The 72,089-nt window shown below is 41.1% G+C and overlaps 1 long non-coding RNA gene across 2 annotated transcripts; it reads right to left on the minus strand.

The window, feature by feature from the left end:
- Positions 1-12,878: 12,878 nt before the first annotated feature.
- Positions 12,879-42,809, minus strand: LOC149125043 (uncharacterized). Of its 2 annotated transcripts, XR_016212563.1 has the most exons (3): positions 42,454-42,802; positions 20,986-21,068; positions 12,879-14,066 (listed from the first exon to the last, which is right to left on the minus strand). It is a non-coding gene; the product is annotated as an uncharacterized LOC149125043 (long non-coding RNA). The 2 variants fall into 2 exon arrangements; XR_016212562.1 differs by lacking the exon at positions 12,879-14,066 and having other exon boundaries at positions 20,639-21,068; positions 42,454-42,809.
- Between the last annotated feature and the right edge of the window lie 29,280 nt (positions 42,810-72,089).

Below are 72,089 nucleotides of genomic sequence, written 5' to 3' on the forward strand. Positions count from 1 at the left end.
ACTCATCAGTGAACAAGTACTCATTAAACACCTACCACGTGCCACACGCATAGAACTGGAAATATATCTTTGCTATCCTGTGGCGGGGTCTGAAACTACTGCCTGTTAAGTGCAATTTAGGCTTTTCTTGTTGCTTTTATATCCTGTAGTTTCCTCCTCACTGTGTGGTGGGAGGAATGACTCGTTTTCTGATGCAAATGGAAGAAAGGCCCGCTCTGCTTGGTTTCCTAGCTCAATTCCTCTGGGGTGAGCAGCTCCATAACAAACTGGAATGTTATCATATTGGATATGATATCAGGTCACAGGTGCATTTCTAAATTGGCTAAAAAAATATGTAATGATCATCCTATTCTTTCTTTTTTTCTTATTTTTTAAAGATTCATTTACTTGCTTGAAAGTCTGAGTTACAGAGAAAGAGAGAGCTGAAGGGGGGAATGGGGTGGAGAGAGACAAAGACAAAAAGAGAGAGAATCTTCTATCCACTGGTTCTCTCCCCAAATGGCCACAACAGCCAAGACTGGACAAGGCCAAAGTCAGGAGCCAGGAGCTTCTTCCAGGTCTCCTACAAGGGTAGCAGGGGCTCAAGCACTTGGGCCATCTTCCACTACTTTTCCCAGGCCATTAGCATGCTGCTGGATTGGAAGTGGAGCAGCCGGGACACAAACCGGCACTCATATGGGATGCCGGCATCAGAGTAGGCGGCTTTGCTTGCTATGCCACAACACCAGTCCCATCTTATTCTTTAGCTAAAATGCTTTGAGAGATTCCTGTTGTAAGGAGTCACAACTCCTGCATGGATTGCAATTACCTTTTGGGTCTGCTCTCTGATAACTGCCCAGCCTTGTCTCTGTCCATTTTGTGTTGCTGCAACAGAATACTTGACACTTGGTACTTTGTGAAGAAAAGAGGTTTTATTTAGCACACAATTCCGGAGGTCCAAGGACATGGTGCCAGCATTGGCTTCTGTGAGGGCCTCATGGCTGATAGCATCGCTTGGTAAGAATGTGTGCATGAGAGAAGTCATATGGTGGAACAAGAAGCAAGAGAGTGAGGAGGGGCCAAGTTCACTCCTACAACAACCTGGCCCTCAAAGGAACGAATCCACTCCTGTGAGACCAGCATTAATTTCCTCATAAAAGTAGTTGTGGTCCCCGGGGACCCACATCTTGGAGGCGTCACTGCCTTTCGAAACCATCACATTGGAAACCAAGGTGCTAGAACACGAACCAAGGTGCTAGAACATGTCCTAATCAGAGCAAGCCCAGTCTACTGAATATTTCCCCTTTGCCCTCAATATTCAAACGCTGACTTACCCTTCTGAGCAAGGGCCTTCTTGCTCACCCTTTGTCTTCTCTGCTTGATGTTATTTGTATATCTGAATCATGTCATTGTTCTTTTTCCTAAAATGTATGTATGTATTTGAAAGGCAGGGTTATATAGAGAGGAAGAGACAGAGAGAGAGAGAGAGAGAGAGAGAGAGAGAGAGAGAGAAAGAGCTTTTATCTGCTGTTTCACTCCCCAGATGGTGGCAATGGCCAGGACTGGGCCACTTTGAAGCCAAGAACTTCTTGTCTGCTAATAGCCTTCAAACTTTTTGAAGTAATCCCATATGATGTGTCTCTTAGTTCAGATCAGTATGTATGAACCTACTTCCTTTTTCTCTGCACCGTATTCAGTGTTGGAATTTGGCATAACTACTCTACCTACATTCCTCCTTCCTGTCCTTTGCCATTAATGTAACAGCTTCCTCAAATCTATCATCCACAGGGCAGCCAAAATGCTCTTTCCAAGATAAAAACAAATTTTAAATTAAAAAAAATTAGGGCAGCATGTAAAAACTTGTGGTGACTTCTTACAAGTTCACAAAATACCTGACACAGAATAAATATTCTGCTGCTTGTTGGAGTCATGAAAAGAAGGAAGGAAAATAGAACTTTAAACTCAAGGAACGAAGGAGGAGGAGAGAATGAAAGGAAGTTTAACAAGTCATTTTGCCATTTTTTGTTATTGTAAACAATATTTTTATATAAAGTATTCATGTATTTATTTTTATTTGAAAGGCAAAGGAAGGCAAAAGCAGAGAGAGAGGTAGACACAGAGACAGAGAGACCTTCTATCTGCTGATTTACTTTATGAATGCCTGTAGTAGCAGGGGCAGGCCCAGTCTGAAGCCAGGAGGTAGGAACTCTATCTAGGCCCCACCTGGGTGCCAGGGGCCCAAGAACTTGAGCCATCATCTATGACCTCTGAGGGTGCTCATTAGCAGGAAACTGAGTTTGAAGTGGAGCTGGGGCTTGAGTCTAGGCACTTTGTCATGGGATGCGGGCATCCCAAGCAGCATCCTAACCACTGCGACGAGTGCCCACCCCTCCTGTGAACAGTCCTGACGTCAGTGTGATTATTATTTCCTTATGGAGCTGCATGCTAAAGGAATTGCTACCATTTCAAAGTTCATCACAGTTAGAAGTCTGTCCCAATGTATGTAATCAATTTTGACTTCCATCAATAGTGTATGTTAATGGACGTTTCCCTATATTCTCATCAAAATGACTGGATATTATACAATTTAAAAATGTTCCTAATATTGGAGGTAGCTTTATTTCTCAACAGAGTAAGGTTTAGCATCTTTTCCGATGTTTATTAGATACCTACTTTTTTTTTTTCAGAATATCTCTTTTGTTTATTGCTACACAAATGACTGAAGCTTTCTTTTGTTTTTATTTGTTTGTCTTTTCTTCACAGTATTTCTATGTTTTTGGTTTTAGCAAGTGTCTGACAACTAAGGAGTGGACTTTATTTCTTTATTTTGTTGGATATATGTGTGTGTGCTTATTTGACTGCAAATTACTTTAGTGATTTGGTCGGTGTGTGATGTTATTGAGGTAAATGACATAGATTTGATAAAAGTATGAGAAAATTTGTTTCATCTAGAGGAACTAACTAGGGAATACATGAGCACAGCCACTTCTAGACATTGTGTATACAGGTGAATACTGATGTCTCTATGGCATCTGGTGGATGAAACTCATTACTTTATTGGCAGAATAATACATGACAGTTGAGGATAAGTAATATTCGCCTTGAATATAAACAAACCGCTGCTTTATTCTGATCAATCTCAGCTATGTTATGGGTAATACACAAAGAATTTGTATTGCTTCATTGTATTTTACCTGGACATATGAGTTTTCCTCATAGTAATTATTTTATAATATTAAAATGCTGTAGCTAGTTAATAAGAGGCAATGTAAAATTTTTCATGCTGATGTTTATTTTTCATATTTATAGAGTCACTGTCCCTAAGTATTAGATGTAGATATTACAATGTAAAATATTGTTTTAGGTTATTTTCCAGGGCTTAATGGCACTACAGATATTAAAAAAGTATTTTAATGGAAAAGAGACGAAAAGAGACAATGTCCAGGTATTTTACAAAATGCTAATGTTTTCCCTCATCCATTAAAAAGGGACAATTCTGATATGCATTGGTAACTCATAATGAGGAATTTTATATGAGTGATACATAAATGCTCAGTTAGTGAATTCTCTCGCTTTCTGCTGTGAGAGGAAAAAAAAAAAGTTTATCTTTCCACTACATTTTTTCACAACCCTTTGATAGTACATTTGGAGGTACTATAATTTTCTGAGACTAGCAGCACCATGGGTTTGTTTTACACCAGCATCATCACAAATATGTGAGTAATATGTGCACTATGACCTTACGGTGGCTATAATATCACTTGGTAGTAGGAATTTGAGTACTATTATAATCTTAGTAGGCCACCATTGCATATTCACATGTGATCAGCTGATGTTGGGAACATTGGCATGTTTTGGTGGTGCATGATTGTAATTATGGAAGAAAATGGTTTATTTTTTAAGGGAGTTGTTTTCCTGGGCTGTGTGTTGTTAAGAGCAAGAATCACTAACTTGCAACTTAATATTTTTTTTCTTTATTATTTTGGAAAAAAAGGATGAACAAGCTCTCATTTGCTGGGGCACTCTCCAAACGCTTGTAGCAGCCCATGCTGACCCAGGCTGAGACCAGAATCCTGAAACTCCACCCAGCTCTCCCAAGTGCGTAGTAGGAATCCAGTCATTTATATCATCAGTATTATCAGGAAGCTCAAGTCAGGAGTCGGAAGCTGATATCAAACCCAAGCACATTTGTTTCTTTAAGATTTATTTATTTGAAAGTGAGAGCTAAAGAGAGAGAGAGAGAGAGAGAGAGAGGAGAAAGATATTCCATCCTTTGGTTTACTCTCTAAATGACCACAAGAGCCAAAGCTGGGCTAAGTGAAGCCAAGAGCCAGGAGCTTCTTCTGGGTCTCCCATACGGGTACAGGGGTCCAAGGATTTGGGTCATCTTCCAGTGCTTTCCCAGGCACGTCAGCAGGGAGCTGGATTGAAAGTGGAGCAGCCAGGTTATGAACCAGCACCCATATAGGATGCTGGCATCATAACATCAGCCTCAAACCCAAGTAGAGTTTTACTGTTAGGCCAAAATCATTTTTTTTTTTAAGACTTTATTTATTTGTTTGCAAGTCAGAGTTACACAGAGAGGGGAGACAGAGAGAGTAAGGCAGAGAGAGAGACAGAGAGAGAGAGAGAGACAGAGAGGAGGTCTTCCATCCACTGGTTCACTCCCCAGATGGCCGCAATGGCCAGAGCTGCACCGATCCGAAGCCAGAGCTTCTCCCGGGTCTCCCATGCGGGTGCAGGGGCCCAAGCACTTGGGTCATCTTCTATTACTTTCCGAGGCCATAGCAGAGAGCTGGATCAGAAGAGGAGCAGCCAGGTCTTGAACCGGCGCCCATATGGGATGCTGGCGCTTCACGCCAGGGCGTTAACTTGCTGAGCCACGGCACTGGCCCTCAAATCATTAACATAAATGGAATCAACCAATTTGTTTTCTGACATGGAATACAAGTTAAAGGGACAGCTGAAATTTTTGTAAGTTTAATTTGACCTATGTCATTTAATTATGAGCTGTTTTAATTTAATTATATTTAAATGACTTTAGATTTACACTTGTTAAATATGTTCCACTGGGACTATTCAATGGTTCCTTTCACTCACATAGTCCTGGCTCCAGAAATAGTGATTTTTTTAAGGAAAATTTGTATTCTTAAAAATGTTGACATTCAGTCTTTGTATAAATTAATTTTTATTCATTCTGAACACAATGCAGTTTTCACAACTGTGCCAAGAGAGTTTATTTTCTGAATTCTTTAAACAAAATCATTATAAAGCTAATATTTAGTAGAAATCATAATATACAAAAGTAATATATAGTCAATCATCTATACATAAAGCAAAACAAAGTAGCAAATCTTGAGTGTGTAGAACCATTTCTTTGACTTGCTACTAAATCTAATTTGTGCTTAGGAATACTTATGTTTGCTTAAGAGAAAAGCATACTTTTAGCATTACCCTGCTGTGAAAATCAGAACAAAAAATCAAAGGAGATTAGCTTATTTCAGAGATGAGAATATAATTACTTGTAGGATTGGTGTTCAATATAATCTGATTTTTATCACATTGGGAAAATGATTCTTACTCAGCATGAGCTGCAAGAGGACAGCTGCAACCTTCTGCTGGTTATTTGCAGTACCATAATCTTCTTGGCTGATCTTCAAAGAGATTTCCAGTTAGAATTCCAAATGTAAAGCATGGAATTCGGCCGGCGCCGCGGCTCACTTGGCTAATCCTTCACCTTCGGCACCGGCACCCTGGGTTCTAGTCCCGGTTGGGGCACCGGGTTCTGTCCCGGTTGCCCCTCTTCCAGGCCAGCTCTCTGCTGTGGCCCAGGAAGGCAGTGGAGGATGGCCCAAGTGTTTGGGCCCTGCACCTGCATAGGAGACCAGGTTGGGGCACCTGGCTCCTGGCTTCGGATTGGCGCAGTGTGCCGGCTGTAGCGGCCATTTGGTGGGTGAACCAACGGAAAGGAAGACCTTTCTCTCTCTCTCTCTCTCTCTCTCTCACTGTCTAACTCTGCCTGTCAGAAAAAAAAAAAGGCATGGAATTCTCCCTACAACCCGGACGAGAGGTTGACTCTGTAGACTGAATTCCAGGTAGACAGTAACCACAGAGTTGCGTGATGACTGAAGTGTTGACTGTCAACTGTTTGTTGCATTCAGTAGCTTACCCAGATTGGTCTCCAGAGAAGGATGCACGATGACTTCACAGATTTTATTTTACAGATTCAAGATGCTTTTAAATTGTTACTATGACTTTTTCTTTTTAGTTTTGTCTTTGAACAAAGTATCTACCAAGATCTGCAGAAATCACATTGCAAGGAACACACAAATCAGATGAAGACACTTTTTCATTTCTTAAAAATTTTTAATTTCTTTTCATATTTTTAATTGAAAGGCAGAGATACAGAGACAGAGATCTTATATCCATGGTCCACTCCCCAAATGCTTAGCAACAGCCAGGCAGGGCCATGCTGAAGCCAGAAGCCCAGATTTCAATCTACATCCCACATGTATGTGGCCAGGACGCAACTACCTGAACCATCACCTGTTACTTTCCTAGGATGTACCTTAGGAAATAGTTGGATCAGAAGCAAAGGAGCTGGAACTTGAACCTGGCATTCTGGTATGGGATGCAGCCATCCCAGGTAGTGATTAAGCCACTGCCTAAAGGTGCACACCAAAAATTTTTTTAAAAGATTTTATTTACTTATTTGAGATGTAGAGTTACAGACACAGAGAGAGAGAGAGAGAGACAGAGACAGAGACAGAGAGACAGAGAAGCAATCTGGTTCACTCCCCAGATTGCCACAATGGCTGGAACTGAACTGATCCGAAGCCAGGAGCCAGGTGCTTCCTCCTGGTCTCCCATGCGGGTGCAGAGGCTCAAGCACTTGGACCATCCTCCACTGCTCTCCTGGGCCACAGCAGAGAGCTGGACTGGAAGAGGAGCAACCGGGACTAGAACCCGGCGCCCATATGGGATGCTGGCACTGCAGGCGGAGGATTAACCAAGTGAGCCAGCCTAAAGGTTTATTTATTTTATTTAAAAGTCAGAGTAACAGAGAGAGGGAGAGACAGAGAAAGATGAGATCTTCCACATTCTGGTTCACTCCCCAAATAGCCACAGTGCCCAGGGCTGGACCAGACTAGAATAAAACCAAGAGCCAGGAGATACCTCCAGGTCTCCCACATGGCTGCAGGGGACCTAGCACTTGCGCCATTCTTTGCTGCCTCCCCAGGCATATTAGGAGGGAGCCGGATTGGAAGTGGAGCAACAAAGACACAACAATTAGCTGCCCAAATGGGATGCTAGTATTGCAGGCACCGGCTTTACCCACTATGCCACCATGCCAGCTCTCAAGTTCATTTCTTGAGCTGTTATTAATTCTTCAAACACCTTCTCACCTGGTCAGTGAGTGAAGTAGAGCTGCAGACGGAAGGACCTATCTGAGTGCACCCAGCTGATGCTGTCATCCCCTGACATCCGTACTTGGCATCCTTAACACACATCATGGATCTTCAAGCCATCCCATTTGGCAAATTCCCTTTATTCTTTATACAGTTGAATTTTATGTTATTTTTAAATCTATTTAATTCAAGCCATATATATTTATAGTCATTACATCTCATTCAAAATGTTTTAAAGTTTGCCTTAATTTTTGTTTCCATAGTTTTTAACAATTCCTATTTTCAACTGATGGCAGGCTTATTATTACTAATTATTTAGTATCCTCAGTTTCCTATTCTGGAGATTAAAAAAAAAGCTAGGATATAAATCTAATAAACTACTTCTCAAACTTTAAAGATGAAATCATTTGTTTTATCATGGGAACTCAAAGCACTGCACTTGAACTTTTCTCAAGGATAGAAGAAATGCAGGCTTTATCAAAACAATTTGTATTCACTTCCCAGTACACCCACTGTTTACAGATAGCCTTTATATATGTGTATACACATAAACACTACTGCAGCTTTAAAATAACAATAACATTAGAATTACAGAATAATCCACTTATTTTGATAATAAATATAATTTTCATTAACCAGACTTTTCAGGGATTCCATTTATTAAGCAGGCATATACAAGCTTCATAGTTTGAGAGACATCCATACTTAAAGACAACAAACTTTTTTAGAATTTAACTTCTAGAATGAAGAAAAGAGGCACTTCAGTTACAGGTAAATAGTAAGAGTTTCCTGGTAGGAGCAAACGGTAGATCAGTTGATAAGAGAACATGATCTCAATCAACAGATATCACATGTTTGGAAAATTTCTTGTTGGACAATCAGAACCATTGGTTCATTTTAGAGCATGTTTCCACAACATACCACTTTGATGCATGTTATATTTATTGTATGACTGAATGTCCTGAGGATAAACAAAGTTAAAACTATAGCATATTAGATACAATTAGAAATATGGGTACTAAGTTGTTAAATGTGAAAAAATACAAAATCTAAAATTTCCATAAATCAGAAGGAAAGCTTTTGGCATCCTTACCTTTATAAGATGGCACAAGGACAACTAAATCAAGTTTAAAACATTTTTACTCAATGAGTTTAAATTTAAACACTTATTTTATATTGTGTGCATTATATTTTTAAAAGATTCAAAATCTCAAACTCTAAAATAAATCAGTGGCTGATCAATGCTTATACCATACGTCCAGTACCAAAACATCTAATTTATATCCAAAATTTTTTCTATTAATTTCAGACAAGTTATTGACTATTTTAATTAAGAATGAGCATGAGCAACAATGAATCTTTTTTTCATAAATGCAATCTATATCCCTAGAAAACTTTGAAATGAATTTTAAGTGTTTTATTTGAATAAAACACTCATAAAAGAAGACACATTTTTCAAGGGTCACTTCCTACAAAAGTTTAGTCTTTGATTGTTCAGCCAAATCGAGTCATGTTGTAATGACATAGATTTAAAGCTCATTAGAAATAGAAGCCTATATTTTGATACCAAATGGAGTAAGCTTAATTCCTAAATTATATTCTCATTGTTATGTTTCACAACATGCTTCTTGCTGTGTGTTCTTTCTTTTAAAAAAAATTAGCCATAAGTTATAATTATGTCTTGTGGTATAATTAATGTAAATATGGTGTGTGTAAGAATCTGAGAGGGAAGCCCAAGATGCTTTCAAAATTAAAATGTGGCAAAATACTAAGAGTATAGGATTCTATAATGATTTTCACAGCCCACTGCCCTCCCCTTCATCCCAAAGCCAAACCATATTCACACTATTGAGATTCTTCAAGTTCACGTGCAGGAAACCAGTCCTCAGATTTAACATTGAGAGTCCTACACGCCTCAAAACCATCCATAATGGTTAGATCTGCAGAAGTGTCTTCAAGAGTCAAGGAGTAGAGCTCTTTACTGCTCAGGTAACAAACAGGCTCCCTAAAGACCATGTAACTGTGTCTGACAACTAGATTTCTTAGGGATTCAGAATGAATATGCCATTCTATCATTCTTACTATTCTGAAGGTTTTTAAAGGAAGGGATAGTTAAGATTGAAGAGTTTTTTTCCCCAGATATCTTTTACAAACACACATACACACACACACACACACACACAATAGAATAGTTGTTTCAAATTCAGCTCTCTCTTTGGACCACTAAAGGAGACATTTCTTTAGAGTTTAAATTCCTTATGTTCAGCACCAAAGGCTGGTTGTGATTCAACCAGTTGTTTGCACTCATTCATTTATTGGATGAATAATTGTTGAACAATCACAGCATGTCAGGAATGCTTAGGAATGAGTAATGAACAAAGCAAATGAAGGTCCCTGCGCTCAAGGAGTTTACAATCTGGTGAGGTGGGTGCAAAATCTAAACAAATACTAAGAAATAAGAGGAAAAGTGGAGCAGGGAGGGAGATATGGTGTGTGTGTGTGTGTGTGTGTGCATGTGTGTATGTGTGTGTGTGTGAGAGACATGTGCAACTTTAGGCCTCCCTGAGAATGTGACATTTGAGTAAACATCTAAAGAGAGGAGAGACTGAGGCATTTGGACCTCCGTCCCTGAGGCAGTCAGGCGGCCAGCGCAGAGTTGAGAAAGCAATGGTGATAGATAAAGTAAGAAAACAACAGAAGGTTGGATCCGGAGGGCCTTAAAAGCAAGGATAAAGATTTACTCAGCCTGAGAAGCACTTGAGTCATCTGTTAAAGGAATACACTTCCTGCTTTGTCAAAACTACACTGAAGGGAAGTGGAGGCTGGGGCAGACAGGGTGGTTGTGATGTTATTCTAATTATTCAGGGGCCCCACGAGGAGGGTGTGGATGGAGCCCAATGGTGGGAAGTGTGGTGGGAGGAAATATTTAGACGTATATTTTGGAAACAAGATTGAAGAATAAAATGTGAGAAAGGAAAATGCATGCTGGGGTTTCTTTTAGGTGGCAAACTGCTCTAACTGGAATTGGGGAAGGACAAAAAGCAAAGATTATTATCTCAGGATGTCTGTCCAAGGAACACCACAGGAGGGTTTATCAGCAGCTTTGGTGTCCTGGACGAGCTGTGTGACCCAAGCAAAGTTCATTCCGCGATTTGTTTTTTTTCTTTATTTATTTGAAAGTCAGAGTTAAACAGAGAGAAGAGAGGCAGAGAGAGAGAGAGAGAGAGAGAGAGAGAGGTCTTCCATCTGCTGATTCCTTCCCCAGTTGACAGCAATGGCGGGAGCTGTGCTGATCCTATGCCACAGCACCAGCCCTTGGCTTTTATTTTAATTGTTGTATAAAATGGCCATGATTTTAAGAAAATAAAAAATATGAATAAATAAAAAATAATAAAACCAACAAAACTCTGTTATTCCAAAATGTCAAGCCAAACTCATCTTTAGCCTATGCATATGCATACATGAAGGAGGCATAAAGAATGGATAAATAATGAGGAATGCATGAATGAATATGAAAAAAAATCAGTAACTAGTGTAATAAACTGAGAAAATTGATATCTGCTTTTATGTGTAGATTTAAGTCCTATTTTTCATTTAGTAATAAACTATGACCATCTCTTAATTGCAGTATATGTAACAATACTTTATTGCTGAGATTTACCTTCAATGTAAAGGAAGCACATATTTTCCAATCTACAATCCAGTCCCCTATTGATGATAATTTGATTTTGATCGATTGCACACAAAGGAAGAAATTCTTTATAGGCCTTTTGCAATGTTCAATACAAAAATACTATTTAAAACCCCAAGTATTTAAAAGATCTCTTCAATGAGTTCATAGTCCAGTAGACATAACCTTTTCCTATAAAAAATCAGATAATAAATATTTTTAGCCTTGTAAGCCATGCAGCACCTTGTTGATTTTGCTATTTTAGTGCAGAAGCAGAAAGAGAATGCATGAACAAATGAGCATGGCTATGTTACAATCAAACTATTTACAGAGTTTTAGGTGCTTCTTGAGGCTACCTGGCTCAGTGTTGACACCTACTCTCATGGTGCCAATAAAATCAAGTCCCAGGGGCCAGCGCTGTGGCCCAGCGAGTTAACGCCCTGGCCTGAGGCACTGGCATTCCCCCCGGCTGCTCCTCTTCTGATCCAGCTCTCTGCTATGGCCTGGGAAAGCAGTGGAAGATGGCCCAGGAACTTGGGTCCCTGCACCCATGTGGGAGACCAGGAAGAACCTCCTAGCTCCTGGCTTTGGATCAGCACAGCTCCGGTCGTGGTGGCCATCTGGGGAGTGAACCAGTGGTGGAAGACTCTCTCTCTCTTTCTTCCTCTCCTTCTCTCTCTGGGTAAATCTGACTTGCAAATAAAGAAATAAATCTTACAAAAAAAAGCCTAGTGAACAGTTACCCTGGGTCCCAACCCTGTGCTGAACTTGAGTCAACAGAGAAGATGAAGGTTGAAGGCCAAGACAGACATGAGTAGCAGACTACAGTGGTGGGCCGCCTAGTGATTAGTGTTAGTTTCGTTGATTGCTCTGGTCTGTTCCAGGAAACATGTATGTACACACACTTCATGAAGAAGGAAACAGCACCACAGAAAGACTGGAAAAAGGCAGAATTAATTTTCACAATCATGCGTGGAGCACCATGTAACTAACACACATAGCTCAGACTGTGGGTAAGTATGCTTATCATAGGAGAGCCTTTTCTTCCTTTCTATTATTATTATTATTATTATTGTTATTATTATTTATTCTCTTAGGTTTTCATTTCTCTCCTTTTCCCAAAATATAGTTTCTATATAATTTCTTGAAGTTTGTAGCATAAAATTGTGACTTATTCTTGTGTGTGTGTTTGGGTTTTAAGTCCTCTGAATAAGCAAGCTTCTTTTACCACATATAGCAAAACAAACAGACCTCCTACAAAAGCCTTCCACAAAATGAAATGAGTATATTTACTTTGGCATATTAGACTCAGAAATGAGCAACTGTGCATGAGCTGATTCTTCCTTCCAATCTCAGCATTTATGTTCCTGAATACAGCAGGGAACCCCAGCTACAAAGTCCTTGTTTCTGCAAACTTAGAAAACTAAACAAGTGGTGAAGAAGTTGGAAAGGCATTGGAAGATGCTAGAGAGATGGGTAACTAAACAAAAAACTTTTGCAGACCTGCTAAGGGAACCACAGGAAACATGAAGGGATGATCAGTAATGATTCTTGATTTATTAATTCAAGTCATTTATTTTGATGTTTGAGTCTTTGTTTCCTTCATTCAGTTATTTGATAAATATTCAGTGGTAACCTGGTGATGCAGGGAATCTAATCCTAGAGTCCTAAGGAAGACAGGAAACAAACAAACAAAAAACCCAAAACCAGAACCCACCATTATCAACAAGTATTTATTGAGTACCAATTCATTTCAAGGCACAGGGGTAGAAGTCTTGAATGTAGAGAAATCTAAGCATTAGTTCTGATCTTTTTTTTTTTTTTTTTTTTGACAGGCAGAGTGGACAGTGAGAGAGAGAGACAGAGAGAGAAAGGTCTTCCTTTTTGCCGTTGGTTCACCCTCCAATGGCCGCCGCTGCAGCCGGCGCACCGCGCTGATCCTGGCAGGAGCCAGGAGCCAGGTGCTTTTCCTGGTCTCCCATGGGGTGCAGGGCCCAAGCACCTGGGCCATCCTCCACTGCACTCCCTGGCCATAGCAGAGAGCTGGCCTGGAAGAGGGGCAACCGGGACAGAATCCGGCGCCCCGACCGGGACTAGAACCCGGTGTGCCGGCGCCGCAAGGTGGAGGATTAGCCTATTGAGCCACGGCGCCGGCCGTAGTTCTGATCTTAAACCTTGCTTTTCTAATTATTCTACACTGCTAATGCCATTTCTACTTTTAACTTCATTGGTGGAAATATCTTTTGGTCTAGATTTAGATTCATTGTCCTACATTAACATGATGTATTTTACTCTAGAATATTTTAAAGATGAGTTAACTGTCACAGTTTACAATAAGCTTGTCAACTGAGTGACTCTAATATGATGCTGTTATTCTGTCTTTTTTTTTTCTCTAAAAGATCTTAAAAGAATGAAACTCACCAAGATTCATTCCATCTTATCAAATTTTGTTTATGCGGAGATTAAGGTTGATACTTTCTATCTGAGGGTATTAACTGTGAATGGCTTTCACAGATCTAAATACAAACGAGGTTCTCTGTGCATCCTGTTTTCATCTTTTCTGAATGAATAAGTATTTTCCTACATCTGAGTTTCTGTCCTTTTTAAAAAGATTTGTCCTATATACGATTAATTTACTAATTTACCTGGTTTCCAGGATTTCCTTTTTTCAAAAATTTTTTAAATTATTTGAAAGGCAGAGTGATGGAGAGAAGGGTCCCATACTCTGGCTCACACTTTAAATGGCTGCAATGGTTATGTCTGAACCAGGCCAAAACCAGGAGCCAGGAATTCCATCCAGGTCTCCCACATGGAAAGCAGAAGCCAAAGCACTTGGACCATCTTCCACTCGTTTCCTAGGTGCATTAGCAGGAAGCTGGATTAGAAGTGGAGCAACTAGGGATAGGACTGGTGTTCTGATATGAAATTCTCCTGGATGCTGGTGTTAAAAGGTGTTGAAAGCAGCAGCTTGATCTGCTTAAATAGCTGTTCCATGCCTGGCCCATTTCCTTTAAAACAAAAACAAAATGAAAACCACAGCATTTGTGACACTAGTCAATGCAGTACACACACTAAGGTTGCACATACTCACCTTTGGGGTGTGAATCATTTGTGTATTTCCCCCTTCTTATATTTTTCTCTTATTCCTTATCTTATCATGAGAAATTGCTTCCAGATTTCTGTAAGAATCTACATTAATTACAATAGTTTCTTATTCAATAACCTCTATATTGCTTACTCATTTGGTATTAAATATTTATTTATTCATTGTATCTTTATTATAGAAATTGTGTTTATATTTACTCCTCAATTATTATTATTATTATCATTTTTAACTCACAGTTCTTTTTCTTTATTATCAGCTGGTGGGATCTTACTCTCCTCCAGTTCTGGCTTCCTGAGTTTTACATGAGAATTTTGATACCAACCTGTCGCTCCCCCTCTTCGTGGAGGAGCAACACAGGACCCTGCGCTGTTCTTTTCGTCTGCTCGGCCCTCCCCGGGTTTGCTGCTGGTTCTTCCCGGGTTGGCTACTATCCCTTCCACCTCCGTGGAAGGGCAGTTCCCCCTGGCCGCATTCCCCACTTCCGCAGGGGAGCGGCACACCGCCGGCCGGGTCTCTCGGGGGCTGCACGGGTTCCCTTAGATGTTCCCCATAGATGTTTCTCGTGCATGCCGTCTCTCTCCTCCTTTATAGTCCTCCTCCGCCAATCCCAACTCGGCTGAGTACGCTGCTCTCCAATCAGGAGCAAGTCCTACAGTTAATTGGTTGAACTGGAGGCAGCTGTGCGGAAGCTGTTTACTTCTCTCCCAGCGCCATATTGTGGGAGAGCAGATGCATAGAATAAGTCCTAATTCGAGCAACTTAGTCTAGTCCGGATTGCTCCCCACAGATCCCCCTTTCTTTTTATTTTTTGGCGTTGATACGCGCCTGTCTTCGGTGTCCCGCAGCACACACTCTGCTGTACTTGCTAGAGTTGCCACAGGCTCTTACAAGTCCTATCAATCAGGAAAACCGAATCCGGGTCCTCTCTTCGCCATTGTGTGGAGGTTTTTAGGCGCTGATGCGTGCCTGTGTTCGCTGCCCTGCAGCGCATGCTCTGCTCTGCTAGAACTGCCTGCAGGTGTTTACAAAACCTATCAGGCAAACCGAATCCAAGCCTTCTCATTGCCGTATTGTGGGGGAGACTTATTAGTGTTGGTTTGTGCCTATCTTCGGTGACCTGCAGCTCATACTCTGGTCGAGCTTTGCTGGCGCTTACCGCCTTAAATCAGGCAGACCGAATCCAAGCCTCCTAATTGTTGCATTGTGGGGAAGCTTTACTGATGTTAATTCGTGCCTGTCTTCCGTGACCTGCGGCTAGCCACCCAGGTGCTCATCGCCTCACTAATCGGGCAGACCGAATCCAAGCCTTCTAATTGGCATGTTGAGGGGAGGCCTTATTTTTCTCTATTTCTCTATCTCCGGGCATTCCTATTTCTCCCATTTTACTTCTATCTTCCAGCATTCCTATTTCTCTCACTTTACTTCTAAAACTTCTGTTTCTCTTATCCCCGCAGCTTTCCGGCACCTCGCCCCGCCGGCGGGTTCCCGGCTCTGCGCCGCTTCAGCCCGCGCGCCTCTCTCATCTATGCAGCTTCCCGGCTTTGCGCGCTCCGCGGTCTCCACGCTTAACCCTTTCGCGTCTGAACCACGGCCTACGCCAGCCCCGTTCCCTATCTACTCACGCCCCGTGCTCTCTCTGCACGCGGCGGCTTCCGCGAGTAACACAGCGTAGCTTGCGTCTCCACCACTAGGATTCAATCCAAGTTCCCCGGGCTAGCCTGGCGAATTCAACCCAGCGTACGTCTCCGCCCCACGATTTGGCTTCCCGTCCTTTGCTCCCCGGGCTAATCAGACGGATCCCAATCTGGCTTACGTCTCAGCTTCTGGTTTCAACTTTTCGCCCCCTATTCCCCGGCTAACCTGAGAACCCCAAAGTGGCTTTCGTTTCCGCCTTGGCCTGCCCCCCGCGGCTTCAATTTCCCTAACAGTTTTCTCTACCCGGTATATTTCCCCAAGCTTTCCTCCAACGATATTCCTCCCTCATTTCTCCTGGCCTCTCCCCACAGTCCGCGTCCGAATCTGTTTGTTCTAGCTTTCACTTTCGCTTTCGACCTTAGAGATTTCTCCCAGCTTCCCCCCGTAGTCCGTATCCGAGTCTATGCCTAGGCTTTCAATAACTTCTTCCGGCACCCTTTTCGTCCGGCTTTTCCCTAGGCTGTTTGCTAGTCTCTCTCTCCGGTAATTTCCCTAGGCTGTTTGCTAGTTTCTCTCTCCGATATTTTCCCAGTTCTTCCCGTTTCTTCCCTCCTAAGTTTGCTATCCGTCCTAGGTTTCCTATCCGAGCTAGGTTTCCTAATCCGAGTTAGGTTTCCTATCCGAGTCACTTCTTCCCTCCTAAGTTTCCTATCCGAGTCACGGCACCATTATGTCGCTCCCCCTCTTCGTGGAGGAGCAACACAGGACCCTGCGCTGTTCTTTTCGTCTGCTCGGCCCTCCCCGGGTTTGCTGCTGGTTCTTCCCGGGTTGGCTACTATCCCTTCCACCTCCGTGGAAGGGCAGTTCCCCCTGGCCGCATTCCCCACTTCCGCAGGGGAGCGGCACACCGCCGGCCGGGTCTCTCGGGGGCTGCACGGGTTCCCTTAGATGTTCCCCATAGATGTTTCTCGTGCATGCCGTCTCTCTCCTCCTTTATAGTCCTCCTCCGCCAATCCCAACTCGGCTGAGTACGCTGCTCTCCAATCAGGAGCAAGTCCTACAGTTAATTGGTTGAACTGGAGGCAGCTGTGCGGAAGCTGTTTACTTCTCTCCCAGCGCCATATTGTGGGAGAGCAGATGCATAGAATAAGTCCTAATTCGAGCAACTTAGTCTAGTCCGGATTGCTCCCCACACCAACCCAGTTATTTTTTGTGTGTGTGGTTATTTTTCTGTGTGCTTGGAAATGTGTAAGATTTCTTTTCACTCTATGTTTTATTTTCACTACATGCTAAAACTCAATAGAACTTCCAATCTGCAAATTTGGGGGTTAAGGTTCAAAGCAAGAATGTGTGTGTTGGGGGCAGGGAGGGCAAACATTCTGCTCATAGCAATTTAATTATAATCAGTTACATTTATAATGAAAATATTTGTTATATTTATTCTTTGCTTTCAAAAAATTTCAATTATTTTATGTCCAAAAGTTAGTCACAAAGCTATATGCCACTGGCACCTTCCTTATTTCTTTAAAAATCCCCCTAATCATTAAGGTCACATGGATTTCACATAAGGTCACATGGATTTTTCATAAGTAGCAGAATATGGTTTCATATAAAACTTTTTATGTACTTGTACTTTGCCAATTGTTTCTTTTAAAGCTAATGTAATTCATATCTAAATTGTTCTTCCTTTTTCAAAATGGATAATTTTTTTGATGAAAGAAAAAACTCCCAACATAGATGATCCAATCTTTGTTTAGAATATTTCAAATAAAAAGTACATTATTTCCTTAAAACTGCTTCATAATGACATGTGTGCTTAGAATATAACATTAAAGATCACCAAAATTATTTTAACATTTCATTTGTTATTTTGTCCATAACTATTGAATAAATGCTTAATAATGCTTAAGAAATACTTTTGCTGATGTAGAATAACCATTTGCGAGATTATTCTCTTAACATGGTTGTAATCATGGTTTCAGTCACTGTGGCCAAATCACATGCCTAGTTTTCCATAATCTCTCAAAAATGTGTCTTCCATATTGTGAAAGAGTAATAACCTGGCAGATTTGCACTAACATTTCATCAAATTGGCTGGAGGAACAGGAATCTAGAAGCAAAATTAGGAAATTGGTGCCCTTGAAATTGTAGGGCAGTCATACCTTTGCATTTAGAGCAACACACTGAATCATGATGCATTAGACTGAAATTTGCTTTTTTCTTCATGTGAGTTAGCATTTCACTAAAGAAGTCATTTGGGACAATATAATTAAGGTGAATTGTGGCAATATGGTATGGGTCATTGCACATTCAAGTAGGGCTTGGAAGAAGTGTTTAATAAAAATATGCCATAAAGCAGAATGACTTTGTTGCTTAAAATGGGACAAGAAATAGGTGAAACTAAGTTCATGTGAAGTTATCTTCATGAACATTGAAAATCACTGGGTTGAACATATTCTACCCTTATCCATGAATGAAGTAGAGAAGGTCTATTTTCTCCTTCAATGATTACAACTGTTCGATGGCTCATATAATCTACTCGTTGTAAGTAGTTTCATCAACTTCAGTTTTAATTGTTAATTACCTTGAGAATTATACAAATGTCATTGCAATCAATCAGCCAACCTTTATTGACTACTCGTTCAGGTGTTATGGGGAATGCAGAGGACTTTGACATGACCCTGTCCTTCTAAAACTTAATGCTAATCTGATAATAATTATAATTTCCAGTTATTGAGAAGTTATTATGTGATAGGCAACAAGTATAATATCTAATTTTATTTCTATAACATTCCAGTGAAGGAGATGTGGTTAGTTCTGCTTGTGGATGAAGAAATTGAGACTTAAAATCACTTTATCCAAATTCACACACCTAGAAATGATTAGAACCGTAATGAAAATGGATACTGGTTACATTTCCAAGGTTAGGTCCTTAACCCTGACTAGAAACTCAAATCAGGAAAGTAACAATGAGAGCTAGGTGCCTTGTTAAGTACCACCTAGTACAGTATTTCTAGAAATCTATATGTTTTTACCTACCGAAGTTGTTAAAGTGAAGGTTTCTATTCAGTGGGTATTATGGTTTGAATATTTCTGTACCTTCCAAAATCCATGCTGACACTAAATTCCAGTGCAAGAGCAGTAAGAGATGTGGCCATATGGAGGTGACTGCATCACAAGAGTGGCACGCTCAGTAGTGGGAGCTGTCTCTCTTGAACCCTTGTGCTGCATGAGGGCATTGTATTCCTACCCTTGAAAGGATGCAGCCACAGAGCATCATCCTGGAAGCAGAGAGCAGCTGCCACCAGTCTTGCCTTGCTCCTGGATTTTCCAGCCTACAGAATCTTGAGAAATAATGCCTGTTGTTTCTATGTTACGTAGTGTGATATTTCATGTTAACCACACCAACTAAGACATTACACTAAATCTAAGAGGGACCTGAGATTCTGCCTCACCTCTTAGAGTGTAATACATTCCCTGTTGATACCAGTGGTTTTGGTGTGAGGATCATACTGAGGAATTGAACTACAGGGCAAGGCAGAGGGAAAATAATGAAATTGAAATTTCAATTTTTTTTTTTTTGACAGGCAGAGTTAGACAGTGAGAGAGAGAGAGAGACAGAGAGAAACATCTTCCTTCTGTTGGTTCACCCCCCAAATGGCCACTACAGCCAGCGCGCTGCACCGATCCGAAGCCAGGAGCCAGGCACTTCCTCCTAATCTCCCATGCGGATGCAGGGCCAAGCACTTGGGCCATCCTCCACTGCCTTCCTGGGCCACAGCAGAGAGCTGGACTGGAAGAGGAGCAACTGGGACAGAATCCGGTGCCCCAACCGGGACTAGAACCCCGGGGTGACAGCGTTGCAGGCGGAGGATTAGCCTAGTGAGCCGTGGCACCAGCCGAAATTTCAACTTTTATAAATAAGTGAATTTAGGCAAGCCTAAGAAACTACAGATATCATTTTAAGCTAGTATATTTATTAAAAAAAAAAGAAACAACAAAAAAATTGATCTATAAGAGTCAAGATTGCCTGAACTTTTGCTTCCAGTCGATATGGAAAAGCAGGGACTGTGTTTACTTAATTGCCTTAAAAAAAGAGAAAAATATGTGAAACAATGGTACTTAAGACATTAGACACTGAAACAAGAGGGCAGTGGTGTCTGAGAGATGACACACAAATAGCACAAGTTCTGGCAGTACCCCAGCTCACTCCTCGAGAGGGTTCCCAAGCCATGCCAGAGGGAGGAGAAACCCAGGCTGGGGCAAGTAGAGATGCCTGAGGACCCAGGGCTCACAGGGCAGGTGAGGACAGCAGAGAGGCAGGAGGAGGAAACCTCAGGGATCTACAGGCGTCCCCCTGGAGTATTCAGCTGAGCAGTGATGAACCCTGGGAAAAGCCAGGACGAGGCTTCAGGAAAAATGACTGAAGCTCACATCAGCCTAGGAACAGTGCTTCCAGCCAACAGGTAGAGCAAAAGCCTTTACGAATCAGAGATGTCAGTTAGAGTGCAAAGAAAGATCTTGGCTCAGGAGTGGGAAAAACTTAACCCTAGAATAAATAAATGCAGCTTTGGTCCTGCCTAAAAGAACCTAAGAGTAAGATTCAGAGAAATCCAACTTCTGAAATAATTGTCTCAGCACAAAAATCAATAAATACAAAAATATTGGTAAAAATACAGTACTCTCTTAATCCAACAAGGTGAAATTTACAATATCTGGGGTCCAATAAACAATTACTCAGTATGTGAAGGATCAGGGAGATTCAGGCTATGATGAGCAGGGAAAGCTAAGAAAAACAACTCAGGAATGACACAAATGATACAAAAAAGAGACGTGGCATTAAAATAGTTCTTATGACAATATGCTAAACTTTTAATGAGGTATACAATCGAATGTATTAAAAAGATAAATAGGATAGAAAAAAGGACCAGAGTTAGCTCCACACCCAGAAGACATTGGGCATGCAGTTCCAAGGCACGCAACCAACCAAGAAACCCTACTGTATCTTTTCTTTATTTATATGTTACTTCTAGTTGAGACATGATTGTCCATATTTATGCGGTGCAGTGTGATGATTAGATACTTGTATATGTATGATAATCAAATCAGGGTATTTAGCATAGCCTTTCTTTGTATTAACCAACACTACAGTGAAAATGATGATACGGAAAAAAGGGAAACTTTACTCGTAGTTCCATTTCCTTCGAATCCTTCTTCATTCCTCAGGAAGCCGAAGACTGAGAGCGTTAGTAAAGTGTGGAGAAGGCACCTGTATCAAAAAGGGAAACAAAAACAATTCAGTAGGTTTTGTGCAACATTTCCACTCCCCTGGTGAAAGCAAACTACATATGCACATGCAAGCCACTAAATATGAGTTGTGTGATTTTAGTACTGCTCTATGTGAGCTGAATGCTGTTACAATTGCATTTAAAATACAATTGCACAAGCACAGAGGTAAATGGTGAAGTTTATGAAAAGAATTTACAAGTTTAGTTTTTCCTTATTTAGAATGGCATTAAATAACAGTACTCTGTAAACTCATACTGAAAGATGTGCTTTACCCAATAAAATGCCTTTGATTGATTAAACCAGATTTCTTCATTTTTTCCCAAATATGAATCATTTTAATATCAATCTAGCCTTCTTTCACTATGAAAACCATCCTCCGTTGATGAAATTCTAGCTAAAAATAAAAGAGTACTGCGTTTACAAGAATTACGTTTTCCAGCCTCTTTCACAAATTCCTTCTGGGCATACTGAAATGCTGAAGCGGATTTGACCCAAATCCTTGCTTTTGTAGGCCAGAAGTGGTCTCTCACGTTCTAACTTCATAGCAGTGGAGGGATAGAAGACTGAGAGAGTACAGGAGCAGACAAGGGAAAAGGTGGATTATGAAGCTGTTCTTGGAGGAACACCTGCCTGGTGAATAATGGAGTCACAGACTTCCTGGTGCAGTGGCCACTCACATTCTGTTCTTGAGTAATTAAAGCTCAGGGCACGTGGGAAGGAGAGGAATAACCCAGGCAGTCCCTGTCTCATACAATCGCTGCTCTTCAGGCAGTGACAAGATGCTGGGACTGCTTTGGAGCTGAATTAGTACCAGAATAACAAGATAATTTTACTTTGCTTGTGTTGTTTAAGAAACCTATCCAGGCCGGCGCCGCAGCTCACTAGGCTAATCCTCCGCCTTGCGGCACCGGCACACCGGGTTCTAGTCCCAGTCGGGGCGCCAGATTCTTTCCCGGTTGCCCCTCTTCCAGGCCAGCTCTCTGCTGTGGCCCAGAAGTGCAGTGGAGGATGGCCCAAGTACTTGGGCCCTGCACCCCATGGGAGACCAGGATAAGTACCTGGCTCCTGCCATCGGATCAGCGCTGTGCGCAGGCCGCGGTGGCCTTTGGAGGGTGAACCAACGGCAAAGGAAGACCTTTCTCTCTGTCTCTCTCACTGTCCACTCTGCCTGCCAGAAAATAAAAAAATAAAATAAAAAAATAAAGAAACTTATCCAAAAGAAGAAAGCTAGAAATCCCTTTAGAGGCCAAAACAAACAAACCACCCTATATTTTCATATATAATCAACTGTTGAAGAAAATCATCACCAGTAGTAGCTGCTTTACTACTACTTCTCTCTCTCTCTACTTATCTATCTCTATTTGTCTTTATTAAGTCGGCATTTTATTGCTCAGTACTCCTGGTAACTTCTGCTTGGTTGTTGAAGGCTCTGGCTATGTGGTGCACTGTTTCTCTCTAAGAATGATAAGTCATACAAGGTCTGTCATACATTCAGATTATGGGCCCTGCTTACTTAGATGTCTAAAAGGTATGGCTTTGGCATATGCATTTGTTTTTCCTAAAGTTAGCAGGCTTAAGAATAGATGCTGTTTTTACTGCTTCAAAACTGGAAAAATATTGATCCAAAAATTCAATATATTTCATTGTGATCATAATTCAACTTTCAAAAGTTTCCTGTAAGCTTTATGTGCATGTGAGGTTTCTTCTGTACTCTATAAAAGTTCTATTTGTTCCCAAATAAAAAGATTCCATGCCCAGCTTTCTTGATCCTGTTCAACTAATACCTTTAGCACCACTGCTTTAATCTATTTTGGATGAAAGAAAACTTCATGGCTCAGAACCTAAAGATTTCTGCATTTTTTTTCTCATAAATGAAGCTGAAACAAAAGTTATAAATCGAGTTCCTATATTAAAATTGCACATTCATGACATACATCTTCAGATTGTTTCAATTGCTTATCAGGACGCTGTTCAGTACACTATCCCACCGACACTTTACAAATAAGGGTAATTTATGCTTTGTTGAAGGTCAGAGTTGAGAAACTAGCTTTTATTAAAGTGAAAGGTTATTTAAAGTTTAATTCTTGGTTTTTATTCATACAATCCTTTATCAACAAATGTTGTGGTTCGGATTTCCCATTAATCATACTGTATTCACTGCTGACTTATCAACTTATCTTGAGAGCAAAGTTTAAGAAATGAAAATTAGAAAGTCTCTCTCCAATCATTTCTCCATAAATGATTACATTAGCCATAATAGAATTGTACAGGTTTGAAAATTGATCGACTGATTTCGACTTCTTTGTTCAAGTCCAGACATTGGAGACGCCTAAGCAGCCACAGACTTACCTCACCGTATTAAGGAAATGTAATGACTAAAGTATTGTGTTTAATTAAAAACAACAGGAAGAGGAAGCTTGCTGGTTATGAACACTGTGTACAAACGACCACAGATACGAAGACATTCATCTTTCTTAGGTTTACTGCCAACTCCATTTTCTGGAGAGTGTTGCATTTGAATGGGAACCTTGAGTTCACATTTAATTCCACTGAAGTACTGTAGTCTGTGGTGACACGTGCTTCTGGTCCCTGATCATCACCATGGCAGGTAGGATTGACAACAAAGAGCTATTCCTGAAGAGGATTTGCCCAAACTTTATTCTATGCTTAATAAAATAGTTCTGTCAGGGTTCAAAGTTGGGAAGAAAATTAAGTTGGGGTCTCAGAGGCTGCCAAGAGTGCAGCTTTATCTCTAACTGAGCAATGGGACAGTTCTAGTCCAGCAAAGAGTTAAGTGGAAAAATCAATCAAGTCAAGGCAATGCATTGCCATACCCATCAAAGCTATAGGAAGCAGAATTCTGAAGGAGTTGATGAGATTGATAAAGTGATAGTTTTATATTTGCCTGCAAAATATCTCCTCAGAAAGTTTCCCAACTGTCCATGGTTTGTGATAAACCCAGAAGAATTAAGTGTTGGTTAAGGCTAGTATAAGAGATGTTATTTAGTTATAAAGTCCTGAAGACATAAGATGTTTTGATTATGGAACAGAAATTTCTTAGGGCTTGGGTTAGCTTTCTTGGACTCTCCCATTAGACTTGCTACCTGTTCATTGTGTTTTTCTTTATCATTTTTTGATAAATGTATCTGTTTTTAATTTCTATCTATTCGTGATGTAAAGATAGAAATAGAGATAAAGAGATATGGAGATGGTGGAGATGTAGATGATAGAGATAGATAGAGATGGAGATGATGGAGATGATGGAGATGATGGAGATGATGGAGATAGAGAGACAGAGAGCTCCTATAGACCAGTTCACTCCCCAAATGCCTGTGACAGGGGGTTGGAGGAAAGGTATGAAGTCAGGAATCAGAAATACAGTACATGGAGGATGGCCCAAGTGCTTGGGCCCTGCACCCGCATGGGAGACCAGGAGAAGTACCTGGCTCCTGGCTTCGGATTGTTGGGAGGTGAACCAATGGAAGGAAGACCTTTCTCTCTCTCTCTGTCTCTCTCTCTGTCTAACTCTGCCTGTCAAAAAAAAAAAAAAAAAAAAAAAAGAAATACAGTACAAGTTTTTCATGTGGTTTGAGAGGGATCCAAGCGTTTGAGCCGCCAACCACTGCCCTGCAGAGTGCGTTAGCAGGAAGGAGGAGTAGGAAATTGAACCCAGGCACTCTGACAGGGGATGCAAGAGTCCTAATCAGCAGCGTAATTGCCAGGTTAAATGCCCACCCCACTCTGTGCTCCTTTTAGATTATTTTTGCTTCCGAACAAAGTTTTATACACCTTGCAGAATTATAGCAATAACAGATGATTTTAATTTGAGAATGTAATCATGTAAATTGAGTAAGATTGAAGTTCACTTGTACAAACCCACTCAGAGAAATTATAATGAAGCATCTTCTTCCATAACTTGAAATCATAATATCCTGGAGATCAGAGACTTCTCTTTACCAAATCTTCCCTTTTCTAGAGCAATGTACTTAAATCTCTTTTGAAACAGTCAGACTTGCACAGCATATCTTTAAACATCAGAAACCTACGATAGATTGAATGCTTTATCATCTCCATGTATTTATTCCCTTGGTCTATGATAATACTGGCATCAGTATTAGTAACAAGAGCCAGTTTATGTCAAATCCTTGCACTGCGCCCACCACTGATGTGCACATTCCCTGGTTATACTCAGTTAATCCTTATGATAATGTTCCTGTTAAACCACAGCTGTCATCCTCATTTTATACCTAGGCAGGCTTGGAGTTTAAATAATTGTCTCATTATCACAAAAACCAGCATTTTAACCCAAGCAGTCAGACTCCAGATATTAACTTCTTCTATTTCTTTTTTTCTTTTCTGGGAGAGGAAACACACATTAGAAACTCCACCTACTCACAACGATATTCCCATTATCTTGGATTTCAATCTATCTTTTTTTTTTTATCAGTGTTACTCATCCAATTCCAGACTGAATGCCCTTTTTCTAGGTAGAAAAGTCAGAAGTAAAAAGAACAGAGTTCAGACTTTTCTCTGTCAGGGTTTTCTTCAATCGCACCTAAAGCCCAGAGTTCATGACTTTACCCACTCCTTGGAAATGTCCCCAATTCCTGTTTTATTATTAACCCTGAACCAACCCAAATATTTTTCCGTATCTTGATTTCTGAGATCTCCTAGAAAGAAAATCAACAAGATGGACCTCAGCCTCTAAACACTGGAGGTTTTAAACTTCAGCTGTAGTAAGAGGCAGTTATTGCTTTTAAGCATGTAACACTGTGACTGTTCCGAACCTGTGAGTGTCTACCCGAGTCTGACTTCAAAGTAGAGCTGGAGCAGAATGGAGTGCATTCCCACCAGACTCCCCAACATTTCTGCCTAGCGTGCTCCTTCCTTTGGTGCACAAAATAGATGCTCATATAGAACATAGAGATCCCAGGATTGAGTAATTTTTACAATAATTTTAGATTCCATGTCGTTTCAGATTGCAGCACAGTGATCAAAAGCATAAACTCTGAAGTTGAACTGCTTGGTTAAAATATTCATTAGCTGTTTGACTATGGACCGTTTTTTTAACCACTTGTGACTCAGATTCAACATCTGTAAAATCAGGAAAATGCTTGTACCTTCCTAGTACAAGCACTGAAAAAAACAAGTACAGACCACATGCATTTTTATTATTATTTTAAGTACTTGTCTTTGGAGAATCAATTCCAAATTTCTCCTCCTCCATGCAGCTGTCTCTGCTTCTCCATCTGGACTTAGGTTGCACCCTCTATATTTGTAATGTTATAGTCTCACGCATTTTAGGTTTGTTATAGCACCCCCCCCCCTTTATAGTATATTCAACTCTGCATAGCAGTAAGCATTTTAAGGGCAGAGCTTGTGCTTTATCCTGAACACAAGCCATGCCTGGTCACCAGCTCTGGTCTCCAAAAAATACTGAGTGAATTAATTAGAATAGATTATGAAACTAGCTTTCATTGATAACTGAAAAATACTATAACGTCATTAATATGAAATAGTCTAACTCTCCCTGGCATTCCTTTTAGTATCAGAAGCACTTTTGTCCCATTAGAGGTAATAATATTTTACTTAACTCATTTACTTATGTATTTATCCATTTATTGGGGGTGGGAAGAAGAAATACATTCATCTTCTGGGTCAGTCTTCAAATGCCTACAACAGTCAAGGAGGCTAGAGCCAGGATCTAGGAATCAATCCAAGTTTTCCAAGTGGGTGGCAGGAAGACAGCTATTTGAGTGACCACTGCTTCCTCCTAGAGCATGCATTAACAGGGAACTGGAATCAGGAGCTGGAATAGGGAGTCAAACTCCAATATTGCAATATGGGATTCTGGCGTCCCAACTACTGAGCCTAACACTATTATTTAATTCATTTGTGTGAAGAGCCAGGGGTGCCCAAAACACATTTTTTTTTAACTCTGTGTATTTTGTAACCTATAGAAAATAGTATCGGGAGATTTAAATTCTCTCCCAATAAGGGGCTGCACTGTGGTGCAGCAGGTTAACGCCCTGGCCAGAAGCACCGGCATCCCATATGGGCTCTGGTTCTAATCCCGGCTACTCCACTTCCAATCCAGTTCTCTTCTATGTCCTGGGAAAGCAGTAGAAGATGGCCCAGATCCTTGGGCCCCTGCACCCGTGGGAGATCCGGAGGAAGCTCCTGGCTCCTGGCTTCGGATCAACGCAGCTCCGGCCATTGCAACCAATTGGGGAATGAACCATAACAAATAATACATCCAAAAATTTAATAAAATCTCACTGTATTTAAGTTCATAAAATTTTTGATCACTATGCAATTTTGTGAGCAATTATTAATATGGTTCTTACATATCTATACACATTTACAAATAGAAAACTTCTAACTCATGTATAATTCAAGGATTTCCTTTAATGAGCATTGAATGATAAAATTGCAACCCTTTCATGTTATAGAGCAGTCACAAAGCACAATCTGTAGGCTCCTGGGAGCTACTGAGGCACTTTCAGAGGTCTCTGAGTTTAAAATCATTTTTTCATAATAACATGGCAATGTTACTTTTCTATTTCATTGTGTTGGCATTTACATTGATGGTGAAAAGCAAGGATGTATAAAGCTTCCATGCCTCCACTCCATTGTAGGTGGAGCACTCACAGGTTAAAAATAATTGCCTCTATCACTGAAGGATGTCTGTAATAAAACAGTAACTAGGGCTGGTTTCTTAAAATCTTCCTTGAGAACACGTAATTATTTAACATTTATGTGACAAAACTGGAGTATACATAGAGCACTTCTGTTAGGTGCATACAAAGAAATGATCAAACAAGTGAAAGCATATTGTGATGATTTGAGCTGCAGGCTGAATTAGGTGCTTTTGTGTGTGTGTGAAACACCATTTTTTCTTTGACTCAATGACAAGCAGATAATCTTTGATTATTCTGATCTGTGTATTTGTATCTGGCTTGCATTGTCTCAAAGATGAATGAAATGCGTCTATCACTTCAAAGCAAGCAATTGACAGCATTTGTTACTTTGCTGAGATACAAAAGTTCAGGTAAAAATTAGAATTTTGGAAATCTTGGGGCTGGCGCTGTAGGGTAATAGATTAAGCCTCTGCCTGTGGTGCTGGCATCCCCTGTGAGCACCAGTTCATGTCCTGGCTGCTCTTCTTCCTATCCAGCTCCCTGCTAGTAGGCTGGGAAAGCAGTGGAAAATGACCCAAGTGCTTGGGCCCTTACACCCATGGGGGAGACCCAGAAGAAATTCCTGGCTCCTGGCTTTGGATCACCCCAGTTCTGGCCTTGCAGCCATTTGGGGAATGAACCAGCAGATGGAAGACCTCTCTCTTTGTCTCTCCCTCTCTCTGTAACTCTGCTTCTCTAATAAATAAATAAATCTTAAAAAGAAAAAAAAAAGAATTTTGGAAATCTTGTGTCTAGCACTATGTGCTCCGCAACTTTCAATATATAAAGACTTTTCTGGTGAAACTGATGATGACAGTGTGACAATTAGATGGGCCATAGGTAGCTAGGTCAGGTCCTTGTTGAACAGAGAAAAGGGGGTGTCCCTTTAAAAGTGTGAAAGATGCACGCTTCTCCCCAGAAGCTGCCTTTAGCAAGACAAAAGCAAAGCGCCACCTCATCCTTCCATTTCTAGAAAGAAGGTACCTGTCCTACCCTTCTGATGGCTTTGTTGTTTTATCTTGAGCTGAGCAGACAGTAATACAATTCCCCAGCCTTTGATTGATTGTTCCCTGAATGACACTCCAGTTTCTCAGGTCTGCCTCTCTTGGAGCGCTCCTCCTGGCTGCTGTGGTAGGAGATTTCTGATTAAATATATCTTGCTTTGCTCTCTGCTTTTGTCCACGTGAAAATTCTATGTGAGATGAGAACCAATGTTTTTGTTCTTCACCACCATTTCACCCATAACAACAACAGCTTTTTTTAAAAAACATTTTTCTTTAAAAAATATTTTATTTGAGAAGTACAGTTACAGACAGAGAGAGGGAGAGACAGAGAGAAAGCTCTTCCGTTTGCTGGTCCACTCCCCAGATGGCCTCAATGGCCAGAACTGAGCTGACCTGAAACCAGGAGCCAGGAGCTTCTTTTAGGTCTCCCACATGGTTGCAGGGACCCAAGTACTTGGGCCATCTTCCATTGCCCTCCCAGGCCACAACAGAGAGTTGGACCAAAAGAGGAGCAGCCTGGACTAGAACCAACACTCATATGGGATTCCAGCACCACAGGTAGAGGCTTATCCCTCTATGCCACAGCCCCAACCCAACAATAGCTTTTAAAAATATTATTTTAATATTAATATTTGTTTTAATATGTCAACATGGGGAAGATCTACATAATTCAATAAATTTTTCATAGGATCAATGTATGAATTTACAAAAGCATGCATGGTGAAATATTAATTCAAAGAAAAATTAAGCTATTGGATTTTACTATAACAGAGTTTATTTTTTATTTTTCACCTTTTTTTAAGGTGTATTTTGTTTACTGGAAATGCAGTTACAGAGATAGAGGGAAATAAAAAAGGGAGATAGAGATCTTCCATCCACTGTTTCACTCCCACAATAGCAGGGTCTGGTTCAGGACAAAGCCAGGAGCCTGGAAATCCAACTGGGTCTCCTGTGTGGATGGCAGTGAAATCGGAGACCTTTACTCAAAATTTTGAGTGCTCTTGTTGTATATTTAAGTAAGAATTCTAAATATCAGCTGCTTATAAATGAAACAGGCAACATGGTACAGTTTTTAGCATTTATTCAGGGATAAAAATCTGCAGGAAAGTGAGGGCTTTATTTAAGGGAGAAAGTATAGAGACTAAGTTGGGGCTATATCAGGCAGAGAGCAGGCCAGGAGCCGCATGGAGCATAGTAGGCAGGAAAGCAGAGAGTGGCCAGGAGGTCATGTGTCTGGAGGCACGGGAAAGCAAGGGGGCCAACATGCTCCAGGCCTTCCATTCACTTCCAAAGGGGAGTGATTATGTAGTCTGATTGGCAGGTGGGCGTACAGGTGAGGTCAGGTAGGGGTGTGAGATAATGAAAAGGGACAAGGCAAAAGCGTGGTCTCCAACTCACAAATCTAATGGTTTTAATCCTATCTGCCTACTTATATTAGCAGGGACCCAGTCACTGGTCACTGTCTGCTGTTTTCCCAGACCCATCAACAGGGAGCTGGATTGGAAATTGAGCAACCAGAACTGGAACCGGCACTCATATGGGATGCCAGTATCACAGCCAGCAGCTTAACTCACTGTGCCACACGCTAGTCCCTGTTATTGAGCTTACAAATTTGATTGACTCAGTGTCAGTTTTAAACCCAGCTATTCTGCTAATGATATAGCTTCCTGCTACTGTTCCTGGAAGGCAGCAGATGATTGTCCATGTACTTGTGTTAGAGGAGAAAATATTACCCCGGCTCTTTGTCTCACGTGGAAGAATTTCCAGAAGGAAAGAAATAGAGATTTAAAAGCAAGATTTATTAGTCAGGGACCTCCAGCCAGAGTGGCATGGAGGGGGCTCCAAGAGAGGCAAAACCTGAAGGGGCTGGTGGTACTGAGGGGTTTTTTTTTTAAAGATTTTTATTTATTTATTTATTTGAAAGTCAGTGTTACACAGAGAGAGATGGAGAGGCAGAGAGAGAGAGAAAGAGAGAGAGAGAGAGAGAGAGAAAGTCTTCCATCTGCTGGTTCACTCCCCAATTTTCCGAAACAGCTGGAGCTGCGCAGATCCAAAGCCAGGAGCCAGGACCTTCTTTCTGGTCTCCCACGTGGGTGCAGGGGCCCAAGCACTTGGGCCATCTTCCACTGCCCTCCCGGGCCACAGCAGAGAGCTGGATTGGAAGTGGAGCAGCTGGGACTTGAACCGGTGCCCATATGGGATGCCCATACTGCAGGCAGCAGCTTAACCTGCTTACGCCATGGCGCCTGCCCCACTACTGAGGTTTTAAAGCACAATTTTGGGGAAGAAGAAAAACTTACCAGCTTGACATTCAGTTACAATGTGGGGACAAAACTCATCAAAAGACTGATTTGTAATCTTATTTGCCCTGTCTGGCTTGCTGACGAAAAAAAAAGCCATCCAGAAGGGTGTTGTTACAAAAAACTGTAAGCTCAGGAGGATGGAATCACTCTCCCTTGCTATTCTCATGGTAAAACTGGGAATTCCGAAGGAATGGTACCAGCACTTTTGATCTTGCTAAAGGTAACTTGGGGAAAGCAAGCATTTCACACCCTAAATTTCCACCAGGTCTACCCTGACTTTTTTTTTTTTTTTTTTTGACAGGCAGAGTGGACAGTGAGAGAGAGAGAGACAGAGAGAAAGGTCTTCCTTTTTCCCTTGGTTCACCCCGTAATGGCCACTGCAGCTGATCACCACGCTGAACCGAAGCCAGGAGCCAGGTGCTTCTCCTGGTCTCCCACGCAGGTGCAGGGCCCAAGCACTTGGGCCATCCTCCACTGCCTTCCTGGGCCACAGCAGAGAAGCTGGCCTGGAAGAGGAGCAAGCGGGACAGAATCCGGGGCGCCGCAGGTGGAGGATTAGCCTAGTGAGCCACGGCGCAGGCCCCACCCTGACTTTTTATTAACTCATCTGACTCTTCATATTTGGATTCCTGCCACTCATATGAGAGATCAGGATGGAGTTTTAAGCTCCTGCCTCCTGCTTGCTCCAGTCTTGGCTGTTGAAGCTAATTAAGGGAGTGAACCATTGGATGGAAGATTCTCTGTTTTCCTCTCTCTCTTTTCCACTTCTCTCCTTCTCACTCTGTCTCTCAGATAAATAAGTAACTAAATATTTAAAAACAACCCACTATGTTGATTAATACAGTTATGGACATCATGGTGCAACTTAAGTTTCAGAAAGTACCACTTGTCAATTTTTGGTGAAGTATGAAAGAAAAATATGTGAATTTTCTAAAAAGTATGTTAAAAAATAGACCTCCCTTTTTCAATTAAAAATTCTAGTGAGGCTATATTTCCTTTATATATTTCAACCAATACAATTTATTTCAATACCTTGAAATTAGAAATTCCTATAATAAACCAGCTTCCTGTAACAAGACAGACATTGGAAATGCAATCCTCAGTTAGTTATAAGAATTAGAAAGGGTTGTGAGACCAGGATGTTTCAGAAATTACTGGCCTAGAAAAACAGTTGAAGCTGCAAGGTGTCCCGCGCATAACAAATATTCCCAGGCAGATGAATCAATTAATTCACAAGCTTTTATTGGGATTCAGCTCTCCTGGGCGAGGTTCCAGGGTCCCAACAGAGCGGGGGCCAGGGAAGTCGCGTGTCAGAGGTTGGGAGGGCTCCTTTTATAGATACAGGGTGTGTGGGGGGGTTAAAGGTTGAGGCAGGTCTGATCCTCATTGGTTGACCTTTAGGCACCCGCGGGGACCTTGACAAGGACTTTTCTTCCCCGGAAGTACAGGTAGGTAGGGACTTCTCCATTCCCGGAAGTATAGGCCTTCCTTCCATGAAGATCCCAAAGCTACCAGAAGCCCATTTCTGAAGCATCTGGGTAGACAGCCCTGTTTAGGTTGTCTGAAAGTTCTATTCATATGCAAAGTCCTTTGCAAAGGGAGATGGAATACTCAGTTTAACAGTTCTTCTATGAAGAGGTACCTTTTCAGGCTGCCAGGAGTAAGTAAGTACTGTGGACTAAAGGAACAATTATGCTTACTCTTTACTATTAGATGTAAAATGTGGAAGTTGTGGTCCTATATACCAAAGTAGTTCAATATAGGGGAAAAGGAGAATTCAAATGTCTCTAGCCACAGTAGCCTTTCTTGTTGACTTGTCTGCTTCATCATGGTTCCTTTTACCACCATTTGACTATGTGTATGAAGAAAGCTTTCATCAATATGTAGGCCAAAGTCCAGGAAGGAAAAAAAATCTTTTTTTTTAATTAAAGAAAGAAAGAATTTATTAAAACCATTTATACTATAGAGTAATCCTTCAAAGTGAAATAACAAAAGGACATCATGGCGATTTTTGCATCAGGGAAATAAGGGTTAAAAGAGATCACACACCACTGAAGGAATTGTGTTACCTTTCTGCCCAACCTCCCTTCCATTTCCTGCTTTGTGTTTTTATTAGGAAAACTACTTCAAGGCTGCAGAGGCTGGTCTTTGATGTCAAAGTGACACTTCCCTTGTTTCGTTTGATTGAGAAAAGGCTTGGGACTTTCATTAGTCCCTGATTAGGGTTTTCAAGGAGCTCAGCTATTGATTTCATTAAATTCCTTCCCTGCAGTTTTCTGTAAATGTATACAATAACTGCTGGCACATCCTCCTCCAGCGCCCTTGCATTGTTTTCCAGGAAGAAGGCAGACACTCAGCTTGCAATCTGACCTTCAGAATGCCTACATGATGTAGGAGAGAGCTGTCTGTGATTTAACGATTTCTTTCCTCCTACAGCATAGCTGATTTTTTATAAGTGAAATTTCCAACTGATGATAGCATGTTTGGATAAGTAGTTATCAAAGATATTCCACTCTTGATTATTCTTGATGATGTGGGGCAAGCAGCTTGACACCTGGCACTTAAAACTCCTTGCTAATTTCTGAATTGGAGCAGTGATTAGAATTCCAAGTTAGGCACATTAGTCTTTGTGTGAATGCTAAAGACAAAAAAGGTTTATGAACTCTTTGGGGTCAAAAGGATAAAGGTTGGCCATATGCGGCAGAGAAACGGTATAATCCATGACCTGGATGCTTTCCTTTTGGTGACTTATTTAAGAACAAAATTCGTAATCTGGTGCCTTGTAGTTTTCCACATTCCTGACCAGAGTCCTTACCTGGAGTTTCCTTTGCTTTAGCTTCTTCTGTTTCATAAAGGTAGTAATGAAGTAGGCAGGCATACAGGTTAAAATTGATCAGATTTGTGAACTGGAAGACTACGCCTTCACCACGCCCCTGTGTGACCTCATTCCCCTACCTGGCCATACCTGGGTGCCCACCAGCCAGTCAGATTAATTAACCACTCCCCTTTGGAGTGGTTTAAAAGCGGGGACACTGTGTGGGCCGGTGGTCTGCTCTTCTTCCCTGGCCTCTTGTCAGGAGGGGGCTTGCTGTAGCCTCGTGCCTTCAGGGCCATGTGCTCTAGGCTTCCTGGCCTAGATGCTCTTCCACTTGGCTGGTTCCTGGTGCTTGGTATGAACCCCTAGTTATCTCTCACTCTCTTATGCACCTTTCTTACTAAATAAAACCCTAAAAGGTACCATGCTGCCTCGTTTATCTGTGCCGGTATTTAGAATTCTTCTCTAAATATTAGGCAAGAACCCTCTTGGGCTTATTAACATTGGGGATTTAGTAATAAGCCCGTGGTGAAATCGTAAGGCACCCCAAATTCCGGTAGCGCATGTGGCACCCCGGATAACATTTCTATGGAACTTTAAAGGGCCACATTTTAGTGTAGATTTTAGGGGGTCTGGTCCGATTTCAGTAACACTACAGTCACCTGTATGAAAAAAGATAATGTGGAATACTAATTTGCAATTAAAAGTGAATTAATTCTTCCATCCCTTCCAAAACAAAAAGCAAAATAACAACATTAAGAAGTAACACATACTCAGTCACATGGTCAAGGTTGAGCTTAGAACAGGGATTAGACAACAGAGGCCAGAGTATGAGTTTCAATTTTGATAGTTCTGTTTTTCTCAGTTAAGTAGGGATAAGAATACTTGCCATCATTCTTGGTCAAGTTACCCTGTAAGAGCACCTAATGCTACCAGAGCGCTCCAAGGCTCATTGTCGCTCCCCGTCTTCGTGGAGGAACGACACAGGACCCTGCGCTGTTCTTTTGTCTGCTCGGCCCTCCCCGGGTTTGCTGCTGGTTCTTCCCGGGTTGGCTACCGACCCTTCCACCTCCGTGGAAGGGCGGTTCCCCCTGCCACATTCCCCACTTCCGCAGGGGAGCGGCACACCGCCGGCCGGCTCTCTCGGGGGCTGCACAGGTGTTCCTTCAGATGCTCCCCTTAGATGTTCCTGGTGCATGCCGTCTCTCTCCTCCTTTATAGTCCTCCTCCGCCAATCCTAACTTGGCTGCCCACACGCCGAGTACGCTGCTCTCCTCCAATCAGGAGCAGGATCAGCTCCTGTAGGTCATCACTCAAGTTGGCAAGAGGCAGCTGCGTAGAAGCTGTTTTCTCCTCTCCCAGCGCCATATTGTGGGAGAGCAGATGCATAGAATAAGTCTTAATTCCAGTAACTCAGTCCAGTCCGGGTTGCTCCCCACAGCTCATAGCTCTGATTGCCATGCTGTTTCCCTTTGCCTTCATGAAGATTCTTGTTCCCATGCTGCCCCCTTAGCTCATCTGCTTGTAAATTCAACTCTTGTTGCACAAAGAATTACATCAGACCTTGCTGGTTGGCCTTCTTCTGACATCATTTACCAAATGATTATATGGTATTATTTGACTTTTGCTATAGTCATTGTCTCACAAACTAGATTGTATCCTCATTAAAGGCATTAGTAATTTCTTATTTTTTCTTAGTTATTTTACAACATGTAATTAGTGCATTATTAATATCTATTGCTTATTATATGGCTGGTGGGTTTCATGAAGATTTCAAGAATACATAAGACACTAATGGAATTAGTTCAGAAACCAGAGAAGGGAGGGGTGTTTGGTGGAGCAGTGAAGATGCTGCTTGGGACACTCACATTCCAAATCGGGGTGCCTGGCTTTAGGCTCAGCTCCACTACCAGCTCCAGTTTTCTGCTATTGTGCGCCCTGGGAGACCACAGTTAGGACCCTGCCATTCATGCCGGAAATGATAGTTGTCTTCTCAGCTCCCAGCTTGAGCCTGGCCCACTCCTGGCTGTGATGGGCATTTGGGGAGTGCACCAGCAGGCCAGGGCTTTAACCTCCTGTGCCACAGCACTGGCCTCTTGCTTTTTTTGGTAGAAAACTTTTATTTAGTAAATATCGATTTCGAAAGTATACCTTTTGGATTGTAGCGGTTCTTCCCAGCATAACCACCCTCCCACTCGCAAACCATTTCATCTCCTATTTCCTCTCCCTTCCCACTCTTCATTAAGATTCATTTTTAATTATCTTTATATACGGAAGATCAATTCTATACTAAGTAAAGATTTCAACAGTTTGCACCCACACAGACACACAAAGGATAAAGTACTGTTTGAAGACTAGTTTTACCATTAACTCTTATAATATAACACATTAAAGACAGAGGTCCTACATGGGGAGCAAGTGCACAGTGACTCCTGACACTCTTATTTATGACGTCTGTAATCACCAAGGCTCTTGTCATGAGCTGCCAAGGCTATGGATGGACGCATAACTTAGAGCATGGTGCTGTATATATGTCACTTTTGAACAGGAAGGGAAAATAGACCTGGGAATGCAACCCTGGTTGGTTTATAGGGCCAGAGCAATGCAGAGAGGAAGATCTTTTTCCTAGAAATAAGAACTCTGCCCCTGTTGTCTCAGCTCATCTACCATGGAAGAGAGCATTGGCTTCATCAGAAAGTGAGCTGGGAAATCCCACTGAGCTCCCTGTGTGTTGTGCTTAGCCTGTGCACTACAGTCTTCAAAACACAAAAGCAATTTCATGTGCTTCGGGTGTAATGGGACTTTTCTTAAACTATGGCCAAAAATTACATCATTCATTCAAAACTCAAGAAGGAAGAAGGTATTTTGTGGTTGTTTTCAGCTTTTCTTTTTTTAAACTCAGAAGCTCAGTAAGTTCACCTTTAAAATAACATTTTCTAATAAAATATCAATTTTCTGGTACAGAGAGTTTGTAATTCGGGTTTAAAAATGTGTCTGCAAATTTCCCTTTACTTTTTTTCAATACTGTTTGGATCAGCTTAAATGAGTGCTCTGAATTATTCCATTATGTTAATTGGCTGAAATAGAAATGAAGGCTTTGTAGATAAAACTGTCACCTTGGAATTATTGACTGAATTTAAATTCCTTGTTGAACTGTGTGGTTGTGAACATGGTACATCAACCATGGGTACTGCAAATAATTATCAACATGCATCATTTTCAAAGACTTATGAAAAAAATTAAATAATGAAAATATGTTTTTTGTTCAAGTAAAATAATTCATTTATTGTAAATTTTAAAATTTACAATAAATTTTAAAAGTAAATATTTTGATTATAAAAAAAAGTAAATAAATTCTGTCTACAGTGTTACTTTTTTTTTTTTTTTTTTTTTTGACAGGCAGAGTGGACAGTGAGAGAGAGACAGAGAGAAAGGTCTTCCTTTTGCCGTTGGTTCACCCTCCAATGGCCGCCGCGGCCGGTGCACTGCGCTGATCCGAAGCCAGGAGCCAGGTACTTCTCCTGGTCTCCCATGGGGTGCAGGGCCCAAGCACTCCAGCCATCCTCCACTGCACTCCCTGGCCACAGTAGAGGGCTGGCCTGGAAGAGGGGCAACTGGGACAGAATCCAGTGCCCCTACCGGGACTAGAACCCGGTGTGCTGGCGCCGCAAGGGGGAGGATTAGCCTAGTGAGCTGCGGCGCCGGCCTAGTGTTCCTTTCTTAAAAGTGATAAGAGCTGGTCTAAGCACATTGAGGGGTTTATTATCTGTCACTCTCCATCAACAGAGAAACTTGACCCACGGAGTTCTGCATTGCTGAGGTGCCGGGGCAGAACAGTGTAGGGAACAAGGAACTAGATGCCTGAGAAGTGAAAGGCAGCGATGGCTAACCTCTGGGAGCAAGTGGGACCCTGACAAGGGCACCTTCATTGTCTTACAGCAATCACCAACCTGAGAACCGTCTTGAACGTCTCAGTCAAGCCCCCCTTTTTCATATATGATAAAATTTGGTCTCAGGGATGATGATTTTCATGGGAATACGGAGTATAAAGGGATCCCTTGAGCCTGTGACAGACATTTCACATCCAAGCCGAGTGGTCGTTCCACGACATCACAACCACATTCAGACGTCACGTATCCCTTTAATAAACACATAATGGACACATCCTGGGTGCCAACGCCATGTTACTCATTGTCTGTCCTCTGAGTCCTGGAGTTGCCTGCAGGGAGAGACACTGGAAAACAAAACATCCACCTGGAAGCAAGGGTTGTGGTGCAGTGAGTGAGCCTCCCCTGGGGCATCCCCACCCCACCGAAGAGAGTCCTGACTCCATTTCTGATCCAGTTCCAAGCTAATGCATCCATCCTGGGAGGCATCAGAGGACAGTGCAAGGATTTTTTTTTTTTTTTTTTTTTTTTTTTTGGACAGGCAGAGTTAGACAGTGAGACAGAGAGAGACAGAGAGAGACAGAGAAAGGTCTTCCTTCCGTTGGTTCACCCCAAAATGGCCGCCACAGCTGGTGCTGCACAGATCTGAAGCCAGGAGCCAGGTGCCTCCTCCTGGTCTCCCATGCAGGTGCAGGGCTCAAGGACTTGGGCCATCCTCCACTGCCTTCCTGGGCACAGCAGAGAGCTGGCCTGGAAGAGAAGCAACCGAGACAGAATCCGGCGCCCCAACAGGGACTAGAACCCAGAGTACCGGCACCACAGGTGGAGGATTAGACTAGTGAGCCATGGCGCCGGCCCAGCACAAGGATTTGAGTTCCTGCCACCCATATGGGAAACCCAGATGGTACTGGTGGCTCTTGGCTATGGGCTGGCCCAGCTCTAGCTGTTGTGGGCGTAAAAGGGAGTACAGCAACTAGTCTCTCTCATGCACATGTGCTGTCTCTCTCATTGCGTTTCAAGTTGATAAAAATAAAGAAATAAATATTTTATTTTTTTTTTTATCTTTTATTTAATGAATATAAATTTCCAAAGTACGACTCATGGGTTACAATGGCTTCCCCCCCCATACCGTCCCTCCCACCAACAACCCTCCCCTTTCCCACTCCCTCTCCCCTTCCATTCACATCAAGATTCATTTTCGATTATCTTAATATACAGAAGATCAGCTTAGTATACCTTAAGTAAGGATTTCAACAGTTTGCTCCCACACAGAAACATAAAGTGAAAAATAATAGATGATTTTTTTAAAATGATGATGAAATCAGATCAGACCTATTGTCATGTTTAATCCCAGTGAGAGTCAAGTTGGGAATTGAAAATTTCTTTCTTTTTTTTTTTTTTTTTTTTTTTTTTACAGAAGATCAGTTTAGTGTACATTAAGTAAAGATTTCAGTCGTTTGCACCCCCATAGAAACACAAAGTGAAATATACTGTTTGAGTACTCGTTATAGCATTAAGCCTCAGTGTACAGCACGTTAAGGACCGAGATCCTACATGAGGAGTAAGTGCACAGTGACTCCTGTTGTTGACTTTACCAATTGACACTCCTGTTTATGGCATCAGTAATCTCCCTATGCACCAGTTATGAGTTTCCAAGGCTATGGAAGCCCCTTGAGTTCTCCGACTCTTATCTTGTTTAGACACGGTCATAGTCAAAGTGGAGGTTCTCTCCTCCCTTCAGAGAAAGGCACCTCCCTCTTTGAAGACCTGTTCTTTCCACTGGGATCTCACTCACAGAGATCTTTTTGCCAGAGTGTCTTGGCTTTCCATGCCTGAAATCCTCTCATGGGCTTTTCAGCCAGATCCGAGTGCCTTTAGGGCTGATTCTGAGGCCAGAGTGCTATTTAGGACATCCGCCATTCTATGAGTCTGCTGAGTATCTCACTTCCCATGTTGGATCACTCTCCCCTTTATTTATTCTATCGGTTGGTGTTAGCAGATACTAGACTTGTTTATGTGCTCCCTTTGACTCTTAGTCCTTTCATTATGATCAATTGTGAACTGAAATTGATCACTTGGAGTAGTGAGATGGCATTGGCACATGCCACCTTGATGGGATTGAATTGGAATCCCCTGGTATGTTTCCAACTCTACCAATTGGGGCAAGTCAGCCCGAGCAATAAATAAATAAATAAATAAATAAATAAATAAATATTTTAAAAAAATAAAAAATATGGATAGGAGTTTGTCCTCAGAGGGGCCTGAAACCCAGCATTGCATTTTCTGCTAAAGACTAGCTCTAGGCAGGATCTCTGAGATAAATCAGCTGATTTCACTTTCAAACTCTCACAGGAGCTTAGCAAGAGAAACTGCTATGGTAGGAAGGACAATGGGTGCAGACTTTAGGATAATGGATTCAATTCCCAGCTCTGCCGTTTATTCCCGGTTTTCTGCCCACTTTTAGCAGGCAATGGAATGCAATCTGCCCCTTCTGAGCAGACAATGCAGCAGTGAAACCCTCCATACCCAGCCTCTACCGTTGTTTTCAGAATTAAATGAGAAAATCAATGTAAAGGCACTTAATGGATTTTCAAACACCACAAAGACTTATTCTTCCAACACAAAAAAGAGAGATTACAGGAAAATTATTCAGTCAAATATAATTGCAGAAAGGTAGCATATAGTTTTCAAAGGAGGTTAATATTTAAAATTATAGGTATTTATTCTTTTTAGAATTAGCATTTTTATTTTTCTGTATTCACTTCATATGTGGGTATTATTTACATACATGTATGTGTTATTTTTCTTAAAATCGGGGATGTTAATATCATATAATGTGGAATTCATGACAAGGATCAGAGAGTGAGGGAAGAAGGGAATATTATTATGTAGAGGGTATAATTCAGGGATGAAAATGTTTATATCTATATACCAAATAATATGGTATTTAAAACAATGTATATTAGCTCAGTTTAATAAACAGGGAATTTCTCAGCATCGTTTGTCCAGTGTATGCCTTACTAGTGATTCTAAGAAAAAAAATGAAAAGTTACACAGCATGACACGGAGAAATTGCAAAGACATGACATGGAGAGATGCGGCAAGTCAAGCTGCTGCTCGAGATACCGCATTCCATATTGGAATGCCTGAGTCCTGCATACTCTGCTTCCGATCCAAGTTCCTGCTAATGCGTCCTGGGAGGCTCAACTCTACCCGCATTCCATATTGGAATGCTTGTTTGAGTCCTGCATACTCTGCTTCCGATCCAAGTTCCTGCTAATGCGATGGGAGGTAGCAGCTGATGGCTCAACTCTATGGGTTCCTGCCACCCATTCGGGAGATGCAGAGAGAGTTCTGGTCTTCTGGCTTGCTCTTGGCCCAGCCCCAGTTGTTGTGGGCATCTGGGGAGTGAACCAGAGAATGAAAAATGTCTCTCTCTCTCTCTCTGTCACTTTACCTTTTAAATAAATAAAATGATAAATAAACATTAAACAGGTAGAACGGTGCTCAATGCTTAGTTCTGTGTAAAAGAGTGTAAATGGTGCAATTCTGGTGTGTACTATAAAGGATAATTTCCTGCATTTCCCATCAAGTCAGCAACATTAGCCTCTGAGACACAAAAGGAATCACAGCATCACTTTAAAAACATAAATATATTCATTTGAAGTGGGACTTGTGACATCAGGTTGAATCTGGTTGCCCTTTTCTGATGATTTCCTTGATGAGGATATAAAATATATTTGACTATAGCAAAAAAAAAAAAAAAAAAAAAAAAAACTTAGCCCAAATGTGAAATACTTGACTGTTTGATTTGGAACATGCATTTTTACTTTGCAGCCACAGTGGGAGAGATGAAATTCTGCCTGGTGAGTGTAAGGGAGAAAGATAAGCCCTTATATTGAGAGTTTCTGCTAACCTTGCTACATTTGGGATCAGAGAGAAAGTGGAGCTTTGCAGCTCGTTGAATTTTGAAGCCAAAGAAATGAGATGGGAGAGAAAAAAAATTTAAAGAAAAACTACACACATTCTGTTTTACTAATCTTGTCTGCCCAGGGCACTGACTAGTTATAATAGGATTAACTTCAAGACAGTTTTAATAAACAGTGTTATTAAGTTATTGGGTTCATGCTATATCTTATATACACAGACACATTTTTCCTGTGGTTTAATTGGGGATTGGAATTTCAGGCTATGAGAAGGTCTCCTAAAATGTAATAATGATAAAGCTAAAGAAAATTTTTATAGTGAAATTCCCCCCCCCCAACTCAACTGCATTTGAATGAGAGTGCTTCTATTTGTTTGATATCAAGATATTTTAAGTCAGCCTGTATCAATTAGGAAAATGAAAAGGGCTAAACGGAATTTGGGGTTAAGATAAATCTAAATTCTACCCTTAATTTTTGTATCCACATTTCTGTAAATTTAAAATGCTAAGTAACTCGTCTCAGTCTCCTCATCAATGCTGGAAATTTTGATAATTATCAGTCAGAACTGGCAGCTGTAAGAATCAGCTTCTGCATGATTTCTGAAGAAAATAGTCTAAAATATAACTATAGAGAGCTTTCTACATGCCACAAAATGTTCTGATACTACACACTCATCTGTCCTCCCATAATAGATTATTGTTCCCTTTCACAGATGGAGAAACTGAGGCACACGCAGCTTAAGTGACTTACCCCACATCATACAATTGGGAAACAGAGAGCTGAGGTGTTCGGGCCCCGGGGCTTGCGCTCTTACCAAACCTTCTCTACTGAATCTCTGCTGAAATGCTGTTGGGTAGCACACAGACGTATTGGGAGCATTGGAAAAATACAAGGGAGCAAGCCCCAGAAGCATGCCAGTGAGGTTGTCTTTGAAGCCTTGCAAGTCTGGACCAATGCAGTCTAACATCGGGAGAACCTGGCTCCTCGGCTCCCGGCAGTGCGGGCAGCCGCTGTGACCGCTCTCTCCCCAGAGGAAGAAGGGAGAACTCCCCACGCGGAGCCAGGCTCTCTGAGCGGGGTGGGAGCCGAGAGGCCGCTTGGTCAGCTTCTCCGGACTAAGAACACTGCTTTGTCCCAGCCAAGGCGCAGAGGGGGAGGAATTCTTTAAACAAAGCAATTCCCTCACGTCGGAAGAGCAAAACATAACAAACGCGCACTTGTCTGTTCTGAAAATGAACAGAAATGATGTGTATAAAGTGCCAACGTGTAATGACTGATTGTTGACTATTCTGGCGTTAGCCGCTGGAAGTCCAAAGCCCAGATTTCTCCTCAATAGTAGTGCTACTTCAGATAAATGCACCCCGCTGAGCTCTTTCATTCATGCGAGCTCTTGTGAAGATTAAAAAAAATCACATAACTAATTAATGATATTTAAAGGAGTCCAAATATATGCGTAAATTTATATAAAGATTTAGCTATACCTGCAATTAAAGTAATTGATCAGGTGGGGAAAAAAGGCAATCCTATAAACAGATGAGTGGATAAAGAAAAAGTGATATATACATACAATGGAATGTTATCAGCCTTAAAGAAGAGAAGGCATGTTGCTAGATTTAACAGCATGGGTAAGGGTTGGGGACTTTATGCTAAGTGAAATAAGCCAGTCCCAGAAAGACAGTACTGCTGTATTCCAGCTCTAGGAGGTATGTACGATAGTCTAATTGCTAGAATCAAGGAGTGGAATAGTAGTTGTCAACAGCTGGTGAGAGGGGAAATGGGAGTTTGCCAACCAAATGCTGTAAACACTCAGTTAAGCAAGCGAATAAACCAGAGAGAAATGCTTGACAATGTTGTATGTTTCGTCAACAATGACATACTCCACGCTTGAAATCTTGATAGGAGGGCAGGTCTTGCATTAAGTGTTCCTACTGATGCAGGCAGGCAGACAGGACACAATTGATTAGATTTGTGAGCTGCAAGGCCACACCTTCACCACGCCCCCTTGTGTGATCTCATGCCCTTACCTGACCCCACCTGTATGCCCACCCGCAAATCGGGCTACATAGCCACTCCCCTTTGGAAGTGGATAAAGGCCTGAAACACGATGGGCCCGACCCTTTTTTTTTTTCTTGCTGCCCATTTTTCTCCATTTTGGACCTTTGTTGCCCTTGTTGCCCCATGCCTTCGGGACATGTGGCCTTCAGGCCACCTGCGCTCTCTGCGTTCGCTTTGCTGCCTGTGCTAAGCTGCTTGTAACCGCTCTTAACCAGACGCTTGCTGCAGGGGCTTTTGGCCTACTCTCAGCTTCGCCTTCTCTTTTAGATAGAGCCCTCACTCTCCTGTGCATTTCCCTCACTGGATAAAAAGCTTAAAAATTTACCATGTTGTCTGGTGTATTTGAGCCAAGATTCAGAATTCTAATCTGAATTCATGGCAAGAACCCACACAGCTTATTAATATGGAAAACATTAATAAGCAAATTGGTATCCTTACCACAATAAAATTTAAAAAATAGTGTTCTTGTTATTTTCTACCAGTTGTCATAATTTATCTGCTTTGGTTAAGTACAAAGTTCCAATTAGATTGTTTTTTTTTTAATTCCAAATAATAGGGAAAAATCCATTAAAAACTTAGATCTATTTTTTAAATCACTGTTTTAGAATTTGAAGAAATGAAATATTGTAGCATAGGTAAATTCAGGTCTTGAATGTACAATTCAATCCAGATTTGGGCACCTCCCCAAAACATTTCTCTTGTCTGATAAAATAAAGGTACTGAAAGACAGAGCAAGAGAGTGAGAAAGAGAGAGAGAGAGAGAGAGAGAGAGAGAAATCCTCCATTTGCTGGTTCACTCCCTAAATGCTTGCAATAGCCAGGACTGGGCCAAGCCATAGCCAGGAACCAGGAACTCCATCTGGGCCTCCCATGTAAGTGGCAGGATCCCAAGTGCTAGAGCCATCATGCACTGCCAGCTGCATCATCAGGAAGTTGGGTCAGAAGTGAAATAACCGGGACTACGAGATACTTTGATATGCGAGTCAGACTTTGCAAGTGGCAGCTTGGCCAGCTATGCCGCAGCACCCACACCGTGCACAGCTCTTTCATAGTGTGCACTTCCCATGAACTTTCTGAGGGGCTTTCCTTCATAGAAAATTATTATACAGCATAGGTTGGTACAATGCTGTGAGTGATAAAGCTTTAGATAGTCTATCTACTTGCAGACAGTCAATGTAAAAAGACAATTAAACAGGGGTTAAATAAGTGATCCTGTATTTAGAAGCAAAAATCTCAATGAACACAAATACATAATATGTAAATCACAGCTTAGCCTGCTCGGATGCAGTGGTGATGGGTCACACAGGGTCATGTAGCAGATGACACAAGTCTGGGTGCTGGAGCTTATTAACCGTGATGACATCCTAACTGGCACAGAGGTAAATGTGCACTCCATTCACTACATTTAACCACAGTGTCCAGAGTGCTTAGGAAGCCCCATCCTGGTGATCAGAAACATGGCCATCAGATTGCTTCTGGCACATGTGGGAAGAACCTGGCCAGCATGTGATACCTACACAACAGGAAGATACAGTCCTAATGAGGACTGGCAAGGAATTAAGGCCCTCAACCCATTGGCCAAGCTTCTGAGAAATTACAGTCCTAAAGACCAGGTTGGGGAATTGATGTACTAAATTGACATCACTGTGTGGTAAGGATCCAACTTGATTATTTAAATCAGCCCAATGTAAATGGGTGAACTTTGAAAGTTGCAACTTGAGAGATGTCTACACAAATACCCAGTGTCATTTCTGGGTTAATGACAACAATAGCCATAGCAATAATCCCTTTTTTTTTTTTTTTTTTGGCTGTGACTATGTACTACACATTATACCAGGTAATTAGTTTCACATCTGTTATCTTGTTACTGCTCACAACAATATTTGCAGAAGATGAGCATTCAATTCTCCATGTTCACTTCGAGAAATGAGATCAAGTGGTATACCAAGAATACAGGATTGTACATCCAGAATCCACTTGATCTGCCTTGTTCTAGGTGCTTTCCAGTAAACAATACAGTCTGTGTCTGATTTCACAAAAATCAACTCATGTGGTTCTAGAAGTCTGGCACCATCTGTTCTGAGTCTGGACAGGTGACTTAATAGGAACCCCTCAGATGGACAGAGTAGCATGACTGCTTGGGAATAAAATGGGCCTGAACCAGCATTGATTTTCATCAAGTAGTTGAGGAAAGACACCCACCCCTCATCCCCCACCCCCCAAACGAAAGTATGTTCTCAATCAGAAAAGTGCAAGGCAAAAATATAGCTAATTAGTACTTGTTGCAGGAAGTGACTGACTGAGGCTGGCATCTCAGCGGGGGAAAGAATTTACTAGGCAGTCAGATCCGGTAAGCAGAGTTACATTTACTGACCACACTGCAAGATAGCAGTGGGCAAGCAGGACAGCTGGAAGCTGACTCCTGCTATAGCAAGGACTGTGATCTGACCTATATGCTTATAGCAGTGGTCCCTTCTTAATTAGAGTGTTTTTCCCACGATCCAACAGGCTTTCCCAGATAGGTGATTTGCATTTGTGGGCAGCGCTGGGGAGCCTTCAGTGCCCATAGCTTTGGCATTTCTTCCGTGCCTTGGGGAACCCTCTGCAGCAGTAGCTATAAATTTTAAGGTAATACTAGGAAGCTTCGCATGCACTCCTTGTATGACTGAGTTGCTTCAAAAAGTAAATGCAGGATTAGTCTTCATTAGTTAAAGGATTAGTCTTCATTATTAAATCTCTAACTATAAGAATAGATGTTCCTGATTTATTTTACCTCTGACCAAACACACACACACACACACACACACACACATTCACAGTGTTTTAATTTGTATCATGGTTTAAGAGGTTGTATATTCAGAGAAGAAAGCAGAGGCAGTGAGGAATTTGATACTATCTACATTAGCTATGACTGAAGAGAGAAAGAATGTTTGGTTTGGACAAAGGAAAAGTCAGGAACAACAAAATAATTGTGCTCATCTAATAGTTGAAGGATGGCTGTGTGGAGGACTCGCTAGATCTGTTATGCACTGGCATTAGTGTGCAACAAAACTAGGTGAGATGGAGGACGAAGACATTGATTCATATCTAATAAAACACTACATGTTTGTAGTTGTGTTGTATTTAAAATAATCACACAAAATATATAAAAACACATCTTCTTTGCTAATATACTCAAATAATAACAGAGGTGCATGGAAAAAATGCAAGAACACTTCTTCAACACTCTAATTTACTTGCTTTTTCTAATTTCTTTTGTTGTAATAAGTTTTATCCTACCATGGCAACACTGTTAATCCTCTTATTTAAGCAATCTGAATCTGGGATTTTTAGCAAAATCCTCAATGTCAGAATTATAATACTTTCATAAATTTCTACTTAGCTCCATGATATAAAAAGGAATTATTCAGGCACATTTTGCTATGTAATTGTAACTTGTCTCCAAATGTGATTATGATGGCTCATTCTAATGGGCTGTGGACAGAGCGTGCACTAATAAAAGGAGGGCCAGAATCAGTGATTCACACTAAGGCAAGTCAGGCTTGATTGTGTATCCAATATCTGTTCTGTGTTTTCTTTTTCATTATTAGTATAACCTTAACATTGTTTATGGTAGAAATGTGTCTTCCTGAAAGTGAATTTAGGGGCATGTGATATGGATCTAACCACAGAGCGATCTAGAAAAGTCTGCTGGGCATGTCCACAAAAATTTGCCTTTTAATATAGGCATAATGTTGAATAGCATTTCCAATACAGGCACAGCTGCTTTCTCTTTGCTACTTCTTTCTTGTTCTGTCCAGGATGGGAAGCAAGGATGGCAGTCACTGTGTGGTCATTAGATGTCTATGAAGGTGAATAAAGATGCCCAAGGGATGGTGGCCCTTGCAGAGCAGGAACTTGGGAGACTAACAGGTAGAAAAATTGTTGCCCCATCTCTGGGTTGCCTTGGTAAGACACATCTTGTAGAATGCAGATTTCATTTAAGCCATTAGAGTTACAGTTCTGTTGAATTCAGTGAATCTCTAGCCAACACTGTAAAGGATGGAATTCTAAAATAAAGATTTTTTGATAGAAATTTGAAAGCAATGCCTTATTGTCGTTCTGATTCCAGAATTTCCAATATAAAGTCTTCTTGTTTGTTGAACCTGTATTTCTTAGGCTCCTTAAAAGCATTTAGGATGTTTTCACTATAAAGAAATGTTAAATGCTTCAAGAAACAAATACAGTTACCCTGATTGGGCATCACACAAAATATATGTGCAACAAAATACCACATAATCCTTCATTAATATGTAAAAAGCTTGTATATCTGTAAAATTAAAAAATTAGTAAAGAAAAAAGAGAATTTCATGTATAGCATTATTTTTTTGAAATTTATTGAGAATGTATAAGGGAGTATATCTTTGTTTATCCATGTTGCGTAGCTCTTAGGAGATCATTTCAAGTCAAAGAATTAAGTCATATTGAAGCCCTAAGAATTATTTCTTCCCTTCATATCTCTTGATCAAGCTTTCTGAATCTCTGTAAAGCAGATGTTGGCACTTTTAGATCTTTCCCTGAAGTCAATTCAGCCTTCCTTCTATGTTTCATCTCTTTTTATTGCTGTTTAGTTGTTAACTTTCGCAGTACATGCTGTGAGACTTCCCTAGAAGATTCTTATAATGTACTAATTCTCTTCCCAGCTACATTCATTCGGTATTTTGTTCACTAATAAGCTTTTATTATGAAAATCAAATGTAAATTCATGTAAATTGTGAATTCAATGTCCACAGCTGATGCATTTTCATGGATGAAGTAGGTTCTGTAATCTCTCTAATAATATCATTTGAAAAATCTATTTATTCTTATTAATTTTATTTCTTCAATGTTAATTCTTCAGTTTAGCTTTTCTTTTAAGATTTATTTGAAATGAAGAGTCTCAGAGAGATGGAGAGAGACATTGAGAGATTTTTCAGTGTCTGATTAACTCCCCAAATAGCCACAATGGCTAGGGCAGGGCTAAGCAGCAACCAGGAACCTGGAACTCCGTCTGGATCTTCACGTGGATGGTAGGGGCACAAGCACTCAGGCCACCTTCTCCTGCTTTTCCAGGTGCACTAGCGGAAGCCGGATCAAAGGTGGAGCAGCAGGGACTCTAAGTGGTGCTCATGTGAGATGCTGATGTCGCAGAAAGCTGAACAACTACACAACACTGGCTTCATGGACATTAATCTTCATACTTCTCTTTTGTAGCACTCTTTTTCCTCAGATATTTGATGATTTGTAGGTTTCTGGCCGTCGCTATACTAGAGACTAGAATTCCTGACCCTGATCATTGGCGATGGTCAGTGTTGAAGGTTATTTGAGGCTAAGTGGATTGTGGATTGTACTGGCATTGAGTGTCATCAGCTGTCAGGAAGATCTCAAATCAAACTGTATTTTGATGTTCTAATGATAATTCCCAGATTCAAGCACCATCAAACAACAAATCATAACCACAGTCATTCAGGCACCCAGGCTGGCAACAGTCTGATATGGGAGGCTTATGGGTTCACTATGGAAGGTGAGTATGAAGCAGAAAATACTCCAAAATTAGGTGTCCCTATAGAACCCCCAAATGTGGATCTGGTCACCTGTTACACTGAAAGCCCATCACTGACATCTGGGTGGTGAAAGAAAGTAGGTATTTGTCGCAAAGTGCAGAGCAAGGAGTTGGGCAGTTACTGCTTCACTTTTGGGCTCCCCAAGGAGACAGGTGTGAGACAGTTCTTGGCCGGCGCTGCGGCTCACTAGGCTAATCCTCCGCCTTGCAGCACCGGCACACGGGGTTCTAGTCCCGGTCGGGGCGTCGGATTCTGTCCCGGTTGCCCCTCTTCCAGGCCAGCTCTCTGCTGTGGCCCGGGAAGGCAATGGAGGATGGCCCAAGTGCTTGGGCCCTGCACCCCATGGGAGACCAGGATAAGCACCTGGCTCCTGCCTTCGGATCAGTGCGGTGCACCAGCCGCAGCACGCTGGCCGTGGCGGCCATTGGAGGGTGAACCAACGGGAAGACCTTTCTCTCTGTCTCTCTCTCTCTCACTGTCCACTCTGCCTGTCAAAAAAAAAAAAAAAAAAAAAGAGACAGTTCTTACGGAATGAAATTGGGCTGAGACATACACTGTCAGCTTGTGTCCAGCTTCCTGGTTGTTCAGTGCTACTTGTGACCTTTCTTTGATTGCTGGGTCACACTGCAGACTTCAGGGAATTTATGATGGGCAGCTGGGCTTCAGTTGGTCTGGAGGGGGTGGGTCGCAGTTTACAAGCAAATAGTAGTTACATTTTGCCCCAGACTTGGGATCTCTCTGCCTCGATCTGCAATTCCCATCAAGAAATCCCTCCAGACAATACTGGCCAGCAGGGTTTTATTTTTGAAGAAGCAAATGACTTTTGGAGTCCAGTGATTGGAACTTGGTAGCTGTATCACTCAATTCGGTGAATTCCTTTTGATAAAGGACAGGCAAGGACACCTTGGACTGAGGGAGATAGAGGAGGGGCTGATCTTGCCTTTACAATATAGGCATTTGGTCTGAAGTATATTTCCTAAGAGTAAACATCCTAAATGTTTCCATTATGTTATGACCCCTGACATTTGTCACATGTTTCATTGCCTAAACACAAGTCAGATAATCACTTTGAATATAATGCTGGAGATTGCATGCATCTTAAGATGGATGGCCAAGATTGTAAGTAGAATAAAGGGATGTATACAGTAAAAACGGAGAAAGCCAACATGCAATAGTATTATCTGCTTTACTTTGCATGGCACAGGTACTGGGCAGTCAAAATGGACATTGGCCTGAGCACCAGGATCAAATAAGGATCTTCCAGTCCCCTGTAGTACCAAACCATTACTAACGTTCGGTTGCTGAATCATGAGCTCTAAGTATCCTGAAGGAGATACTTAGGGCTGTGAAGGGCAATTGCAAGGCTGAAGGCAGTGTCCATTAAATAACTCCCCCAAGAGAAGTCCTACAATGTTTTAACAACTGGTCTGCCTAATCTGTGCCATCTGCATATCAGCCTTGCCACTGCCCTTCCTCCCCACCAAAGGGGACACACCCTCAATGCTTTAACCCCAAAGGGAAAGTTCTGCTGCCTGTTAAACAACAAAAACACCCAAGGGAAGCAGCAGCCTATCAGTTTTTCTGAATCAGAGCCCCAGGTACTTATCTTGACACTGGCTAACACTAACAGGAGACCCCCTGCCTTGCATCCTCTGTTTGTGCTCATAGAGTCACTCTCTCCTCTGTAGGTTCCCTCTACCAAAAATATTGTGAGCTGTGGATCTTTGACCCTTTAATTCCATCTACTTTATATTTTTTGGATAATGCCTGCCAACATTTAGTCTGCTGGTGGCACTTTTTCTAGTTTGCCAGTAATAATATTGATCTATTTCTTTTAAAAATCTGCATTCTGTCACTTCTAAGAATTTGAAGTGGGAAGGAAGATGGTATCATGTGGTTATTCTGCCATTCTGATTTTAGTGTTTTAAGTGGATTATCTGCTTAAGTTGACTGTCTTTCTTTCTTTCTCTCTCTTTCATGTGAGAGGCATAGTTTCAGAGAGAGAGAGAAAGAGACAGAGAGAAAGGTCTTCTATCCACTGGTTCACTCCCCATTTGACAACTACAGCTGGAATTGAACCTATCTGAAGCCAGGAGTCAGGAACTTCCTTGGGGTCTCCCATGTAGATGCAGGGGTCCAAGCACTTGGACCATCTTCCACTGCCCTCCCAGGTGCATCATCAGGGAGCTGGATCAGAAGAGGAGCATCCAAGACATGAACCAGTGCCCATATGTTGTCAGTACCGCAGGCAGAGGCTTAGCCTACTATACCACAGCACTGCCTCTTGAGAACTACTGAATTTTGTATGACTTGAATAATTGCAAAACACTTTGTTGAAAAGTTTTTCCTAGGGGTATAGGAGATACAAAAAACAAAAGAAAAGCAACAAAGGGTTTATGTTCAAAACTCTGAATCCCAGTATTGAATCCCAATTTTGTCTGTTAATGATTAAATGCCCTTTTACAATTCACCTATTCACTCTAAATCTGTGTTCTCTCATCTATCGAAAGAAGGTAATTCCTACTGAGGAATTAGGGCAGTGATAATGTGTAAAAATAAACCTAGATCTTGGCAACAAGCATTAAATTATAGTTCTTAATATTAGTGTGATGCTAGAAAATTTACGAACCATGAGAGGGTTGGCTAAGATTATAAGTAGGAGAGACAATTATTTCAGCTTATCTTGATCAGTCTTGGTTTATACTTGCTTTTCTAGGAAAGCGTTATTAACACATTCTTTCATTCACAGAAGCATCCTAGTTTGGAAGACTGCATTATTTGGCAACCCTAGCATTTGAATCCCCTGAGTGACTGTAAGGTACAGACATGTCCATCAGTGCGAACAAATGCTTGAGTAGAGTTCTGTAAGTGAGAATTAAACCAGCCTTGTCGCTAAGCAAATGCAGTCACGTAACTCCCAGCTGGAACACGTGTAGTGGCTAAGTGTCTTGGCCTCAAATCAGAGCAACACAGGCTGGAATCGGGACTTCCATGTGTACCAATCCTGCGGACTTTATCAAAGAATTAACCTCTCCTGAGCCCCAGTTACCTCCTGAGGAAAACAGAGACTCAGTAAACCTTTGAAGGTAAGCGAGACAATGCGTGTCCAGTGCCTACCGCATTGCTCAGCACATACTAAACAGCTGTTCTCTGTAGAGGACAGATCACCGGCTGCAACTTTTGGCAGATCTTGGAACTTTGGTGTTTGTGCAAGTTGGTTTTGGTATCTCTGTGCAGAAACACATATGATGTTGTGTAGCGAGAAAAAAAGATGGGCGTAGTCGCATTGTGATGCGCTCGAGTAAAAAGAAGCCAAGCTGAAGCTTGTGTGCACCAGAGCCCAGATAGAAAGCTGTCACTTGTTTCTGTTCATTTCCCAACACTCATGACCCTGAAACAAGGCACTCATCACGGTCCCCACAGGAAGCACGGTCCATGTTTATTTCAGACCTACTGATTCCTTCCATTATCCCAGGCCCTGGGTTGAAAGTGTCAGTGAGCGGAATGGTTGTGTTGATGTTTCCAACAGTGGGCCCTTGCCCTCAAAGATGCACACTATTTAAACAGGAAATATGCCCTTTTTGCACCGAAATAAATACAACTGGTGATGAACCTCCCACAGGCAGCTTGGTAATGAAACCCCTCAAACCATGACTTTCCTGCCACACGGGCCAAGGAAGGCAAATATAGCGGTGAGAAGAACAAGCTGACTCCCCTTTCGACTTCAAGTGCTCCTATTTTCAACTCTGGGATTTTGATAAATGCCGTTGCTCCAAGGTCAGCTCTGGGGTATGGTGAGACATTTTTCTTGTCAGTCATCCCAGCTATTTCCCTTCCTCTTCCTTTTAAGAAGATTTCATCCCTAATTTTCACGTGTTGTTTATTAACAAAACATGTGCAAGGAATGCAGACTCTTTCTATATTTCAAACATCTCTAACCTTCGACGACGGGGGAAGAATTAAACAAGGGAGAAGGCTGGCTTCCAGCAATAACACAGCTTTAACAAATACATGAAATATTTATAGAACACATAAAGAACAAAGGAAATAGAGCACTTCCTCTGTGTACAAGTTCTCTGAGTGTTTCTGTTGACCTGGTCCCTTGCCACTATTTTTTTTCCCCGAGGGGTCTGCTGAAGAACCGTGACTGGGGTATACCTGGGCAATTTAGTTTCAACATACTGTCTCACCTAATTTTTCATGAAATGTCTCAGATGTTAACAGCAATTGCATCAACAGTTTCATGCTGCCCAGTGTTGTAGTGGCCGTTGTTTAAAGGAAAGACACTGAGAAATTCAAGCCTTTAAGAAGTTGTGACTATAAGGGTATTTTTTTAAAGGTTTATGGATAAGTGGCATTAAAAGGTAACTATTTCAGTGCAAAAATAGTTTTGAAATCCACACACAGTTTCTTCATAATAAGAACTTCCATGGACTTTTTAAAGATTCCCCCAACAGGCATGGATTTTAGTTGTTTTTCTTTTTTCCTACTGAAAAAACTTATCTTTAAATTCCACTTTTCCATGAACTTTTTGAAATACCCTTGTATTGGAGAAACCATAAATTTTGAATCAGATTTTTCATGAAGAGTAATAAGAAATGTTGAAATACTGTAAATACTGTAGGAGAACCCAGAGACCCTGCATAAATGGAGAAATCCTAAGTTTTTTTTTTCAAAGTAAAAAAGGCAAGTGGCTTCCTATTTATGGTTTACTACTGGGCATACTATTACTTCTGTGGAGTTTGGTTTAAAAAGTCTCTACAAGAAGAATTAGTTATATAACTAATTAATTAGTTATAATTAATCACAAATATATATATAATATATATATATAAAATATATAATTAATCACAAAAATTTATATAATGTTTGTGATGAGAAAACAAAAATGAGAACATGCAGAGATCTACTTCTAGGATAAAATGCTGAAAAGTCACTTACAATAGAGTGACTGGGGTGTTGCCCATTTTCTTCCCCAAGAAGAAAGTTCTGTCTCTTGCTTGAAGTTCTGTCTCCTGGTCTACTTTTTTTTTTATTTTTTTTTATTTTTTATTTTTTGACAGGCATAGTGGACAGTGAGAGAGAGAGAGAAAGGTCTTCCTTTGCCGCTGCAGCTGGAGCACCGCGCTGATCCGATGGCAGGAGCCAGGTGCTTCTCCTGGTCTCCCATGGGGTGCAGGGCCCAAGTACCTGGGCCATCCTCCACTGCACTCCCTGGCCACAGCAGAGAGCTGGCCTGGAAGAGGGGCAACCGGGACAGAATCCGGCGCCCCGACCTGGACTAGAACCCGGTGTGCCGGCGCCGTAAGGCGGAGGATTAGCCTAGTGAGCCGCGGTGCCGGCCTACTTTTTTTTTTTAAAGAATTATTTTATTTATTTGAAAGAATTACAGAGAGAGGTAGAGCCAGTGAGAGAGAGAGAGAGAGAGGTCTTCCATTACACTGGTTCACTCCCCAAATGACCACAATGGCCAGAGCTGAGCTGATCCGAAACCAGGAACCAGGAGCTTCCTCTGGGTCTCCCACGCGGGTGCAGGGGCCCAAGGACTTGGACCATCTTCCACTGCTTTCCCAGGCCATAGCTGATAGCTGGATGGGAAGTGGAAAAGCCAGGACTCGAACTGTAACCCATATGGGATGCCAGCACTGCAGGCAGCAGCCCTGCCTGCTATGCCACAGCGCTGGCCCCTCTCTTCTCCTCTTAAAGTCAACACTGATCTTTGATTCAGGATGGTCTTTTAGAGTATCAATTTCTACCTCTTGACTGTGTGTGTGTGTGCATGTGTGTGTACGTAGTAGGTGGAGACACTGACTTAACTTTGTAAGCCTCAACAACCATGTGTAGATTCTGGAATCCACAGGAAGCCCCCAGTGGGAGGGGGCCTACCAGAGCTCTACTTGTGTTTTATGGGACTAGTCCTCCCGTCTTCCTCTGAGGATCTTGCTTGTGATGCTCAGTTTGTTTAGGGGCATATCATTTTTCACTTATAAATATTTTCTCCACATGTGGTATTCAAATCATCCAAACTCAAGGACTATTAAAAGAGATGGTGTGTACAAAAAGGCAGCCATTTCAAAGAATCAGAAATAAGGCTGCTTCTTAGCAAATAGCTTGGGGGAAAAGTTCAGCATGAAAGAAAAGGAATTAATTATACAAATATTATGATTGGAAAATTAGTTTCAATAACCAAAGCAATTTTAAACAAATTAATTCAGTTGGTTGTGAAAAAATAATGGCTCTAGTAATGTCTCTAGCGAGCCGTGCTGTGGTGTAGTAGGCTAAGCCTCTGCCTGTGGCCCCGGCATACCATATGGTGTTGGTTAGCGTCCCAGCTGCTCCTCTTCCAATCCAGATCTCTGCTTATGGCCTGGGAAGGCAGTGGAAGATGGCTCAAGTGCTTGGGCTCCAGCATCCATGCAGGAGACCTCGAAGAAACTCCTGGCTCCTGGCTTTGGATCAGCCCAGCTCCAGCTGTTGCAGCCATTTGGGGAGTGAACCAGCTGGTGGAAGACCTTTCTCTCTGTCTTTCCCTCCCTCTTTCTCCTTCCCTCTCTCTCTGTAACTCCTCTTCTCAAGTAAATAAACGAAATCTTTTTTTTTCTTTAAAGTTATGTCTCTGGACACAATACAGAGGCTAAAAATAGACCTGATATAAATATATGCATGCAAAAAACACACTCTGCACCCATTCACTTACTCTTAAAATTATTTATTTGACAGGTGGAGAGTACAGAACAGAGAGAGGGTGAGATAGAGATAGAGATAGAGATAGAGATAGAGAGATAGAGATAGAGATAGAGATAGAGATGAGAGAGAGAGAGAGAGAGAGAGAGAGAACATACCCTTTTACTGGTTCACTCCATAATGATCTCAACAGTGAGGGCTGAGCAGAAGGGGTGCTGAAGTTAGAAGATAGAAATGCAATCCAGGTCTCCCCTGTGGGTGGCAGGAACTCAACTACATGAGCCATCATCTGCTGGATCCCAGGGTCTGCATTAGTAGGAAGCTGGAGTCAGGATTTGAAGCCAGTGATCGAGCCCGGGGACTTTGATGTGGGATGTGGGTGTCTTAACTGCCAGGCTAAATGCTCATTCTATAAGCAACCATTTTTTAGTTTAACTGCTCTACTGTATGACCTAGTGGAATGAGTTTTATTATGACAAATAACTTCTGAAGGAACTTTTTTTAAGTTTGGCAATCTAATTTCCACTAATTCTATGAGCACTTGGTTGATGCCTTTAACACTGCAGTGTGCAAACATGAGTGATCATGTCTGTTTCTACTTTGACCTTTTCCCCTCAGGCCTAGTCTCAGCTCTTTCTTGAAAAGAATAAAGAGCATTTGCTGATGGCCTGAAACCTCTCAACTAGGTGACTCCTGTAATTTTTGTCTTGCTGGTTGTAATGGGTATTATGGAAGTCAGCTTCCTATCCTATACGTCCTGTCCCTTTAAGACTCAGATTAAAAATTAACTGCTTGAAAAACTTTCCAGGAACCCCCCAAAATGCTACTTTCTCCAAGCATCAGTTCCCTTATCAGTCTGTGGTATCTCTTTTAAGAGCTCCTCATGCCATTTTTGGGGTATTATATTTGAGAAATTTTATGCACTATGTTTCTTTCCCTACTGCAAATACAAGATGTAACTGTTGTAGGGGTTCAATTTTTTATGATTATTCTGTTAGCTGGCAAGGCTTTCCAGCACTGTGCTCTATATGTGCTAGTCGTTTCAATTTATTGGCCAAATAAAAACAGAGATGTTATGTTTTTTTTCGGGGTCCTTGATGTAAGTTGTTTGCTCTTCACAACCATCATCCTCATTTTATGTTAAGTAGACTGAGGGTCTGAGAAGTTAAGCTCTTTAGTTTTAACAGCTGAAAAGTGTCTACTGCCTCATCAACCATCATAGAAAGGTTCAGTTTCTATCTTGTACGTACATATTTTTAATTGCATTTGTCATATCACTTTCTTAACATTGCAGAAAGCATTAAAATAGTAATTAGTACCCTTTGTACTTTTATGCCTTTGTTAAGAAGACTAATCCTCTGCCTGCGGTGCCAGCACACCGGGTTCTAGTCCCGGTCGGGGCACTGGATTCTGTCCCGGTTGCTCCTCTTCCAGTCCAGCTCTCTGCTGTGGCCTGGGAGTGCAGTGGAGGATGGCCCAGGTCCTTGGGCCCTGCACCCACATGGGAGACCAGGAGAAGCACCTGCCTCCTGGCTTCGGATCAGCGTGGTGCACCAGCCGCAGTGCACTGGCCGCAGCAGGCATTGGGGGGTGAACCAACGGAAGAGGAGAACCTTTCTCTCTGTCTCTCTCTCTCACTGTCCACTCTGCCTGTCAAAAAAAAAAGAATGGATATTTAATTTTTTGCAAAAAAAAAAAAAAACCAATACTCATCAAAATATCAAGATCATCAAAAACAAAGATTAGGAAACCTAACAACCAAGCAAAATCTATAGAGGCATGAAAACTAAATGTCATGTGGTATCCTGGAACAGAAAAGGGAAATTAGGTGAAAAATAAGAAAATCAGAATAAAGTATGGATTTTAGTTGAGAATAATATATCAATCTCAGGTCATTAATTGCAACAAAAATACAGTACTAATACAGGATGTTAATAATAGGAGAAAGTAGATCTGGAATATTTGGGAGTTCTCTACTATTTCAAAATTTTTTGTAAACCTAAAACTGTTTTTAAAAATAAAGTATCATTTAAAATTAAAAAAAAGAATTCATAACTATCATTCATAGCATTTCATAAAGAAATACAGATGAAATTTGCTGACACTAAAACTCTCCTATGTTCTGAATTTAAAAAACCACAGACGTGCAGAAAAAACTATTGACATCTCTTTTGGTTTGCAAATCAAAACTGGAATCTCTATCCCACAAGGCAACAGTTAAAATACATTCAGTTGTTCATGAAAATGTTCTAGTAATTCCCTGTACTAACCAGAATAATGAGCAGTTTTGTGCCTGTTCCTTCAGAAGCCGAGAGAAGGAACTGTCAGACAAATGAGGATGGGTGTGTCTGGCAATAGTAAGGTTGAGTTGATCCACCGTGAAAGATTTGTAGATGATCCCACAGAATTCCCATTCTTCCAAAGATTTCAGCAAGCCAGACATTGCAAGGGACTCCGGGTCATAGCTCAGATTTGTCTTTGGAGCTAGAAGTTGCTTTAAGAGATGAAATATTTCTTTTTTTTAAGATTTATTTATTTTTTTGAAGGGTAGAGTTACACAGAGAGAGGAGAGGCAGAGAGAGAGAGGTCTTCCATCTGTTGGTTCACTCCCCAGTTTGCCGCAACGGAGCTGTGCTGATCTGAAGCCAGGAGCTTCTTCCAGGTCTCCTACATGGGTGTAGGGGCCCCAGCACTTGGGCCATCTTCTACTGCTTTCCCAGGCCATAGCAGAGAGCTGGACCAGAAGTGGAGCAGCGGACCTTAAACCGGCACCCATATGGGGTGCCGGCATGGAAGAGGGCTACTTTACCCACTAATGCCAGAGTGCTGGCCCCAAGAGATGAAATATTAGGGGTGTGTGTGTGTGAGAGTGTATTTGTGTATGTGTGTGTGTGTGTGTGTGTGTGTGTGTATGTGTGTGTGTGTGACTTCAGACACAGTGAGACGGAGCCTGATTTTGCCAAAGTAATGATATATATAGTACACTCAGTACCTGTTGTAGCATACGACTAGAGGAAAGCTGAGCCCAGCTCTGCACAAAAAGTGGTGAGGGTTTATGGGAATGACAGCCAGTAAATATAAGGACAGACAGAGAGTGATGCCTTCAGCTTTATTTTCTCTTGGGTAGCCTGGTTTCTGCTTTACTGATATCATTCAGCTCTGAAGCTCTGTCGTGAAGTTTAGTCGACGAGAAATTTAATCCCACTTCAGTGAGCTTAGCTCATGGACATCCACAGGGGAATGATGGGCCCCATCCCAGGAGTGGAAGCTTGTGGAATCCCCCAAGTGTGCCAGGTGCAGACTTCGCCTGTTGGACAACTTCATCACCATCAGGAGGCATGAAATTACATTAACGCAGGATCACTGGTAAATTTCAATGCACAGAGGAGGAGAAATGGTAAGAAAACAAAACAGACAAACAAAGGAACTTGGAAAAGCTGGAAACAAAAATGGGAATAGAAAAAAGAAGCAAAACATAAGGTTACAGTCATTGGCATGTTAGGCAGAGTTTGGATAACACTCATTATTGCCTCAGATTCTACTAGGGAAACTTTAAGTGAGATTTCTTTCTGGCTTGGGGGAGTTAGAGGAATAAATATGATCAATCACTATCGTTACTCTTTCGTTATGAGGAAAACCATTACATCCACATAAGTAGTCGTCTGTCCAATTTTATTCAGTAAAAAGGAGAAAGATTGTGACAACACATGCTGTGGCCCCAACAATTCTTTGAGCGCTTAAACTATCAGGAGAGTGTTTAAATGGCATTCATTAACTGTATTAGAATGACAACAATTTAGGAGGCTGGCATCTTAACTACATTGTAATATTTGTTGAATGAGTTGAATTAATTGTGTGCCTTCTAATTAAAAACTTGAGTTTACTAAGATTCCATTTTGGAAAATTCATCTTTCCTTTTTTCTACCTATTATATTTTTGTTAAAGAACTAAAACCCATTTAAACAAGGTTTCATTGCATAAGTAAAACAACATTGAGGTTAAAATAAAATTTTGGCAATATTTTTGCAAGTATAAATGGTAGTATACATGATACACTTCTATAAGACTTCAGTAGCAACTATTTTTAGGGGCTATGATAAGATTTAATTTTGACTAAATTAGATTTGAAACCTCAAATTTGAAATAGGTTTGACATTTTCTCGTCACTGGCAGCCACCCATGTTATTAAACAAGAAACCTGAGAACTATTTTTTCCACGAAATATTTGAAATGGCCACAAATGGCATTAAATGCTATTTGGCCATGTCAACACAATCTGGAGTCTCTTTGGCTGAAATTGCTCTCCAAGGACAAATGAAGCCTGTTTGCCTCTGTGTAGGGTTATCCTCAAGCCTCTGTTATTTTCCCTTCAAGAATACGTATTTGGGATCAGTCCTAAGGAGGAGACTTCTTTAAAACAGAGCCCAGGCGGTCATGTTTCCCAAAGAAGTGCTTAGATTGCACTTGGATGTGTTTAAATATACTGCAAATTCTTCTCTCCATGGATTACTCCTAGGAAATTATGTTACTGAGCGCTAGTGCACTAGAGACTTTCCAGCAGCGAAAAGCTTCTTGTTGCTACCAGGGAAACATAAATACAATTAAATAATCACTTAATTTTAAAAATGCGGAAGTGCCAACTGTGTGTCTAAGAAACAGCAGAGGCCCCGCTTGCAGGGAATTTAAGATCTGGTTGGGAAACAGGCGAGTACATAGGAATGAGTGTGGTGAGAGAGGTAGGAGCAAGACACCCAGTGGAGAGCCAGTGTTACAGAAAAGACATGTTAGTTTGCACTGAAAATATCTGGATGCACAGCAAAAACATAAATCTTTAAATTATAATCTCTCTCTCTCTATATATATATATATAAATACACACACACACAGATCAAAGGTAGACCCATCACCTAGCTAGATGATCTTGAACAATTTCCTTACCTTCTATAATTTTATTTAAAAATTGGGAATAATAATAATGTCGATTATAAAAGACTTTGGGGGTGTAGATTTGCGTGTTGATTAAGTTGCCACCCACTTGAGACGCCTGTTTCCCATTTCAGAGCACCTGAGTCTGAGTCCCAGCTCTGCTCCTGATTGTAATTTCTCCCTAATGTGTGCTTCGGGAGGTAGCAGTCGACAGCACAAGGTGCAGAGTCCCACCACCCATTCAGAACTGGACTGAGTTCCTGGCTCTCAGCTTCAGCTTCAGCCCAGCCCAGCCCTGGCTTTTGCAGGCACTTGGGAAATGAACCAGTGGTTGAAAGATCTCTTTGTCTCTGTCTCTGGCCCTCTCAATTTCTCCCTGTCTCTTTTTCTCTTGAATACATAAAAGTAAATAATAATAAAATTAGATCTTAACAAAGATTTTGGTAAATATTACGTGTCCAATGCCATCCCTTAGAGGAAATTCAATGGAATTTTTCCCAAATTTGTATAAAGAATAACTACTTATGCTTAAAAGTCAGAGAAATGAAAAAGAAAGGTAAATAAATAAATTTACTATTTAAATGATTTTATTTTGCATGTGCCTACAAGAATATTGTCAGTCACAGAAAAATGCCAAAGGTTACAAGGCAACTTAAATGAATTTTCCAACAAATATTATGATTTTTTGAAAATTATTTGTGATAGAATCATCACCAATATACTCTATACTCAATAATTTCTCAAAAATTATTGAATCAGTAGCATAAAATCCAAAATAAAATGAAGCATTTTCTATTTAATGTAATATTTGAAAATGGGAAAAATTTCAAATACATTGAATGCAGTTTTAATAAAATATAGAAAGTTCACAGAGTCTTTGCATTCTTGAACTTTGTCTTGAAGCCAGCATATATAACGTATTTACATATGTTCTTTGCCTAGAGTGCATTAGTTATCGAAAGACATTCAAAGTATAGGTAGTCGTGTTCCTTGCCCTCAAGAAAAGCGATGTGTGCACACGCTGGGAGCCTACATAGCAGAACACAGGACATAAGGTGGAGATGAGGGAACTGGATAAGGACTAAATATACAACCACACAAATGCAAGGGTTCTGGCTTCCCAAGGGAAACATTAATACCTGCTTCTACACTTACTTTTCTTCAATCCATTCTCCCCACACTCGCCACATTGGTCTTTAAAATAATATTTATTGTATCATGCAAACTTCATGCTAAAAAAACCCACCATAAAATCTTTCACCAAACTTGGGACAGAGAGCAAAATTCAATTAAAATGGACAGGCTAGCGATTTCCATGATACCTTTGGTTGCTTCCTGATCTGGCCTCTGTCTGTCTCTTGAGCCATATATACAGATATTTTTCCATCCTTCATTATCCTTATGGTTCTATAACTGTTCATTCCTCACAGCTCAGACTCTTCTCAATCTCAGGTACCCACACTGGGCTATTGCCCCAGCTTTTTTGAATACGAGTCTCCCTTCACTTATTCAGGAAGTTAGTCCTATAGTCTTGTGTTAATAGGTAGTAATGGGGTGGAGTGGCGGGAAATTCACCAATAGGACATTTAAAGGTGGGGCTTTGGGACGTGATCATATTTGATGAGGTCTTTAGGGTGGAGCCCCAGAGACTACATTCTGGTGGTCTTATAAGAGGCCATATAGACAGAGTGAGGAGATGCCTACATTCCCTGCTTCTTGCTAAGTAAGCCAGATCCCTGCCAGCAAAGACAAGGTCACCAGAGGTCAAATTCATGGGGCTCACCCAATCTTGGACTATCAACCTGCAAAACCATGAGCCGACATAAACCTTCTTCCTTGAAAACTTAGCCTGCCTCGTGTGTTTGTTATTGCAACAAAAAGCTAAAGAATATGATATTTTATTATAACCATTTCTTCATAGAATTAAATATTTCTGACAATGTGACTCTTAATGGTGACATTGTAGCTCATCACAAGTTTATATTATTATAAAGAGGCATCTTTAGTTTCAGTCACTGGAAAACATTTTTCCTTCTTATGAAAAATTTCCTCTTAGCTACCAATTTTCCTTTCTTCTCAACATATAATTTGGGTGAGGTTCTTTCTACTCTAAGTGCCAGAGGTGGTACCAAGTTAGTATGAGCTAATCAAGACAGTGTTGTTCTTTGGGCACAGAATTGACCAGGGCAAGACATTGGAACTAAATTGCGTCAGAGTGGCAGATAGTGGAATATTGTCCTAAAGACCACGGCAGGCAAAGCAATTGAATTATTCACAGTGGGTTTCAAATTCTGAACTCATCTGTTTCTGAAACCAGATCTACTTCTATTCTCTCCCAATTGTCATAACATTTCTGTAATTTGTATCTTAGCAAAACTTTGTCCTCATGTCTGATTATCTTGCAAGAAAATTACTAGAAATTGAGTTAATGATTCAAAGGGTAAGATTATTTATTAAGTCTTTTGATACATGCTCCAAAATTGTTTTCAAGACTGTCATAGTAATTATATTCCACCATCAGTGGGCTACTGCGTCATTTTCAACTTGAAAAAAGTTCTTAAGAGGAAAAAACAATTTATTTACCTTGGATGTCTTAAGTAGTTACATATAGTATGTACTAAAATTTAACTTAGAATCAATTTGTATCTTAATTTATGGTAAAATAAACAAAAAGTTGAAACTATTTGAGTCAGATTAACTCAATATTTTTGACATTAAAGGCCATTTGGGGAGTGAATCAGCAAATGGAACATCTCTCTGTCTCTCTCTGTAACTCTGCCTTTCAAATAAGTAAACCTTAAAAAAATAAAAGTTAAGTTGATTAGGGATGGATGGAGGAAATCAGTTTTAAATAGGAAAATACAAAAGAAATTAAGAATATGAAGCTTATAAGCTAAGAAATGTAAGCCAATTACCAGAAGCCAAATACCATCTTTAGAATGATCAATTTGTAGAATTTACATAAGCATTAAATTGTTTTACATAAGCATTTAATTTGAGTTAACTTGGTTACATTTTGCCCTTATAAAAATGGTATTAGAATACTTTATTCGTCTGAGCCCATAGGCCTATTTTGAAAACCAAATGAGAACTAATCCATTAAAACTACATGGTTAATGGGCTGGCATTGTGGTACAATGGTTTAAGCTGCTGCACGTGATGCTGGCACCGGTTCATGTCCCAGCTGCTCCACTTCCAATCCAGCTCCCTGCTAATGGGCCTAGAAAGGCAGCTGAAGGTGACTCAAATGCTTTGACTCCTGCCACCAATGTGGGAGACCTAGGTAGAATTCCAGGCTCCTGACTTTGGCCTGGCCCAGCCCCAGCTGTTGCAGCCATTTGGGGAACCAGCAGATGGAAGATCTCTCTTTCTTTCTTTCTAACTTTTTCTTTCAAATATATTTTTATATCTTTTTAAAAAATGAAATGGTTAATGAAACAAGTAAATTTGGCAAGTTGATTATTGGGATGATTGCCTGGTGCATTGGTTTTTGAAGAACTGGTTTCAGGAAAAACGACCTGGATAAAAATCTAATGGGTTACTTTTTATGAAGAACTTACTGGAGAGCTATTCTTCACATTCACAAAAGATTAGATCCAAAGCAAAACAAAACAAAAATGAGCTTGAAACACAGAAGAGATTTTTAACAGGACCTAAAGACAAATGTGCTAAGTTTAAGGAAGATGAAAACTGAAATGGGGTGACTTTATGATTAGCCACCCATCTGCCTGCATTTGCCTCTGAGGTTCCCTTCCGGGTGCACAAGAACAGTCTCCCCACTGATCCCAGTCCAAAAGGAGGAGAAAGTCAAATCAAGACAGGTGTTATGGCAACCATAAAGGATCCTGACATTTTAGTGGAAGGGGTGTTTAGGAGGTGCAGCCAAGAACAAGCCTTAAGCTCAGACAGCACTGGCTGAACACTAAGGACAGACTACAAAGATTTAAAGTAGCTCACAGCGTTGCTGGGGAGAGGAAGGTGGAGACAGACCAACATATGATGTGTATGACTGGTTGTCTAGGAACCAAGCCTGGGTGGCAATTCTGGTGCAAGTGATTCAGTGGGAGAATCTTCCAAGCAGAAAAAGAGGGAGAACAGCTGATGGTGACAGGGTATATGTTGCCCTTAGATTGGTCTCACTTGGAGTCTAACCCTATTTTTAGCTTTGGGCCTGACACAGGGACAGTCTAAATGCATCGTAGCTGGTCCTTCCTCATTATTCAGCCCGTGACTGTGATGTTCCAGGTAACATGACTTTTATTTGCCAAAGGAAACTCTAATACAGAGGATAGCCGTGAGCTATAGAGGCCTTTAAAAATTCCATTTTAATATTTGTCAAACATTGTCACTGATGTAAATCTAATGCCATAGAAGAAAATATAATAATTCATCTGATACACATAAAGCGATTCCTTGCTATGTGCCGCAGAAAATACTTTACTGATCTCTTGGGAGTTCTGCTCCTATTGCTTGGCTATTGAATCTATGTTTATTGACTGGTTCGTAGTGATTATTTAGCCTCTGGACAATTTTTGCAAAATTGATGTTGATAGACTAGTCTTCTGGTGATTATGAAAGTCACCATTATAAAAGAATGATTAGTAAATCCTTCCAGTATTAATTAGTGAGAAGAGAGGAAAGGGTGCCAGGTTGGAGCCCTATCTGGATGCTCTTTACTTAGTCCAGCTCCTGTAAGTATTGGCTGCTCAGAGCTCACAGTGTGGGAGAAGATATTGTAAAACACAGGCAAACCACTTTCTGCGTGTCTGATATATCCTAGAAGCTACATGCTTTCTCTCTAAAATTCAAATACATTTCATTTTCTGCTACACATGTACCTATACTGATCCTGATGAGAAAATATTTAATATTATTGGAACTTGAAATATTTAACTTGTTACCAAATATTTGAACAAAACGGACGCTTTAGGAGGATGCCTCACATCTCTTTCAGGTTTACTCTTGACACATTGAGGATACTTTAGCCTATGTGTGTGAAGTACAAAGTGGGCACCATTAGCCATTGCCACATTAGGTAGTTGGCAATCTGGGGCACTAGCTTGATGTGAAGTTTTGCATGCTTGCCACATTGCAGGGGTATAATTGAGACAATGCTGGTCTTATTTTTTCAGTGGTGTCCATCAAATCATGTTGCTGATGTTAAGGCTACTGATTTTCCTTTTTTTTTTTTCTTTACTAGAAAATACATCTTGACAGTAAAGAGTTCTTAGATTTGCATATTATCTTTCCTATATGTTTTGCACATATGACATTCAGTCCATCAAAGTATGTGTAGATTTTTTGATTAGTATCCTTAACATAGCCTGTGATTGTATATTTGAACTCCACTGGGACAAAGGCAGTGAGAGTAGAGAGAGCATTTTACCTATTTCCTCTGTGGAAATGCTGTGGGGTAGCCCACCAAATGCTGGATTTGGGTCTGAAGATGGGCAACAACATTGATTTTACTGCATCTGTAGTGTTTCATTTGAGTTCATCACCAAAATAGCAAACAAGTAGTACAAAGGCTCTATGAAATGAGAATAGAAATCATGGACTGGAAAAGCTCTCTGAAGACAGCTCTCATTTCTAAAGGCCACATCCCTACACCTTAGGAGTCAAGGCAGCCTGTACATGTGGAGACCCTTGCCCCACAACGGTAGCCAAGAAACCAGGGTGTTTCATTAAGAAGCCTGGGCCAGGGGCCACTTTAGCTCTCCTATCTCTTCCTACTAACAGGTAAAGCAATTCTTTGTGTGCTGGAGGTGCTGATCTCTTTCTTAACATTGCATTACACCTACTAGAATCAGCTGTTGGAAGCAGGCTCATGGTAGAGCCAACATTTTTCTAGACCAGAAAAAAAAATCCAACTATTTATGGTTTGAAGCCTGACTCAAAGTGATCAGTGGACTGGTCTATCAATTTAACAGTTTCACAAAAATTGGCCACAGGCTAAATAATCTCTATGAGTCAGTCAGTTCACACAGTATGAGTAATCACTCAATAGGAAGAGAATTCCCCAGATACCAGAAAGGTACTTTGTGGGACTCATAGTAAGGAAATGCTACATGAATACTGAATGAATTGTTATATTTTCTGTACAACTTTAAATTAGGAATCAACTGTTCAAAAATGTTTTTTTTTTTAAGAAATGTATTGGGGCTGGCATTGTAGCACAGTGGGTTAACACCCTGGCCTGAGGCGCCGACATCCCATATGGGCGCTGGTTCGAGACCCGGCTGCTCCACTTTCTGTCCAGCTCTCTGCTGTGGCCTGGGATAGCAGTGGAGGATGGCCCAAGTGCTTGGGCCCCTGCACCCACGTGGGAGACCCAGAAGACGTTCCTGGCTCCTGGCTTCGACTGGTGCAGCTCCAGCTATTGTGGCCATCTGGGGAGTGAACCAGCGGATGGAAGACCTCTCTCTCTCTCTCTCTCTCTCTCTCTCTCTGCCTCTCCTCTCTCTGTGTAACTCTGACTTGCAAATAAATAAATAAATCTTTTAAAAAAAAGAAATGTATTTACTCAAAATAAAGGTCTATTTTCCCCACAGAAAGCAAGGAACTTTTTGCCCTTCTAGTCTGCCAGCTATTGTTGGTTACTGTCAGGAACTCCCTGCTGGCAACCCGGACTGCTGTAATTTTCATTTCAATGAGCTCAGGGTGAAAAACTTGTTTCTCAAAAATACATCACTCTTCTGTTTCTCTTCTCTCTTCCTCTCCATCCCTCTCAAACATTCACTTCCTGATAAAGTATAGTTAGCTCTCCACTTAATCCAGATAGGGTTGGATAATAATTCACTTCATAGCACTTCTGTAGCTCTTTAAAGTTTTATAAACCATGGAGCTGCCTCTATTGTGTGTGCATTTGTGTGCATCTATGCATTCACTCATTGATCAGTGACTGCTTCTTCTAGATGGAATTGAGAGTCACTCCATAGTCGCACATTTTTATTTCACAACTAAGACGAATCATTCCTCTCTTGCATTTTATTTGTTATTTATTTGTTTTGGGGTGAGAAGTTGTTATATGCCCAATTATTACCAGAAAATTGATCAAGCTAATTTAAGATAGTATGGATTCCTAGAGGTTAGGAGTCTAAAATTCAATTCAATTATTTTTTTAATTAATTATACATTGTAACATCAAATAATTTACCATTTCATCCCTCAGACACATTTTAATAGACATTAAAAGATGAATAATAAATTTGATAACCATAACCCTTTAGGGATATTATACAAAGAGAGTCAAAGAAAATTGCTAGCATTATTTCACTAGGCCAACTGTTTTTATTAATATTAATATTATCTGAATAAATTTGAAAATTAAGCCATTTAGTACTGAACATACTAGTGAGTGGACAATACATTTTCATTTGTTAAAGAGCTAAACATAATCCCTATTTATAGGGGGGGCAGATTGTACTACTTCCTTCTGTGGCCTTGAAAACAATTCAGTAACTGTGCCACAAGGACTCACTCCCTGCCTTAGAATGCAGAGATTAGTCAAGCACAGGTTGCTCTTAAAATTCAAGCTTGATAATCCACAATCATATTCTTCCTGAACATTTTGAGCTTTAGTTCCTATCAAGATTTTTCCTCAAGTTTCAGAATGGTTGTATTAAGGATTTGAGCTTAAATTATCCATGAACAACTTTCCAGCCAGTGCTATTGAAATCCAACACTCTTATATCTTCACTTTCACTCATCACCATACAATATGCTTCTATTTTTTGGTGTTCTAATTGCATAAGCCCCTTAGAGAACTGTTTTTCTTTAAACACAGGTATTATTCCAAATTTTTGCTAGTAAATGACAGAAATTTAATCTGATGACTTAAGTAGGAAAAAGAAAAAAAAGGAGACTTTGTTGGCACTGATAGCTAAACCAGGAAAAAGAAGGCAGTAGTTGAAGCCAGCGGCATTCAGTCTCAGCTTCCCTCTCCGTCTTCCTTTCTGTCTCTGTATCTATGTGCTGTTCCGTCTCTCAGATCCTGATGGCCCGATGTTTGTTCCGTCACCAGTGTCCATGTGACCTTCCTCCAGATTTGCTTGAATTCCGTGTTCTAGAGATGCTAAGTTCACCCTTGATAGCAGAATTCCAAGTCGCCCACTTGACAATACAGGGAGCCTCGGACTGTGCCATTCACACCGTTGTAACGTTGGCCTGTTACTCAGGCACATTGAGACTGGTTTTCCTCTTTTTATATTAAGACAAAATTCACATACTGTAAAATTCATTTTCCAAAATATACAATTCAGTGCTCCTTAATATATCCACACGACTGTACAGCCATCACCGTTGCCTCATCTCAGGATATTTTGTTACAGAAAGCTGGATAGGGGAAGTTCCCTTAGTTCAAACAGGCAGCAGAGGCTGAGTGGAGGAGCAGAGGTTTATTAATGTCTACCGGCCCCAGGAATTGCTTCCCAAGAACTGAGCGTTCAACCCAGGCTTCTACTATATGTATAGGTTCATCGGCCTAATGCTTTAACAGCTACAGCATTGATGGGCTTGGTTGCAGCCTGCATGACCCAGGACCACCCATGAGGAACTTGAGACCACACTTACAGGGAACTTGAACAGGGCTTTACAGAAAACCCAGATTAGGACACCTGCCCAGACATGTCCACACCTCTGAGGAACAGAGATTGGGCCATCTGCCCAGACATGTCAACACCTATGGGGAACTGGAGCGGGGATTATAGAAAACAGAGATTAGGACATCTGCCCTCCTTAGGGGTCTTGTTTTCCTCCCTTGTCTCTGGTCATGGCCCAATTTCCTCTTCGATTTCATTGCCCTAAAAATAAACCTTTCACACATTTGATGTCATTTTCCATGTTTCTTCTCTTGTCTCAGCTTTTGAAAGTCAATAATCTACTTTCTGTGTCTATAGACACGAATATTCTGGACACTTTATAGAAATGGGATCATATGATATAGGATTTTTTGAGTCCAGGTTTTTTAATTTGGCATGGTATTGACATGGTTAATCCATGTGTTGGCATGCAACAATGTATTTCATTTATTTTTATGGCTAAATAATGATTATATTATATATCATTTTTGTTTATTCATTATCCATACTATTATCTATCAGCTGGTGAGAATTTTTGTTGATGTTGTTGCCATTTGGGGGCAATTATGAATGATGCTTCTATAAATACTTGTGTACATCTTTTAAGAGGAAAGATGATTTAATTCTTCTTGGGTATATACCAAGGAATCAAACTTCCAAATCAGATAGTAACTCTATGTTTAAACTTTTGAGGAAATACTAAATGTTTTCTATATCCCTTATGAATATAGATATAAACTTCATGGCAATACAGAAAAAAAAAGCATTAATTACTTGCCTCTTTTTTAATGGTTCCTATTTGTTGATATTTGCCATTTGATAAGATATTGATATTTCCCTTTTTTCTTTAAATGGTATTCTTTAACTCACTGAGAAAATGTACAATAGATGACTTTAAATGTTTAGTAGGAGCTCCAATGCTTTGGTGTCTTCAGGTAGTATCAGCTGTCCTGTCACTTGTGTTTTCTGTGTATAAAATGTGCTTTTTTTTATCTCTTAGCATATTTTACTTTATTTCACTTAAATTTACTTTTTGTATTTGAAAGGCAGATAAGGAGAGACAGAGACAAGGAGAGATCTTGCATCTTCTGGTTCACTCCCTAGATGACTTGTAACAGCCGTGGCTGGGCCAGGCTGCAGCCAGGAGTCTGGAACTCCATCAGGGCCACCATGTAGATGGCAGGGGCCCAAGCATTCAGGCTGTCTTGTTCTGATTTCCCAGGCGCATGAGGAGGTAGCTGGGTGAGAAGTGGAGCAGCTGGGGAACTTAAAGCAGCACTCAGATATGGGGTGCCAGCCTTGCAGGTGATAACCCTCAAACCACAGTGTAGGATCCTGTTCCACAATTTTTGTTTCAAACGTGGACATTGAAATAATACTATGTGGCAACTAGAGAATTAGATTTTTTTCCTCTCCTCATGGTTTGTTGTTATAGCAGCTTATTGGTATGGCTGTTTATTAGTTTGTTTAATGAACACATGGACTAACTCTTGGAAGCCTGTACTCTTTTGTGTGTGTGTGTGTGTGGACTTTGGAGTTTCTGCAGGACTAGTTAAATGGTCAGGTCATGATCAAACATTTCTTTAAACGTGAATCTGTAAGTCTCCCATTTTCTGAGCAGTTTGTACACATGTTGGGCCTTTCCTTCAAGGCTCAGGCAGGCTGTTTACAACTCTGCTCCAACCTGCATTTTCCATTCATACAGAGACTCAAGGTCAACCAGACATGAGTGCTTAGAGCTTTCTTCATCGTTCCTGGGCATGCACATAGCCCTCGACACGTGCACAGCTCTGCGCATGCTCCTAGATTCCTAAATTCTCAGGAATGGGTTGCAGGTTTTCAACTTCCCCAAGGGCCATCGCATGCCCCAGCTTTTTCTTTCTTGTTGTTTGCCCCAACTGTTTGTTATTGGCGTGTCATGCAACTGCGATGTTAAACAACTGCTGCTAATTATCTTTAACAAACACCTCTGTGAAAAGGATCAGAGCTGAGCTAGCTCTGATTCAAGCCAAAGAAATGTAAATTTTGGAGTGGGATTTTCCAAGGAACTTTTAGATTAAATAATGACAGCTATTTGGGACTAGAGCTCCCAAGGAGCACTGCCCTCATACTTCCTGTTCCCTGCCTGATGGATGGCTATTTTCCACCAGGATTGCAGGCTGCTGATTTTCAAGGCTGTTACAGAACTATTACAGGGAGGGATGGGAGTGGGGCAGGTTAAAATGCAGGCTGCAAGTGTCACAGTTCTAAAAGAGTTGATTCTGAGCATTTTGACAGTATTCTTTCTGCTCTTATTAAGCCAAGGATATTTGGAGGTTCTAACTGGGTCCTTCCTGCTGATACCGTCTCTTCTCTGAATCCCTTGTCTAGGAGAATTGGTCATTTCTTTTTCTAAATTGTAGTCAAGATCATCCTAATTGATACCTTTCTCTACTTGGTATAATTCATGAATCCTTGGTTCTGAATTCAGAGCTGTCTTTGGAGAAGTAGGTTGTAATTCAGAAAATCCTGCGATGATTTTGACTGCCAGCCCCTGAGTCATCTAGCCATGTCATACCCA

The sequence above is a fragment of the Oryctolagus cuniculus genome, chromosome 8, assembly GCF_051225735.1.
Source record: "Oryctolagus cuniculus isolate XC-2025 breed Fujian yellow rabbit chromosome 8, ASM5122573v1, whole genome shotgun sequence".
Lineage (NCBI taxonomy): Eukaryota > Metazoa > Chordata > Mammalia > Lagomorpha > Leporidae > Oryctolagus > Oryctolagus cuniculus.